This window comes from Microtus oregoni, unplaced genomic scaffold, assembly GCF_018167655.1.
Source record: "Microtus oregoni isolate MIOR12 unplaced genomic scaffold, Mior012 000016F_ref0000370, whole genome shotgun sequence".
Classification (NCBI taxonomy): Eukaryota; Metazoa; Chordata; class Mammalia; order Rodentia; family Cricetidae; genus Microtus; species Microtus oregoni.
In genome coordinates this window covers 14,038,076-14,094,576 of record NW_024543075.1, presented here as the reverse complement: position 1 = coordinate 14,094,576, position 56,501 = coordinate 14,038,076, and the positions used below count along the sequence as shown (strand labels likewise).

Sequence of the window (56,501 nt, the reverse complement as noted above, 5' to 3'; positions counted from 1 at the left end):
TCCTCAAAAGCCAGGCAGTGGAGGTGCACGCCTTTAATCCCAGCACGCAGGAGGCAGAGGCAGGCAAGATCTCTGTGAGTTCGAGGCCAGCCTGGTCTACAAGAACTAGTTCCAGGAAAGGTTCCAAAGCTACAGAGAAACTCTGTCTCAAAACAAAACCCTCAAAAAATATCCTAAACCATTCTTGCCTTTGTTTTTGTGCTGAAGTATCACCCTGAAAATGAAATGTTACAAAGCCACCGGAGTCTCTTTAGCCTGCTGGGTTCCACTAACCTAATCGCCATTCTCAGTCAAAGTGCTCCTCAACAGAATAACATCTATATTTTAAAATGTTATTGAATCCATTTTTTCCCAATCTACCATTTATGATGCAGCAAAGTGATTCTCTAAAGACACAACTTAATAACTGGCTGGAGACTTGTCCCAGAATCTGTGAGAAGTCCCAATTCTTCTCCTCCTCCTCTTTCTTTTTTGTTTTGTTTTTTGTTTTTCAACACAGGGTTTCTCTGTAGACCAGGCTGGCCTCTGCCTCCCGAGTGCTGCGATTAAAGGCGTGTGCTACCACCTCCCGGTGACGTCCCAATTCTTTAGGAGGGCAGTGAGAGCCCTTCTTCACGTCCTTCACCTGGGAAGCACCACCTCTTCAGCCTCCTGTCCTGCTCTCAAATGCGGTTACCGTTCAACCTAGAGTCTCCCACCTATAGGGACCCACAGCACTGCCCCCAGGTGGGTGCATGCTTCTACCTGCCCAAATCCTCCCTGTCCTTGCAGATACAGTCCAACCTCTTTTTAAAAGTTTTAAAATATTTTAGTAGATATATATTGGTACATATTTATAGGATACAAGAGGATCACCCAATATGTGTGCATGAAGCATTGTGCTAAGAGCCAGTGTGAACAGCCTTTCTGCTGCCTCAAACGCCTATCATTTCTAAATGCGGGGGACTTCTTGGATTATTCCAGCTGTCTTTCTCTCTTCTTTTCTTTTCCTTTCTTTTCTTCCTTCCTTCTTTCCTTCCTTCCTTCTTTCTTCTTCTTTCCAAAAAATTTTAAAATAATTTTATGTGTATAGATTTTTTGGCATATGTATATATGTACCACATGTGTGCAGTGCTCACAGAGGCCAGAAGGAGGCATAAGATTCCTTAGAATCTGTAACTGGAGTTACAGATGGTTTTGAGGCATCCTGTGGGTGCTGGGAGCTGAACTCCAGCCCTCTGGAAGAGCAGTCAGTACTGTTCACTGCTGGGCCACCTCTCCAGCCCTCTTTTACTTATCTCGAACTATATTACTATATTAGTTACTTTTCTTATTGTTGTGACATATATGACAAAAGCAGTTTAAGGAAGGTTTGTTTGTACAGTCAGTCTGTCATGGTGGGAAGTGACTCTCGGCATGACGGCAGGGTTATGGGCGGTAAGTCACCTTGCACCCACCGTCAGGAAGCAGAGAGATGAATGCTGGTGTTCAGCTCACTCTCTCCTTTTTCTGTAGCCTGGGACCTCAGATCACGGGATGGTATTCCACCCCCACCCCTATTCCTCACCCCCACCCTACCCCACCACTGCACCTGCTCATGGTAGGTCTTCTCACTTCCACTGACCATCTTTGGAAATGACCTCATAGACACTCCCGGACGTTTGTCTCCTGGGTAACCTGTAGAGTTGAAAATCAAGATTAACCATCAAGTCATGGAGTGCTATAGCCCACAGTCACCTGACTATGCTGTGAATGCTAGGCCCAATGCTCCTAGCTCACTAAGTTATAGCCCATAGTTACCTGTCTATGCTGTGAACGCTAGGCCCAATGCTCCTAGCTCACTAAGTTATAGCCCATAGTTACCTGTCTATGCTGTGAACGCTAGACCCAATGCTCCTAGCTCACTATGTGTTGGTACCCATTTTCTCCATCCCGTTTTTCTCCTCTTCCCGTCTCCAATGGCCACTGTTGTACTGTGTTTCCCAACCCCTTAGTGCCCCGATCTCCCAGCCCCTACCAGGCACCCACCATCACCCTGCACTTGGTTTCTTATGCTCCCTCTCTGCCGTGTGACAGGCACTGGCTTTTTGAAACTTAGAGGGCCAACTCAAGTGGCAACTTTCATTTATGTTCATTCAAACTTGGATAAAAATGAAAACTCAGTTTTTCGTTTGCCCCAGCCACTCGTCCGCTATCTCGCTGTCACACCTAGCTGTCACACTGAGAACATTTCCACTGTTGCAGGGAATGTAGACTCTGAGCTCCTGGGGGCCAAGTTCAGTCCCTCAATACTACATACAGAATTCTGCTGAGGGCCTGCGTGCTATCCTGTCATGTGGCCCGTGCTGAAGAGACTTCTCTTACAGTGAACCAAACGGAACGATATGGGATTGCCTCGGGAAAGATGGGCAGAGTGCATCAGTGTGGCCTTCCGATGCTGGAGTGTTGAGAGCGGAGGTATGCTCAAGAGAATGCAAGCCTAAACCAGTTCAGAAGGAGTTCCATCTGGTGGCAGGCTTCTGTTACTACGAGAAGGGAGGGATAGGTGGGGCGGAGGGGGATGGAAGTGTCAATACGGTTGCCTGCAGCCCTGGGATTGATGGGCAGCCTGACTCAAGGGGCAGTTTGGCGACAGCCAGGACACTGGAAAGGAAATGGAGAGACCTGGACTTGATCTTGCTGGGACTAACAGGGGCTGGAGTGCAAAGAGCCCAGGAAGAGTCAAAATCACCAATACAGTTCCTTTGGTCTGGGGCCGTATGAAGTACATGCATCCCAGTTCCCAGGCATTTTGGGTGTTTTGCACACGCGAGTGAACTCACACCCCACGCGGATGACAGATCTTTCTCCTGCTGCACAGTGGCCATAGCTTCTGGGGTCAGCTCAGCCTTTTGCTGAGTAAGGCTTTGGCAGCTGCGGTGTCTCCTTATTCATTATTCATGAATAGATCAACTGTTCAGAACTGAAGCTTCGATGTAAGAAACTGGGGTTGAGAAAGAGTGACAGGGAACTTGCCCGTTTGCCAGCAGAGCTGCCCTCTTCACTCTGGAAAACACTTCTCTAGGAAATGGTGCCAAGACCTGATGGAAGAGAAATGAGTTTTCATGATGTGTCCAAAAAGTGCACTAAAAGGAAAAAGAAACATTCTCTCTATAAGTGGCTGCAGAAGAGAGAAAGCATAAAGCATTATGGTCAGGGCCACCACAACATGAGAAACTGTTGAAGCGTTAGGAAGGGTGAGAACCACCACTCTAGTGAGACTTTGGGAAGGATTTACTGGGATCTGCTCTGGTTTGGATATGATTTTTTTCCCCCCGATATAAGATTTTTCTGGGTAGCCCTAGCTGCCCTAGAACTCTCTCTGTAGACCAGGTTGGCCTTGATCTCAGAAATTTGCCAGCCTCTGCCTCCCGACTGCTGGGATTAAGGGCTTGCTTAGCCTTTCCAGCCTTCATTCTCACCTGAAAAACAAGGGGGTTGGACAACGAGGAGTTTCGCTACTCACCGCCACATCTTTCCTTTTATACCACCAGCCTACTGGGATGGAACCAAGTTTGCTGATAAGCTTTGCAAATATACCCCCTTGTTTCTCTCCTTTAGTTTATTACAATAGAGGAAAGCACAAGGTCTCCAGCACATCCTGAGAAGAGTGGATCTTGGGTCAAGGACTCCCCCTCCTTAGCCCGTCTCTATGTTGTTGTAGGATTCGAGGATTCCAGCTGGGACACCAAAGTATTTCTCACGGGAGGCCCCTTCCTGCTGCCCCTTGGTGGGAGGGACCCTCTAGGAGGACCTGGTGGCAGTTGAAACTTAACATGGGGTGGGGTAAGCTTTGAGGAGAGTTGCATTTGGGTTTTAGTTTTTAAAAGTATTCTTACTGAAAAAAAATTGTGCACAAGGGACAACCCAGAAGTAGACCAGAGCAAGGTCAACAGCACTTGTTGTTGGGGGCGGGGGAAGGGCGAGGAGGCAGCTCAAGTGGGATGTGCACAAACCGCTTGATTCTCTGGTTCTCCAATACAAGATTTAAGTGTTTAGTGTTGGCCAGTAAGTGTGTCAGGCACAGAGACCCCCTTCCAGGCTTACAATTGCTCTTCCAAATGATTCTTACATCTATGTCCCAAAGAAGTGACTGTCATTGAAATCCTCACGTGAGAGCTCAAAGACAGATAGGGACCCGGTTGATTTGCCCAAGTGTTGGGACAGCGCCTCTGTGCCGTAAAGACGCGTTCCCTGACTACTCAAGGTGAAAAGAAAAACAAAACAAAACAAAACAAAAAAACAACAAAACAGAAAAACCGTCCAAAGCCCTGCGGCCTCTTGCACGCTCCCGGCAAGCCTTCCAGGTACCAGTCCCAGATAGCCTTGCGTGCGCTGCCACGCACACCACCGAAAACAACTTTTAAAATAAAAGAAGCGTCAGGAAGGTTTATGCTGCCAATCGCTCCTGCTTTCTGCTTTTCTCGCTTGAAACTAGGTCTGGGCGTTGGGTTTCTGCCAGTCCTGCCAACGCTGTCTTTCCACGGCAGGGTCAGATTGATTCTCATGCACAGATCCCCATGCTGGGCACTGGTCCATTCCAGTTGTGGCCGGGGTCTATGTGATCTCCCTCCGCCCTGGACGACCTACGGGAACTTTCCCAGGCGATCGCGTGGGGCTGAGCAGGCTTCTCTCTGTTGAGTATTACTTTGGTTTTAAGGTCGTCAACCTCAGAAGAAAAAGAAGCCTAGACTGGGAAACTGAGCCTGGACGGAGGGCGGAGTCGCGCGCTGCCCCGCCTCGTCCCCGCTGGCGGTCCCCGATCGGCCCCCCTCCCGGGAGCCGTGCCCGTCCCCCTGGCTCCTCGTCACCGCCGCTAGGCCAATGGGCTGGGCCGCACGGCCGTGCGCACTCACACCCGCTGTCCCCCCAAGACCCCGTCGCGCCGTCCCCAGCGCGATTCTTCGGCACTCGTCTGGTCCACAGCCGTCGGAGTCGCCATGCAGTCCTTACGCACCGCGCTCTTTTCTCTATTGCTGCTGCTTCTGGCGGCGCCCTCCTTGGCGCTGCCGTCCGGGACCGGCCGCTCGGCCTCAGCTACCACTGTGTGCCCGGAGCGCTGCGATCCCACACGCTGCGCCCCACCGCCCACGGACTGTGAGGGCGGCCGAGTCCGGGACGCGTGCGGCTGCTGCGAGGTGTGCGGCGCGACTGAAGGCGCAGCATGCGGCCTGCAGGAGGGTCCCTGCGGCGAGGGGCTGCAGTGCGTGGTGCCCTTCGGGGTGCCCGCCTCGGCCACAGTACGACGGCGCGCTCAGGCCGGCTTGTGCGTGTGTGCCAGCAGCGAGCCGGTGTGCGGCAGCGACGCCAAGACCTACAGCAACTTGTGCCAGCTGCGCGCCGCCAGCCGCCGCTCCGAGAAGCTTCGCCAGCCTCCGGTCATCGTCCTGCAGCGCGGCGCCTGCGGCCAAGGTACCCGCCCCACCCTGCACTGCACTCCTGGGTGGTTCCCCACCCTCACTATCCCAACCCAACCTGTCCGGATCGAGGGAGAGCAAAGAATTGTGTGGTGTTCCGGGGTCATCCAGTCAGCGGGGGAGAGAAACGGGACTCGGGGTGGCTGTGTTTCAAGGGCTCCCCCGGACCCAACTTTTGCGCCCGGCATAGGGTCGTTCTGCGCAACACCGAACAGGTGCTTTGCGCACTTTGGTCCTGCAGCCCCTCTCCAGGGTAAACCCGCATGCCGTTGGGGGAGAGCCCCATAGTACCAGTATCTTGGCATACTAATAGACATGGCCTTGGGGGCCACTAGAACTCCTGCCTGTCGTTTTCCCTCACTTCTCTCTTTCTGCTGCCCACTTTCTTCTTGGAATTAGCCAGGCAGTATTTTCCTTGTAGTTCCTCAGTGAAAACTTTCACTTTGGAGATGTGAGATGTGAAAAGAAGGAACAGTTACCCAAGTCAGCCCGCACTTTCCTCACCTCGTTTCCTAAGCAAAAACCGGTTTACTACCGCGGCCCTTGTGCTTCCATTGATTTGAGTTAACTTTCCAAAAAAAAAAAAAAAAAAAAAAAAGAAAAGAAAAGAAAAAAGCTCCATAACTCATCCTTTGGTTCTTTTGAATGAGCTCAAGCGGGTACCGGACCACAGAATATGCCAAGGTAGAGGAGAGGCCCGCTAGGGATGAGGAAAAATGTCCCCCCACCTTCTCGTTGTGTGACCTTTCTGTACCAACAAGATGTGGAGGGACAGGGAGCTGGTGATGGGGTGAAGGAGGGTGAGAAAGTGTCCAGCTCCCTGCCTGACCTTTCAGAGAAATGCAAGGTTAAATGCAGAGATACCCTGTGGAAAAACAGTAAGCTCAGACTGGCCACTCAAGCCGTGTGGGGCCAGCCAGCTGGGCTCGGTAGTGCACTTGGCTTCAGCTACAGGGCTCCTGCCCAAACCTAGCACCTCCCTCTGGGCTTGTGGTGGGAGGATAGGAAAGCACAGGACAGAGGGATTCATCTAGATTTTTCTTTATAGAAATGTGGTGCATATGACCACTTTCGATTTGGCAAATTTTAACTCACGTGGACAGGAAGGTTTTAGCGTGGTGTAGAAAGAGGTGGACCATTGTTTATAGTCTAACCACCAGAGCCCAGGGCTGACCCTCAGCCCCAGGAAACTCAGCCTCATTAGAGAGAGGAAAGTTTTTCCAGAGAGGACTGATCCAGAGGCTTTCCTAACGGGCATGGTGAGGGCGCATGCCCACTGAGTCCCAGCCCCTGTGACAGGTGAGTTCCCCTTCCACGCTCATTTGGTCTCAGCCTCTGGAGGAGGAAGCTTCTGTCTTTATTAGTGCCTTACACAAAGTGGAACTGAGGTTGACTAACTTGTCCAAGGTCACTCAGCTGGAACCTGAACCCAGCAGCTTCCTTCAGACCAGGTCAGAGCTTGACCCCCCGAGGCTGGATGGAGGCAAGGGGCTTCCAGTGGGCTGGAATGGCCGTCTCACCCTGGGAAGAAGTGGGCGTGGTGCCGGTGCTGAGTGGACTCTTCTTTGAAGCCGAGAATAGACTGGTGTTGCCAGAGACAAGTAGAGATGTCCAGAAGTAACCCGGAGTAGGCGTTCAGAATCCCCTGGGGAGGAAGGTGTGTCACACAGGCTGAGGTTCTTGACTAGTTCTCTCATAGGCGCTTCTCAGAAGAGGGCCTTTGTAGCTAGCATTAACCTAGAGGAGAATTGCGGAGGGCATGGGGTCTGGGCTGCTTCTGCACGAATCTGAGTGTGGGGCGGTGATGTCCAAAAAGCACATTTTGGTGCAGAACGAAGCAGCTGTTACTGTTTGGGGCTCCACTTCATGGGGCCTGAGTTTCTGACACTGTGTGGAGCTGAGTCAGCCAAGGCCTGGACTTAGCAGAGACCAAATACTAGGCTGGTTGAATTGTCGCGGGGAGACAGGTCGTTTGTTGTCCCAAACAACCTCTCTATGGAGACAGCCAGGGAAGAAGAGCTGGAGGTTAGCCATCCTTCCTACATTTGTAAGCACCTGTTGTTCTGTATTGCGTCTAACATACTTTGTCTGCTTACCTGGTACTTAGGCACTGATAGTTATGTGGGTGGGTGGACGGAAAGATGGAAGATGCTTGGCACACACAGTGGACCCATAGCTTTGCTTTGCCCTTACTTCCCATCTGAGGCTGTGTTCTGAGGTAGTTCCCAAACCCTGGGGGTTAGCCCCCTTCCTTGAGCCTCACCCTGCTCCAGCTTTCAGCAGCTGGTGCCCAGGACAGCTAGCTCACTTGATGTCACAGTTGAATAAGGAGAATTGACCACGTGCTGCCGTGTGAAGGGCAGAGAGGTTCTGTTGTAGCTGGGTAGATACAGAGGCCTTTTGGGAGAAGTACCATTGAGTAGAAGATGAGGGGAAGCGCTGTGAGAAGACACTGAGGTCAGAGAGGTTCTGAGGCAGAATCTATGCAGACAGCTCAGGAGACAGGAGGGAATGTGGTAGGAGGAGCAGTCCCAGGCATTGCATCGTCACGGTAGCCCTTTGGATGGAGAAAATGCCATCACACCAAATGAAACTTTTGTTGTTGTTGTTGGTTTTGGCTTTAGTTTTTCGAGACAGGGTTTCTCTGTGTAGCTTTAGAGCCTGTCCTGGAACTCGCCCTGCAGACCAGGCTGGCTTCGAACTCACAGAGATTCCCTCTGCCTCTGTCTCCTGCGTGCTGGGTTTAAAGGTGTGTGCCACCAATGCCCGGCAAAAAAAGAGAAACTCTTGTCTGTAAGTTGGTTAATGAAAACACCAGAGACCATCTCTTGTTTTGGAAATAGAGACAAATTATCAGTGCTGCGGGGTCTGGCTGAGAAGTAGACAGGTGTCCAGAGGACCGGGGTTTGTTACTACTGACCAGGAGAGTGCCAAGAGGAAGTGAGAATAAATGGTGGGTGTGCTGGTTCACATCTGTGTTTCCAGCAAGAATTCCAGGAGTTCGAAGCCAGTTTTGGCCAACAGGCCCTGTGTCAAATTAAAAAAAAAGTTTTGATCAATATAGCATGCCAGCAACAAGGTGCCATACGGTTCATAATTCTGCACCAGGCGTCTGTTCACCAAGCCTTTGGTCCTCCTCACAGTGCCAGTGTTGTAATCCTCCTGGTACAGCTGCCCATCACACCTTGAGCCCGTGTGTGGATCCGGAGCCCACTCTTAACCACCACTCTGTGCTGTTGACACAGCAACAGAGATTATAAACCAGATCCAGCTGAGGAGCAGCTGATAGCTGAAATAAACAATACTCAAGATGGCCATGGCGTTGGACGATGAGGGATGGATTTCTCCTTCAATGAGCACAGGAGTCAGGGCAAGATTGCCTTCGGTTACTGACCAAGGAGAAGCACAGGGTAGAAGGGGTTGTAAAAAGATGAGTCTCCAAGCTAGAGTTCCTGACTCTAAACTGTTCTTGGGCAGGAAAGGGACATTCCAAACGACCAACCATGGTGTGAGGTGCTGCAGATGTCTGTTAAAGAGCCAGGAAAAAGACTCTCCAGATAGGAGAAACCTAGTCCATCCATTTCTCCTGCTGTACACGCCAGGAAAGCCCACTCTACCCCGGACATCCCAAAGGGACAAGCATAGAGGTTTCCAAGCCTCAAGTGGGGGCAGAGAAGGGCTGGAGGGGGCCAGCTAGAGGTTGAACTCTTGGTGGCATGATCTATTTGTAAAACGGACTTTATTTAGCTGGCTCTTTTTTGTGAACCTTGAGCAGATTGTCACTGTGAGCTTTAGTGCCTGGCCTTGCTAGACAGTGGAGGTACAAAAAAATACCACCAAGTCCCTGCCTGAGGGAGCTCACAGTTAACACAGTGGGGGTAAAGACAGTCGTTCATTACCAGAGGCTGTTTTACTTTTGTCTAGTGCAAGTACACTAGAATAATTTCTGCTATTGGCAGCTGGATGTACCTTTTGTTCCTTAAGAGAATATGCATACAGGGTGGGGACCAGGCTTCATCTTAGGGCAGGGTTGGTAGAAAGAATGAGCAGGATTCTGTCATCTTAAACTGTCTTCCTAGCCTTTGTACAGCTTTCTCATGGTCTGGTGCCTTCCCTTATTGCCCCGACGGTTTGCTAAAGTGTTAAATAGTAAGGCTTGATAAAATGAGTAAGTTAACAGGATCAAAAGCCAGGCATTTGGTTTACTTTATCCCATCCCAGGGAGCAATAAATAGATTGCTTTGGAACTTAACCACGGTTGGTCAGGGATGGTGAGGCTGTGAGCTGGCTGGCCGGATGCCTCAGTACAGCCAGCTGAATTCTGAGTTAGTTTGGAGCTGGGGGATGATGGACAAATTTTGTGCCTTGGATTCAGAAACCTGGCTTTTCATGAGCTTATGTTTCTTATGGACAAATAACTCTGGTCCCACATGCTGTGAGGAACGGTCACGCTTGGCAGTGCTTTGAGGAAGCCTTGAGTACTGACCCCTGGCTCTGACCTGTGTGGGGGCAGCCCTGACCAGTACCAGTTCCTCTGGCTCTCAGGGCCGCAGCCGTGAAGGACCTGGATCTGTGCTTCTGAGGTCCCTTTTAGCTAGAATGGCCCACAGGTCTTATAAGGAAACTGGTCTGTGAGGAGATTGTGGTCCTGTGTCTGTGTCAAAGGCTTGGATGCCCTAAAAGATGCTTCTTGTTTTTCCTTAAATTACGATGGGAAAAGCCAGGGTTGGCACTGAATGGTTGCCCCCACCCTGTGTTTAGCCGCCTTCACGTCAGCTGTCTGCCAGCTTATGAATGTTTCTGGGAGAAACGAGAATTACATGCCCACTCCCAAGAGCCGATGCCAGTGAGTCTGCTAATCCATTCTTTACTCCTTCTCTGTGACTTTGAGCCCTGCCTCCTGCTCCTTCAGGTTGAGATCCCCCACTGAACTATTTCTTTTGTTTTTCCACTTTCTCTGCCATTCGAAAAGGAAAGAAAACTTGCTTCCGACAGAGAAGCCGAGGAGGGTAGTAGATATTCCCTAAAGGCTCTCAGAAATGGCTGGAAAGTTGGTGTGATTCAGTCCTGTTAAATGACGGGCGTCTGGAACCACAGGGGAACATTAGCCAAGACAGCATGCTTCAGAGACAGACAGAAGTGGCAGCGAAGAAGGATGGGTATGGTGCTAGAGGGTGCAGGATTCAGCTTCCAGAAGCAGTGGTGTAAACTCTAACTTCATTCAATGCATTTACTGAACAGCTCGGTGTATGCAGAGGCATACAAAACAAAGGGAATGAGGGGCTGGAGAGATGGTTTAAGAGGTTAAGAGCACTGACTGCTCTTCCAGAGGTCCTGAATTCAATTCCCAGCAACCACATGGTGACTCAGAACCATCTGTAATGAAATCTGATGCCCTCTTCTGGCCTGCAGGCATACATGCAGACAGAACACTGTATACACAAACAAACAAACAAACAAATAAATAAATGGAATGAGAGGTCAGATTGGCTGGCCTTTCTTATCCAGGTGAGATGCCTGACTGTGGGCCAGGCTTCTTTTTGCGCTTCTCTTCTTGGATGTGTGACTAGTGTCCTCACTGGTAAAACACTGATGGAAACAAGATTGTTTGCCCACACCTCTTGGAGCTGTTAGCATGGAAGGACATCATTTCATAAGTGTGGAGCATCATCTGTTGCCCTTCTAGCTAGAACCCTGTCCTGTCACATAACCACTGACATCATCGTCAAAGCTCTAATGAGGTAATCAGTGCAAAGATAAAGTTTAGAATGTCTTTGTCCCGTGGACCCTTTGGGTTGGTGAGTGGATGGGTTAGAAAGGATGTACAGAGAAGAGGTGATGGGAACATGTGTCCCGAGGCTGACATGGGAGTTTCCTAGATTGGAAAGGCTCTCAGGGCTGAGGGAGTCAAGTGCCACTTTCCCATACCCTCCGATGGTCCCAGTTACTCATATTTAATCATTTTCTTCTGAGAAGTATGCGACTTCCTTTGAACTAAGAGTTGCATGCGTGGGACACTTGGGAGTGTGTGTGTGTGTGTGTGTGTGTGTGTGTGTGTGCAGAGACCAGCAGTCCATTCTCAATCACGCTAAACCTTGTATTTCAAGACAGAGTCTCCCACTGAACCTAGAGTTCATAGATTCAGCTAGACTGCCTGGCCAGCGAGCCTCATAGACCCTCCCCAGTGCTAGGATGGTAGAGGTGTGCCATTGTGCCTGGCTTTTTCACATGGGTGCAGGAGATGGAACTGAGACCTCGTGCTTGTGCCTCAGTTTACTGACCTGGGTGTTTCCTCAGTCCTTAAGACATTATCTTTACACACATTATCTTATTTGCCCTTCATAGAGCTGGTGACCCGCAGGACATGACATTTGATCGACACTCCAGGTCCTTCTTGAATCTGGTCTGCTTTTGTTTTTATGTTCTGAAAATTCCTCATAGAAAAATAAATTTTCATGTCTTAAGAAAAGTGGGAAATAAAAAATAACCCAAACAGTTTTACAAATGCCCTATTATTTTGATTGCTAGAACAATTTGTTGACTTAGCATATTCCATAGATGATCCTGTACGGCACTGCTTGACTGCCAATGCTCCCTCGCCACGGGACCGTCACATCTGTGCACTGAATTCTCTGAGGGCTGGCTGTCGTGGTTGGAATTTCTGATAATTCCCAAATTTGAATAACCCATGTCTTCATGAGTCAGAGCCTTGTGCAATGCTTCAGACCTCAGGAACGTCTTCCCCCCTGGTTGTGCAATAAGCTCTCTAGAAGGAGATGCTAGGCTGCCTGTGCGGTGAGCCGGGTCTGTCTCAGTGTGGATGAGATGTAGAATTCCCTTCCACACAGTCTTGGGCAAGACGCTATCTGATTATCCAGCACTGTGGCATCTCACACGCTGTGGCTTGAGATGAGTTCTCTCTTGGGTGCCCATACCCAAGTGAACAGATGGACACAGAGCGCTGCCATTGGAGTTGCCTCAGTAGATGCTGGCCAGCGGATACGGGGAGGGAGGACTCATGTGGCACTTACAGTTGCTTTTTGCACACACACAGTGAGCTGCCTGGAAGTGGAGATTATATTCTTGGGTCAGGATGGGAGAAATGTCACCAAACCACAGTGACCTGAAAAGTTACCACCACTGTTCCAATTGTGTAACAGGCCTTGTCTTGTTCCTTCATGGACACCCAGGAAGAAAGTAGCATCAAACCCTGCTACCTAACTGAAGAAATAAAAGAGGCTCCAAGAGATTTCATTCATCCAGGGCCACCCAGGAAGGAGGAGAGAGCTAAGATTTGAACTTGGCTCCGCTTCACTATCGAACTGTTTGGGGGAACTTCCTTGACTCAAGTGTTGTTTAAAAGCATGCTGATTAATCTTCAAATATTTGGAGTCTTTTCCAGCCTCTTCCCTTTTATGACTTTCTAGTTCAGTTCCATTGTGGTCTGAGAACATGCTTCATGACTTCTGTTCTTTTGAGTTCATTAGAGTGTGTTTCCTGGCCTTGAATGCGGTCAGTCTTGGTAACTGCTCTCTCTGCACAGGTTCGAGAAGAGCATGTGTTCAGCTGTGGTTGGCTGGACTCTTCCAGATACTTCTCCCAGATATCAGTTAGATGGAGTTCATTGGCAGTGCTCCTCAGGTCCACTAGATGCTGGTTTAGCACTCTGCCAGCGGGGTCTGAAAGGGGTGGATGCTAAAGCTCTCTCAGCTGCAGTCTCTAAAGACTGCTGCTTTAGAAAACGAATCTCCCGAGGCCCCACCCCCACCCCTGGATGAGTTTTGGACTCTGTGTTCTGTTTCCTGTCCTGTTGCACAAGGACAAAGATATTGCCTGGAGGACATCAGCAGGATCTTGTGAGGTCAGATAAACTAATGAGATAGTGAAAGAGCATTGTCAACCCAGAGTACAAATGATTGACCCACATCCGGGCTGCTAGACAGCTGTTCCAGACTCTTCCAGATCACCAAGACCAAGGCACTTGAAAAGATGGAAAATTAAGGCGCATGCTTACTGAGTCTCTTCTGGCCATTGTCATTTTCAGGAAATCCCTGAGACTGGGTACTTTACAAAGAAACTAGCGTTATTCTGCTCACTTTCTTGGAGGTTCAGGCTTCTGCTTGACTCTGGTAGAGATGTCATGGTGGGTAGCACCATAATGATGGGAGTGTGGACTGGAGAGATCACAAGACAACATAAAAGTCAGAGAGAGGCCAGGCTTATTCTATCATAACGACCCTCTCATAAGAACTCACTGGGGACCCAGTTCCGTCTGAGGGCTGGACCCCAGTCATCCGGTTGGCTTGGCTCTTAAAGGCTCCATACTACCTCCTCACAGCAGCACTGCACAGGGGACATGCTCCAACCACAGCGGCTCATCGTGGCCACCATGGCGACCTGCTGTACTCCCCACTACGCATCTCCAGCCCCACCACCTCCTTGTTTTCATGTTTCCGAGGTTCTTGTGGGCCAAGACTTCACTGCCGTGTGGAGATACCAGAGGCTGGCCAAAGCCACCAGGTGATTGCAGGGAAGACACTGCCTTATGGAGATACCAGGGGCTGGCCAAAGCCACCATGTGACTGCAGGGAAACCAGTCTCCCAGAGCATGCAACCTGGAGCTGAAAGGTAGCTGGGGAAACTGAGGCACCTAAAGGGAACAGATTCTCACAAACTGGGTTATCAGACTTGCTAGGGTCCTGGCAACACTATCGACCTAGGTTCTGCTGTGTGTCCTCAGTAGGTCAATTAAAGTCACAATTAATAGTGGAAAGCAGAAATAGGATGTTCAATGTGGCCACATTGGGAAGAGAGAGACAAAATAGTCCAGTGACCCTTCCTAAGTTTATCTGTAGGAGTTCTGACATGAGATTAGATTTAAATAGAGGACCAGAGGCAGACAGTGTAAGCAGTCCAGGTCACAGTGTGGTCCCACCCATCACTGACCCATCCTTGTCTCAACTCTAGTCTCTCTTGAAGGATGCTTTGACATGTCAGAATTGTGTGGTTTCTTCCCTGAAGACACGTTTCTCCTTGGTCTGGTGCCAGGTTTCCCTCTTTTCCATCTTCCAGCATGAGATTCCTGGAGAAATTCCATCGTTTCAATAGTCTGATAGCCAGTGGTGGGGACACAAGACTCTTCTATCTTCCCGTCTGGGGCTGGAGAGATGGCTCAGTAGTGTGAACTCTTGCTGAGGACCCAGGTTGGGTTCTCATTATGCTGGGTGGCTCACAGCTGCCTGTAAAGTCCAGTCTGAGTAATCCAGCACTCTCTCCTGGCCTCACATGCACAACACACATAATTAAAAATAAAAATAAAACCTTTTAGAAAGAATGTTTTCATCCCTGTCAGAACGGTTACCGCTGCGTTTGTATGAGCTTGGTGGTGGCGGCTGCTGCTATGAACCAATCTTCGCAATCCCATTCCCCTGGAGTGGTTTAAGTGTTTGGAGGAGGCTAGGGTCCACACAGGGCGTTCCCCCAAGGCCCGAGAAATAGTGGGTGTTTTTATTTAGTCTCACCTTTCAGATTGTCACTGTAGTAACTGGCTTCTCCCCTGAAGCATCTCGAGGCCCTCAGATGCTAATTACAGCGCACACGCCTCAGGGGAAAAGCTGCGTAAATATCACAGATGAATCAGGGCTGAGCAGCCTCAGCGTCTTAACCTGTGGGTTCTTCAGGAGGAGCCTGCTTTCCCCTGGGCGGACAGGCTGGGTGTCTTTGCTCCATATTGTTTAGCCATCGTGGGAATCCATCTCTACGTCTGATCCACTGTACCCTATAAGCTTTGAAAATCAGAAGCATAATCATCAAAATACACAAGGAAAGAGATAAATGTTCCTGCTGTCACCAGGGAACACAAGCTTGGCCCCTTCTCCCCTCAGGGGGCCATGGTTGTTAACACTTCCCTTCATGTTCTTGGGTGTTTTCCTGTGTCAAATTCTTTTAGGAGACACAGTAACAAATACAGTAGCGGGAAAGGAGGGGATCAGTGTGCTGTAGCCATGGTGTTTATTGTCAAACTCTTTCCCCAAAGGGTTGCTACAGTATTTTGTCACCAGTGATGGACTTCCTTCCTTCCTTTCTTCCTTCCTCCCTCCCTCCCTCCCTCCCTCCCTCCCTCTCTCCCTCCCTTCCTCCCTCCCTTCCTTCCTCTCTCTCCCTCCCAACCTTCCTCCCTCCTCTTCCTCCTCCTTCTTCTTCTTCTCTCTTTCTTTCTTTCTTTCTTTCTTTCATATGTGTTGGGGGAGAGTATGAATATATGTGTCTGGGGGTGCACGTTTGCACACCTATTTGTGGGGGTCCAGAATCCAGGAGTTAACCTCTGCTGTCATTCCTAGGTGCTGGCTACCATGGTTTTTTTTTTTTTTTTTTTGGCTGTTTTTTTGTTTTTTTGAGACCTGGGTCTTATTGGCCTGGAGCTTGCCATGAGTGCATTTGTTTGATCCTCCCGGTGCTGGGATTACAAGCACCTGCCTCCATAATAGGCTTCTTGTGGATTCTGGGAATTGAACCCAGGTCCTCGGTGCTTGTGTAGCAAGTACTTTACTGCCTGAGCTCTCTTCCCAGCCCAGCTCTGGAATGTCAGTCTCTCAAGTCACAAAGTCAATAAAAAATCCCTTCAAAGGAAATCCTTCATGATAAATGGCAGATGTTGGTTCAAAGCCAGCTATACTGTCCAAATCAGCAGGTTTTCCTGTTTCCCGTTGGGTGCCTTCAAGTTCACCTCGTGTAAGGGGAAGCCCTTTTGGGGTGGAATGAGCGAGCACATTAGACATTTGGATTTACCTGGGGTAGGTGACTTGGGATCATTGACCATCTAGAAAGGACTTGTGACTGTCATGCCAGTCATCTGGTTCTCTGCCTGTGTTCATCACCTGAGGGGGAGGAGCCTGGGACAGTAAGGGTATACAAAGGTCCAAGGGCATTAGTCCAGTGTATGACAGAAAATGCGAGTCCCCAGATGCCCGGCTCAGGGCTCACTACATGGAACCTTCCAGATTCCAGCTCTTTCCAGGATGTGGATTAAGGCCAGTCTGTTTCTGTTTTGAAAATCGGAGAATGTGTTTATTCAAATGTTTTGGACACATGAAGGAGTGTAATGTGAGCTCCATAAATTCAGTTTCTTAGTTTATAAAAACAGAACATTATTAATTTTCATTTTAATGACAACATTTCAAAGACGTACTTCACATACAGGGTTTTCATATGTCCTTAGAGCCCCTAGTTCCAGAACTTTCGGGGGGTTCTGTGTAGCAAGCATCAGTCGAAGAAAGAAATCACTCCAAGATGAAATTTTAAGGCCTACGCGGCAGCAGGACATTCCAGCCACTGTGATGGACTGAACCCCGAGCAGCCGTACAAAGGGGGAATTATTGATGGTTATACCCAAAGTTGTTTTTTGGTCAAGTATTTCCTCATACCAAGGCTCCTAATCTAATCTGTATGTCTCCCTATAGCATCACGTGCCCTCATGACTCTAGTCCTTCACTGTGTTCCGCTGGCAGCACACAGTAATCTGAGCGCCTCAGGTGCCAGAGGGGTCTTGTGACCAAAGTCATGGGATGGCTGCAGTGCCCCTTCAGTGAAACAGTTCTACGAATCACGGAAAACGATCACTGTTTTCCACAAAGGTTCTTTACCGGTTACCGCAACAATTCTTCAAGGTCACAGTACTTCGAGAAAACAAGCAACTATTCATTCTCACGTCTCCCCCAGAGAGAGCGGCTCTGTTCAGTTCCCACAACACAGAGCATTCTCGTCACCTCTGGAATAAGCACAGCAGTCCTTCGCCATCACCCCATTCGTGCTTGGCCTGGATGGAGCCAGCTACCAGTCTACTTCCTGTCACCGGGGAGTCACTTTTTCAAGATATTTTCTGTAAGTGGGGTCCTATCACACGATCCGCTGGGACTGGCCTCTGTCAGTTGCCGTTGTGCCATCATTTCACGACTGAAAAAAAATCTTTCCGTTGTGTGGTTATGGGGAAGCCATCTCTCCCTGCTGGGGAACTTGTAAATTCCAGGCCTGAAAGTTTAAACTGCTCAGTATTATGTATTATGCTCGGTATTAATGTATTCCGTGGTTCTTTGGGAGGAGACTGGTACCCGAACCACAGGAAGCCAGAATTATAAGGTTGAGAATCCCACACTGAAAAGATCAGGAAGCGTACGTTTCAGATTTATTAAGTCTATAACTACTTTCTTTGTAGTTATAGAAAGGATGTCAGAAATGGTCTAGCCTCATCCCTCGTCTAAGGGACAAGGTAACTGAGGCCTAGAAAGAAGACGTGCCTTGTTTCAGGATCCAGGCTCCCCTTTTCACGTCTTGTTTGAGACATGGTTTCCTTCTGGTGTATGTTTCAGGTTTATAAGCACCCCCAGCTGTTTGGCTTGTCCATGGGAGCCACGGCTCATTGGCAATTGGGCATCGGTGCTTCTCTTAGGTTCCATCAGGCGTCAGCTCACTTCTCTGAGATGAGAAGTCCCATCTCTTGGCTCTAGCCCCAGCTCTCCTGACTCCAGAGGTGCAGTTCCTGGGCCCCACCTTCCAGCCCTGCCCTGGAGGCTGGAGTTTCAGCAACTGCACAGCCAGGCAGCCCAGACAAAACAACTAGAGGAATCTAGCAGGAAGAAGGCTCAGACGAGAAATCTGTGAAGGTCAGGACTGGAGCCAGATGCTTATCAGGGGAAAGTGGAGGGAGGTGGTGTGGCCTGAGCTGTCAGCTTCGTCCCTACAGTTAATAATAGACACACACTGGGCGTTCTGAGCCGTCGGAAAAAAGACAACCAGCCCCAAGCAGTCACCACGGGCATGCGAGTAAGGTTCCTCTCATTTTCTTTTCTCTTGCTCTTGAGACAGAAAAGTAAATTTTCAATGAACACGTCAATCTGCATCGATACATGCCTCTGTAAAAGGCACCTTTTCCCAGGACCGCCAAGACTACAGAATTAGGTCGACTCGTGAGTCACAACACAACAGTTAGGGCCTGCAGGCCAGCTGGCCAGGTGCCCCCAGTTGGGTCCTCATGTGGTCAGTTGAGGAAGACTGCCTCAGACTTGTTTGGGTGATCCAGCCCCCTTTTCTTCACCTGCTGTGAGTGTCTGGACACCTGGCACCACAGCCTTGCCCCGGCCCCTGCAGGCAGTCTCTTGCACCATCCCCAGCCTGAGGTCTGGCATAGGGCAAGCTTTTCCCACGTGGAGCTGTCTGGGAGACTGTACCGGAAAGAGGGGCTGCCAAGACTTGGAAGTGCCAGTGTGGACTGGAAATCAAGGCCAGGCTCCCTGGCTCCACCTCCTCTTCCTTCTTTATTCACCAGGAGGAAAGAAAGAGGTCACAGGAAACTCTCTGGAATTTTATGCAAAAGACAGGGACAAAGTCCATTTATTATTATTATTATTATTATTATTTTGTATCCAGGTTGTCTGTGAATTCTCTATCTATTCAAGGATGACCTTGAGTTTTTGATCCTCCTGCACCTACCCCCCCCCCCCCCCCCCCCCCGTGCTAAGATTACAGATGTGTGCCCTCTCCTCTACTGGGGATTTAACCCAAGACTTCGTGCATTGCAGACACTGTCAACGGTGCCACCTCGCCTCCAAGTTTTAATCATAAAAAAGAAATATTGGAACCAGGTATGGCTGCACAAGATGTATTCGGGAGGGAGAGGCAAGAGCATTGCCACAAATCAGCCTGGACTACGTAGTGAGACCTTGAATGTCTGCCACCCCCCCTTCCCCCAAAAAAAGGGGGAAAAAGAAAATGGCAAAATACTCATTGCATGAGCTGCACACCCAGGACACCAAGGACTGAGTCTTTACTGTTCCCATCTTCCACTTGCAGGCGATACCAGATGATGGCACAGGGGTTTGTTTTCAGGTTAATCTTAGACCTCCACTGCTTGTCTCTGCCGCTCAGCCTTGCCCTTTGTGCCCCTTTCTCTGCCCAGGCCTCCCTGCTCTTGCCTGGATCCCATGCTCAACACCCTGGAATTTACAGTCACAGCACTGCTCAGAAAAGGGGTTCTGGTTTCCCGGAATGTTCAAGGTCTTCTGTTTCCACGGCCTTTCCACCTCAGACCCAGCACTGGGGCCATGCTGGCTGCTGCTGACATTGGAATTCAACGGATTGAGACATGCAGAACCCAGTTATCCAGACTGAGGATGGGGCTTGTGAGCCTGGTGGGACATCTTTGCTGTGGTTGCTGGCGGCGCATACCTTTTCTCCCCCTTATCTCCAGGTGCATCTGCTTAGGATAGGAAACCCCATCTCCTGCTCACTTTATACCTGATCCAGCCTACAGCTATCCCTGATCCTCAGAGAAAGCAGTCTAAGTTCACTGTCAGAGGCGGAGCCCTGCATGTTCTCCATAGGCCCTCGCCTCTTTCCTTGGGGCTTTCCAGCCCTCCTCCCCCCTCTGCTCATCTGGGCTTTTGCCCTTGACCACTCAGGCCGTTCTCAAATTCAGCAAGAACTCTCACAAAGGGAGCTTTTCCTGGGGACAAGTCATCTGTCCCCTCCATGACTGTACAGCTTGCTCCTTCGCGTCTGTCCACCTCCCTGGTTTTGCAGCACACACCCCTCTCTCCCTAGCTGCAGGTTCTAGTCCTGTCTCAACATGCCACCCACACCTGCCTTGGGTCTCAGCTGCCTGCATTTCCATCCTGACAAGGAAAGTCCCAAGGTGTGGACTCAGTGTGCTACGCAAGGCTGTTCCAGGCGCTTTCTTCTTCCAGGGACTAGCTGTTTCCGAAAGTGGTGTTAACTGCCTTGATCCTGCTGGCTGCTCCTTCTTGCTGCTGTGTTGTGTCCCATTTAGTGTCTGTCCACCCCGAGCAGTGAAGCGTGTGAGCAGAAAGGTGCTTGCCAGGCAAGACTAAAGACCCCAGCTGACTCTCAGTACCAGCCAGGCAGGGCGGGCGTCACGTGCTTGTAATCCCAGCATTGGGGAGGTGGAGACAGGATAGGCCAGCCACCTAGCAAAATCGGCAAGCCCCAGGTCCCATTGAGAGACCCTATCTCCAGAAGCAAACAAATAACAAGGCAATGGCTGTTCTGAAGGATAACATCCGGGTCTCACCTCTAGCCTCCGTGCCATGTAAGCGCGTGCCTGTTCAGACTAACAGAGAGAGTGGGGAGGGAGAGTGAGCAGGTAGTGCAGGTATTAGGGCCTTGGCTTGAGCTCAGAGTGCTGGGGCCTTGGCTGAAGCTGCACTCCAGGCCCCAGCTGCCCTGTTCTGCCGTGGATTCCTGTGCAGATGCTGCCCAGTGAGTGGGTGGGAGCCCTTGCAGATGGGCCCCTGGAGAGCAGTGAACTTTTCTCCTGAGCCTACATTGACTTGGTAGCTAGCAAGCTATTTGTAGTTACTCGTCTTTAGGTCATGCTGCAGACTGACCCAAATATCAAAGACAACATGTGGCTCTGGGACAGCCCAAAGATGAAGAAGAGGACATGCGCAGTGTGTACCCACTTGGCTATAGGTTCTCAGCAGGGGGATCGTCTGTATTTCAGATCTGCTGGCATATGAAGGCTGCGGTGCCTGAAACTGGACCTCACATGGTGACTATTGACTGTGGGAAGGTGCTGGTGACAGCTGAGGTGTGTGTCCTACCCCTTTGCACACTGGACCTTTCCCAAAGATCACTCCTGGTTTCCTCCACACCCGCAGGGTGCTGGCCGTGTTTGCCTGTGTTGTTTATAATTGCTTTGCCAGGGGAGAATGCCTACTTGTGTCTGCGGGAGCCTGGGGAAGACTCTTTCTCCAGACTCATGAGTAGGACTTCGGGGCTCCCAGCAGCCAATCGCCTAGATGATAGCTTCTGGGTCTCAGGATCAAGGTGGTCAAGGCCCCTCCAGTGGGAATGAACACCTTTCTCACGGGCCTTCCTCTCCAGCTTCTTGCAAGGCATTTTAGGTTCTTGCCTTGAAATGACTTGTGTTACTTGGCCAGGCCTACATGGCAGAAGGAAGCCAATCTGAACCTGAAATGCCAGGGAGGAAGGCATGTTTTCCCTTCAAGGGCCTGTCTAGCCCCTTTCGTCTCCTTGGTCTCCTACTGAGCATGCTCTGGCATGACCCTTGAGTATTTTCATCTTCTTCCTTCCCTTGAGACCTGGCTTCTGCCACAGTCACCCACACTCTTTATTTGCAGTCTTTGAGACGTGAATTCAGGTATAACCGCCTGTGCTAGTATTTGGAGTTGAAGAAATTAGGGGGAAATTGATTTGAGAGCTAGTTGGGACCGTAGAGGCCACCCAACAGAACTCTGTCACTGTGAAGAGGAGCCCCAGCCTGACGGTCCCCCAGTCTGTGGTTATATAGTTTGCCTCTGTCTGTGCATACTGTCATGGCATTGCAGATCACCATGGACAAGGAAAGTCCCTAGTCTCCCAGCATATGGATGCTATGTGAGCCCCTGTAGAAAGATGGCCAGTGCTCCCAGCAGATGGATGCTGTGTGAGCCCCTGTAGACAGATGGTCAGTGCTCCCAGCAGATGGATGCTGTGGGAGCCCCTGTAGAAAGATGGTCAGTGCTCCCAGCAGATGGATGCTGTGGGAGCCCTTGTAGAAAGATGGTCAGTGCTCCCAGCATAAGGATGCTGTGTGAGCCCCTGTAGACAGATGGTCAGTGCTCCCAGCATAAGGATGCTGTGTGAGCCCCTGTAGAAAGATGGTCAGTGCTCCCAGCAGATGGATGCTGTGGGAGCCCCTGTAGATGGTCAGTGCTCCCAGCAGGTTGATGCTGTGGGAGCTCCTAGATGGTCCATGGGCTCCTTTGCTCCACAGAGTAGAACCATGCCTCTAGCATGGCTTTAAAAGTCAGATGCACTTGAAATGTTGGCAGACCGACTTCTTTGGGCATGGACCTGTCTAGTCCCACAGGGCCCCGTAGCTATAGTCAGAAGGGCCCCACCTGTTTGATGTTGTGCAGGCCCTGCCTTGAGATTCCTAATCTTTGGAACAAAAGCTTCATTTTCATCTTGCCCCGGGTCCTGCAGACGACGCAGCCAGTGCTGAATGTAGGGCAGTGCATTAAAATGCCGCGGGTTTGATCAGTCTGTCCTTACAACTGACTTGAATTTGGGGAACAAGCTGTTCCCTGGGAATAAAGGAGGATTCATTTCTTTTCCCTCGAATACACTGTGTTCTGTTTTCCAAAGTAGCTGGACTTATCAATGCGGCGGAGAAATTAGATGGCGGGATTGTTCTTGCTGGAAGCGAAGGTTGGACTGTTGGACTTGCATCCTGGCCCCGCTCTCCCGATTCAGAAGTGTGAATTGGGTTCCCACAGTGGTGTGGCTGTAAGGGGCTGAAAGAGCTGGGGCTGAGAAGGGAGGCTACAAATGCAGAACGCAGAGATCAATTGGGGAGCCTCTGCACATGGCTCAGTCTCCTGCTCTGCTGCTCACCAACTCTGAGGCTTTTTTGTGGGGGAAGATGAGGAGAAGAGATGGGGGTTCTCCTGTAGCCCAGGCTGGCCTGGAACTTGACAGATAGACAGTCAAGGATGATCTTGGACTTCTGATCCTCCGGTCCTCATCTTCTGAGTGCTGGGATTACAGATGTGGTTCCGCCGTGCCTGGATTAATGTGTGGTACCAGGGACCGGACCCATGGCTTCCTGCATACTAGGCAAACACTCTTCTCAATTGAGTTACATCCTTAATCCAGTTCCAGGGCTCTGAACAACAAACTCTCCTTCTGTATAGATTCAGGCATAAGAGTCACCCTGAAGGTTTTGAGGAGAAACTAGAGGAAACATCTGTGTCTAGCATTGTGCTCAAGCACATAGTCTTATTGGCTAGCATTGCCTAGTATTTTACTGCCAAAATTGAAGGCTGGGTGGGATTTGACTAGTTATAGGGAAGAATAAAGAATACACTGCCTTCCTGTAGGCAGGGAGCAAAAAGGGTGTGAGTACGGCGGGCTGGAGTGGAGAGCCGTGCTTTGGGGACTGAGAGGGAGGGGCCTAGGATTCTTAGAAGATTCCAAAACACAGGAAGAGCCACTTGGAGCTGTTGCAAGGCACTGGCCCCCTGCTGTTGGCTAAGCAAGTGCGAGCCGATGATAACAGAGACCTTGGCTTTGGGCGGTGGGTCGTGCTCTCTGTGCAGTCTGTCGCCTAGGATAGCTGCCGTGCGACAGAAGGACAGGCTCTGTGACATCTCTGTTGGCTTTTGGTCACCGTGACAAATACTTGATATGAACGAACTTAAGGGAAGAGAGCGCTTTCTGTTCTGTTTTGTGTTTTAGACAAGACCTTAGGAATCTCAAGCTGGCGCTGAACTCAGTCCCGTAGCCAAGGATGACTTTGAGTTTTCTGGTCCTCCTGCCTGCCTGGAATGCTACCAGCTACTGCACCCAGTAACCTAGGGCTTCTTCCTTCACGTTAGGCAAGCAGTCGGCAGGCTGAGTTACATCCCTAGTGCCAAGGGAGGAAAGATTTACGATTACCTGGCTCAGTTTCAGCGGGCTTGCGAGACACTTGCAGGAGCTGGTGGCAGAAGAGTCTGCTCATCTCAGGCTGGCTGAGAAGAGGGTTGAGGTGGGGGGGAGGGGGAAAGGAAAGATCTGGAGAACTGAAGATACAGTCCAGTGGCCTCCTTACATCTCCTGCTACCTCCCAATGATGCCACCGTGTGATGACTTCATCAGTGGGTTTGTCTATTGGTGAAGTCAAAGTCGTTCAGTGATTGGATCCACCACCAGTTAGGGAACAAACCTCCAACACATGATAAGCCTCGAGGGGGACCCTTCATGTCCAACCCACAAAACTCAAGCAACTGCAGCCGATTAACTCTTTTACCTTGACAAGTTTCCTGCATGTTAACACTTTGCCACAGCCCTGGGCTTAGGGGCTCACCAAAGCCCCTTGTACATGGGGCCCTTTTTGGGAGACTTTCGTCTTACGTCGCCTCTGCTCTGCATCATCCACACCGGGTGTAGGGATTCAGTGGTACTGGAGGTTCCCAAACTTTCCTGGCTTATGACAGTCTCCACGTATCTGAACCGTGTGTTCCTCTCCTTCTTCCTAGAAGACAGCTGTGTCACAGTAAATCTTTCATGGCATTCCCAGGCTGAAAGAATACCCAAGAGTTCCATTTGTTGAGCAGTGATGTCCAAACAAATTATTTGTGTCTTTACAGTGTAGCAGTCACAATTTCATAACACCACTTTCCTATGAATGGGATATTTGTCCCTTCTGGTGACTCTTCAGGTAGCCACTTACTTGACCCAGAGTTGGCTGAGGGGGTCTTACTTGGGCGATTGCTAATTAAACTGCTCTATGGGGCATTTTCTTGATTGGTAATCGATATAGAAAGGCCCAGCCCACTGTGGGCAGTACCATTCCTAGGCAAGGGGTTCTGGACTGTGTCAGAAAACTAGTGCCAGTCAGCAGTTTCTCCTTGGGTTCCTGCCCTGATCTCCCTGCGTGATGGATTGTAACTACAAGATGGAATAAATCATTTTCTCCTCTAGTTGCTTTTGGTTTGGTATTTATCGCAACAATAAGAAACCAGATAAGACTAGTGTCCTTTGACCTTGTCGGGACTAGTCAACTGAGTACTCCTCCCACCATGTCCAGTGTTGAGTAAATTTTCTGTGGTCTGTTCCTTTTATCAAAGCGAGTGCCTGCAGCCTCACCTTCTGGGCAAAGGGGGTGATCCAAGGCATGTGATGACACATAGTTTTGAAATTGAACAAGCTGGAACTCGTTTAAAAGGTGTCCACTGGATACCGGCCGTCACCAGGGCTGGGGAGTATCCCGTGGGTTTGCCGTATGCTCTGGGGTACCTTGGACCAGACACTGAGAATCATGGCACCGAGCTCATCTCGGCTTTGTTCTCTCTGACTCTGTTCTTATCTTCAAAGCTTCGGATGTGCTGGTCCTGCCTTCTACCCACGGAGGTACATTACTATCGTGATGTCATCGTCGTCTGTCACCTATCCATCTTCTGTCATCTATCATCTCTATGTCTCCCCCACTGTGTGTGTATACATAATATGTATATTTAGTTTTCTTATATGCATATACTATATATAGTTATATGCAAAACTATATATATGTATATTTATTTAGTTTACTTATATGCACAGAAGAAGCTTCTATCTGTACTGCCCATGTGTAGGCTTCCACCTTGTGAAAATTCCTTAAACAGTATTATAGTGACCATTTACATGACATTTACACCATATTAGCTATGATTATATTCTAGAACCCATTTACCGTGCATGGGAGGATGTGGTAAGTTCCATGAAAAACACCATGCCCTTTACTTAAGGAACATAAGCATTAGATGAGGATCTTGGAACCCATCCCCCACCATGCAGAGGGTCAGATGGCTGAACTTCTTTTCAGTTAGCATTCTGTAATGGGTATGGAAACATCTCCAAATTCTGTGTTTCTCTCCTTCCTCACAGAAGAAAGTTGTTGAGAGTAACTAAACTCCACCTCCCCCAAAGGAAACTAAAGGAAAAACAAGAATGACAAAGGCCAGGCGTGGTGGCGCACACCTTTAATCCTAGCACTCTAGAGGCAGAGGCAGGAGGATCTCTTTGAGTTTGAGACCAGCCTGGTCTACAAATTGAGTTTCAGGACAGCCGGAGCTATGTAGAGAGACCTTGTGTCAAAAACACAAACAAACAAACAAAAAGCGGTTAACACAGATGTAAACCCCAGAACGATGGATTCGACCTTTATGAAGTAGTGTGCCTGGTAGTTTATAAAAGAGAGAGATGGGTCATTTTCTTTCTTGGGATTGAATCCTGGCAGCCATGAGCTCATAAAGCTATCAGAAATTGTTGCCTGTACTTAATGGGCCATTTGTTGTGTTAAAATCAGTAATACTAAATATTTATTAGCCAAGTGGAAAGATTTATCTCTGTAAATCACTGTGATTCATCTTTCCGCTTGCTAATCCTGGTTATTTAGGATTTTGTTTTTAAAAATCAAGGTCCTGTTGTAAGTCATTCGCCTTTTCCTTCCTGAGACTCACTATGTATGTATATTACAGACTTGCTATGTATATTACAGGCTTTTACTGTCAACAACATTTCCGAAGTAGGTTGTCAGTTTCCACCAAATCTCCTGAGATTTTCCGTGGGTAGTGTGTTTTAATCTGTACGTTCCCTTGGGAAGAATTGAAAACGTAGCAACATTGAGTCTCCGAACTGCAAATCTAGTCTCTCTCTGCATTTATTTAGGTCTTATTTAATTTGCTTTGACACTGTTTTGGAGCATTCAGTGGACAGTTCTTGGACAAACCTTTGTTAAATATTTTCCCAAGTATTTTAATTCTTTTGATGTTGTTATGATATTTTAAAGTTTATTTGTCGTGATTTATTTGTGTATATTGGTGTGTTTTCCTATGACACTGAAACTCATTTATCCTGGTAATTCTATTTTTATATTTCTAAGACTTTTCTAGAGGGGCCATCATGTCATGTACAAATGAACGCAATTCTTTTGTTTTCCCTTCCAAGCACCTTGCCTTTTATTTTCCTCCCTTGCCTCATTGTGTGTGGACCACCACTCCAAGGATGGCATCCCTACAATGAACAGGGCATCCCGTTCCAGCTTTCTGCTTTCTGTGTATAGCCATGGAACAGTCAGGAAGGGCCAACCTCAGCCCCACAGACTTCCAGTGTAGAAAGGGTGTGGTGGGGTCACACTCCTCAGGGTGTGCTGGTGAGTGGCTTGGGCCACTCCGTTGGGGTTGAGTGCCCACCTGGGCTGCAGTTGGGGTGAGATGAGGTACTGACTCAAGTGCTGGCTCCTCTCCCACAAAGCTGTGGGGGAGACTGTGTGAGCTGGGGAACAGGCTATCGTCACAGGCTACCCTTCAGACCAGTGCAGGGTGGGCCACTGAGACTGTTGAGCTCCCGACCCATTCAAGTTTTAATCGGTTGCACCTCTACCTCCCTTCTCTGTCCCTGTTGTTTCACTGATGGGAAGTGTCACCACTGCCCAGAGCCTCCTTCTGAACAGCCATTCTCTCCTTAAGCTGTATTCCGTGGCTTCATCGAACACTTCTTGGGCATGGGGTCATACATTCTTATTCTGTGAAACAAACACTGAGCTCTGTGCTCTTCACAAGGTTTTTTTTTTTTTTTTGTTTGTTTGTTTGCTTTTTTTTTGTTTTTTTGTTTTTGTTTTTTCTTCTGACAAAGGACTTAAGCTTAGGGGAGTAGAGTCTTTTTGTTTTTTCTTCTGACAAAGGACTTAAGCTTAGGGGAGTAGAGTCTGGTGATGTGACCAAGGCCAGACAGTCGTGGGTATGATGCCCAGAGCCATCAAACGGAGGGCAGAGCTAGTGTTTGGCATCTTCCCTTCATGTGGGGTCTAGATGCAGCAGTGTTCTGCCCCTCTGCGTTCCCTGGGAGAGCAGGTGCTGGCAGAGCCAACCTGGCTTCACCTATGGGGTGGGGTGTGTGTGTCTGGGTGGACCATTTTACAAGGAGGACAGGGGACTGCAGTGGAGATCAGAGCAGCAGGGCCACCAGGGTGTCTGTAGACAGGAGGAGGCAGCGGCAGCAGCAGAAGTGGCGGCGGCGGCGGCGGCGGCGGCAGCAGCAGCAGCTCCCTTCAGTTAAATGAGAGAGGGATGGGCCCCTAACCATGCTGCTTTACATGTAAAGATGCTCTGAAGCTGCAGGTGCAGAAGCCACTCTTCTTGGCTTGACGTTTTGTCCGTCTTTGAGCAATTGTGGGTACTCCTGTGTTAAGTCGCGTCCATTTAGTTTCTATGTGGATGTCTACCAAATGACAGCAGTGGAAGTCGGCAGCTGGCGTGTCACTGTCTATCCTCTCTCCTCTCTCTGCTTCTTCTGCCTCATCTACTGAGTGGGAGAGCCCTGTATCCATTCCCAGAGCCACCTGCTCTTTGTCTTGATGCCCCTGTCAGGCTGAATGTTCCATTCGGGGTTTGAACTCTAAGGAGCAAACCACGCACACACCTCATCCTAGCGGCAATTGCCCCATTCTACTGGTGAGAAAATGGGAGTTACCGTGCGGACCTAGGATGGGTCTCTGGCTTTCGTGCCCCTCGGTCTGGTCCTTCTTGTAGCTATTCCGGTGGACAGACCTGGGAGCCACTTTCCCTGCTTTGCATCAGCAAGGCACCTGCCCATTTGAGCCTGAAGAAGGATCCCATATTTATGTTCATACTTCTGTGGGCAGATCTTCTTCCGCCCTAACACGGCACATCAGAAAGGCGAGGCGAGTTAGTTATCCTTCAAGGCAGGCGTCTCACAGCTGTGCTTCTGGTGCTTGCAGAATACCACGTGCCCTCTGGTTGCTGGCCAGCTGGAGTTAAACCTCCACTTGGTCCTTGCCCAGGGAGCTGGTCCCAGGAAGCCCAGATGCACTTGTTTACAGCTGTGTCTCCGTGATGGCTGCCAGACTCTGTGCAGAAGGAACGCGAATCTTCTACTCCCACAGTTCCATCTTTTATTTGGGTGTTCAGGGGACACACCGATCACAGCTATCTAGATTCCAGGGAGAGGAGCTGCAGTGGTTTAAATAAGATCCCCACCCACCCACCGGCTCCGGTGTTTCAGCCATTGCTTCCCAGTTGGTGGCACTGCTTAGGAAGGTCTTGGTGGCATAGCCTTGCTGGAGGAAGTACATCACTGGGGGGTGGGCTTTGAGATGAATAGCCTCTCATCACTCAGTTTTCTCTCTCTGTGCTTGTGGTTGAGGATGTGAGCTCCGGGTTTTCTGTTCCTGCCATTCCCCCACCATGATGGCTCTTACCTCCTGGGGATGTAAGCCCAGTAAACTCTTCCTCCTATAAGTTGCCATGGTGCCCTCATTACAGCAACAGAAAGTGACTCATGCAGAAGCAGATCAGTGTATGTCATTGTGGAAGTGGAAAAGCTGTAGATTTGTTGAAACTATGGAGTGGGGGGGGGCAGCTTCCCAGATTTCCCTGTAGTTTATGTTCGTTATTAAGACCATTTAGTATTCATGGAGGAATCCTTGCCTCAGTTTCCCCAAATATAATATGGTAATGATACTTATTTTGAAGTCTGTAAGAAAGTAGAAAGTGAAAAGGCTTTGAAAGCAGGCGTATTAAGATGTTGCTGTCATGAAATCTGTCAAGTTAGTTAATCTCCCTGGAAGCTGTAGTCCTTTTCTTGAACCTGTGAACATCACACCATGGGAAGGGAGATCAAATTTCTTGGCTGTATCAAGCAACTTAGGGAGGGGAACCAGGCTGAGGGGGAACAAGAGAGGACTGGAGGACTCCATGTTTATGGAGGTACCCTTCCAGTATGGGAAGTTAGTCCCCGTATGTCCCTTTGCCCAGTTATGTCTGGTTGGAGCACTGTGGATCTTAGTGGAACAGGAATAATCTACAGATGCCCTGGAACGGGGGGACCCTGGGGACATGCAGCTGTGGTGGGTCACAAGAGGACTGGAAAGGTCCCAGTTCTTAGCCTAGGGGATGATTGTTTCCCTTCCACAGAGGGGTATATGTGTGTGTGATGTGATGTGTACACTGTGCATATGTTCATGTGTATGATTATACAAATGTGTATGTGTGTATGATTATGCATGTATATGTATGTGTGCCTATGCTCATGCTCCGTACGCGTGAGTGTAGGCATCTGTGTGGAAGCACATGCATGTGCATGAGTTCGTGTGCCTGAGTATGCATGTATGTATGTGTGTGTTGATCCTTTCATGCATTTTGTCTCCCTCTAAGCCACATCGTGTTCCAGGCCCGAGCACAGGCCCAGTATCGCTAAACTACCTCGTCTTTGCTTTTGTTCCCAGGGCAGGAAGATCCCAACAGTTTGCGGCATAAATACAACTTTATTGCTGACGTGGTGGAGAAGATCGCGCCTGCTGTGGTTCACATTGAACTGTATCGCAAGTAAAGAGTGCCTCCCCTTTCCTGTAACATCTGGAGCTGTCACTAAGTAGTGACAGAGCTATTTTTGACACACATTAAAGTGTTAGGAATGTCGCTGGGTAGATTCCTATAGTATGATGGAGTTCTCTGCCTTAGGAAATTTTTCCTACTTAAATCTATAATCTTGGCCCTTCTTTTATTAACTTCTAGCTCTGAAGAGATTCCCAGGGAATATTTTCTAAGTGGAATTTTTGATTCATTCCAAAAAGTAGCCTAATGTTATTTTTAAACCGTTTAAACACTTGCTAGATGTGCGTGGGTTGCTCCTGCAAAGTCATTTCCTGGTTTGTGTGAGTGTTTAGAGGTGTTCAGCCTTCACTAATGTCTGTTTCAGGCTTCCATTTTCAAAGAGGGAGGTGCCAGTGGCTAGTGGGTCTGGATTTATCGTGTCTGAGGATGGACTGATCGTGACAAACGCTCACGTGGTGACCAACAAAAACCGGGTCAAGGTTGAGCTGAAGAACGGAGCTACCTATGAAGCTAAGATCAAGGACGTAGATGAAAAGGCAGACATCGCCCTTATCAAAATCGACCATCAGGTGAGAAGCTCCTGAGGCCTGAGCGCCTCCCCAGCCCACAGAGCCCAGCTCTCAGATGCCAGACCTGGAGAGGGTGAGGACACCAGAGCTGTCTGGTAACCGTGGAGCACCCAGCCACAGCGCAGAAGCTATAGGGCCAGGCAGCAGGAGAGAAGGGGCTCAGGAAGCTCCTGGAAGAAGCTGGCTCTCAGATCGGAGGTTTTTAATTGAATTAAATTAGTTTCTTAATCGTTTTCTTTTTTTTTTTTGAGGTGGGATTTCTCCTGAGTGCTGGGATTAAAGTGAAGCCCCACCACCTGTCACATAGTAGAGTTTTTAAAAGTAGCATTTTTTTCTTCATAAAACCAGACTCTAAGGAAGTTAATGGGTAACTGGTGAGAAGAGAGACTCTGTCCCCGATGTTGAGGCATCTGTGTCAGAGATGTTGGTCTCCACATGCATAACTGGGGGTGTCCTGGGTTCTCAGTGTGAATGGAATGGATTGAAAACTTTTTTTTAAAAATGACTTTTAACCATGTGTTGTGTTTGTATGTGAGTATGTAATTAGAGAAGCTGGGTACCCTGGAACTGAAGTTACGGGGTTACCTGACTCTGGGTTTCTGCAAAAGCAGTGTGCTCATCATCTCTCTAGCTCCTTGCTAAACTTTCTGTGCTCAAGGTTTTGGGAACCTAAGACAAAATTAACATCTCTTCCTTGAGTCTCTTAGAATCTTTAATGTGCTGATGTGCACATAACCCCTTGCAAAAGGGCTAGAGTGCAATATCTGCCCAAATTATTGTTTTCTACGAGCCCTTAACTTTGAGGCGGGTCCAGGGTGTAAAACTAAGATGTAGCGAGATTGAGCTCACTTTGTGAAATGCGTGTGTGAAATTGCCTTGGGTGTCGGGATGTTTATAGCTCAGATTCTTTCTAGTCCTACTTGAATTAATTTTTTTATTTAATTAATTTATTTTTCGAGCCGGGCAGTGGTGTCACATGCCTTTAATCTTAGCACTTGGGAGGCAGAGGCAGGTGGATCGCTATGAGTTTGAGGCCAGCCTGGTCTACAAGAGCTAGTTCCAGGACAGGCTCCAAAACTACAGAGAAACCCTGTCTTGAAAAACAAACAAACAAAAACCTAATTTATTTTTCGTGTGATTTTTTTGAGATAGGGTTTCTTTGTGTAGCCTTGACTGTCCTAGACTCACTTTGTAGATCAGGCTAGCCTCAAACTCACAGAGATTCACCTGCCTCAGCTTTCTGAGTGCTGGGATTAAAGACATGTGCCACCACACTTGGCAATTTTTTTTTTATAAAAGGAAAGGAAAAAGATTTTTTTTAAAAAAATATTTGATACCCTGTTTGCAGTTATTTTTGCTCAGTAAAGTCTCATGTAGCCCAGGTTGCCTCCAAACACCTTTGATAACTTGTAGGTGGCTTTGAACCTTTGACTTCCCTGCCTCTCCCTTCCATCTGTGAGGATTATGGGCATGCACGACCATGCCAGGCTTACACAGTATTGTGAATCAAGCCAGACCTTTGTGAGAGCTAGACAAGCACTCTGTCAACTGAGCCACATCTCCCACCCTTGTTTAGCAAAGTCTTTTTTTATTTTTTTTTTTAAATTTATTTATTTATTAAGGATTTCTGCCTCCTCCCCGCCACCGCCTCCCATTTCCCTCCCCCTCCCCCGATCAAGTCCCTCTCCCTCATCAGCTTGAAGAGCAATCAGGGTTCCCTGACCTGTGGGAAGTCCAAGGACCGCCCACTTCCATCCAGGTTTAGTAAGGTGAGCATCCAAACTGCCTAGGCTCCCCCAAAGCCAGTACGTGCAGTAGGATTAAAAACCCATTGCCATTGTTCTTGAGTTCTCAGTAGTCCTCATTGTCCGCTATGTTCAGCAAGTCTAGTTTTATCTCATGCTTTTTCAGACCCAGGCCAGCTGGCCTTGGTGAATTCCCGATAGAACATCCCCATTGTCTCAGTGTGTGGGTGCACCCCTCGCAGTCCTGAGTTCCTTGCTCGTGCTCCCTCTCCTTCTGCTCCTGATTTGGACCTTGAGATTTCTGTCCGGTGCTCCAATGTGGGTCTCTGTCTCTGTCTCCTTTCATCGCCTGATGAAGGTTAATATTCAGGAGGATGCCTATATGTTTTTCTTTGGGTTCACCTTCTTATTTAGCTTCTCTAGGATCGCGAATTATAAGCTCAATGTCCTTTATTTATGGCTAGAAACCAAATATGAGTGAGTACATCCCATGTTCCTCTTTTTGTGTCTGGCTTACCTCACTCAGGATAGTGTTTTCTATTTCCATCCATTTGTACGCAAAATTCAAGAAGTCCTTGTTTTTTACTGCTGAGTAATACTCTAATATGTATATATTCCATTGCTTCATCCATTCTTCCATTGAAGGGCATCTAGGTTGTTTCCAGGTTCTGGCTATTACAAACAATGCTGCTATGAACATAGTTGAGCATATACTTTTGTTGTATGATAGGGCCTCTCTTGGGTATATTCCCAAGAGTGGTATTGCTGGGTCCAGGGGTAGGTTGATCCCGAATTTCCTGAGAAACCGCCACACTGCTTTCCAGAGTGGTTGCACAAGTTTGCATTCCCACCAGCAATGGATGAATGTACCCCTTTCTCCACAACCTCTCCAGCAAAGGCTATCATTGGTGTTTTTTATTTTAGCCATTCTGACAGGTGTAAGATGGTATCTTAAAGTTGTCTTGATTTTCATTTCCCTGATCGCTAAGGAAGTTGAGCATGACCTTAAGTGTCTTTTGGCCATTTGAAGTTCTTCTGTTGAGAATTCTCTTTTCAGCTCAGTGCCCCATTTTATAATTGGGTTGATTAGCCTTTTGCGGTCTAGTTTCTTGAGTTCTTTATATATTTTGGAGATCAGACCTTTGTCAGTTGCGGGGTTGGTGAAGATCTTCTCCCAGTCAGTGGGTTGCCTTTTTGTCTTAGTGACAGTGTCCTGTGCTTTAGAGAAGCTTCTCAGTCTCAGGAGGTCCCATTTATTCAATGAGGCCCTTAATGTCTGTGCTGTTGTTTAGCAAAGTCTTCAGCCCTGAAACTAAATCCAGGTCTTACTGGATGGCCAGCAAAGATTCCCACTCCCTCTCATGCAGACCACACGATGATGTGACCTTTGTTTCTCCTTTCTTCCTGTCCCCAGAAATTTCTTCAGATAGAAGGTAGGAGGGTCAGTGGGAATTTTGTGATTGGTGCAGTAAAAGACACCCGTCTAGGAGCTAATGAAGTGTAGCGTCTTTTTGTGAAGCTCTTACTCTCACCTGACTGTTAAGTAGGATGTCAGTTAGGTGAAGTCCTACTGTGCGCTCTGGACTATTGGATAGAGGTGGCTCAATGTACTGTTGGGGCAGTAGGATGCTGGGTTCTTTTATCCTTTTAAAAATAGTATCCGGCATTCTTCCGGAAAAACCACAGGACCAAACATTCACTCTCTACCCTGTCTATTCCCTTACCTTCTCAGAGGCTGAGTGGTGAAGACAAGACTGAAGGCTGTAGCCCATACGGGCTCTGTGCCCGTGCGGGTGACCGACTTTAGTGAGGTCACAGTGGTGTGTTATTTCTGCCAGGTTACTGTGGAATTTCTATCAACAGTTCATCTTTCTAACTGTGTTTGTTGGCACCAAGCTAATTGGGCCAGGCGCTGCCCTTCACATCCAATGATTCTCTAATACACAGGGTAGCTGTGTTATTCCTATTTTATAAAGGAAGTACAAACTTTCCGGGAACGCACCTGTACCTTATCACCCCCGCCTCCTCGGAGCCAGTGGGCAGACGTTCAAGTACCCAACTCTGCAGCCATAGCCACAGGGACAGAGCCTGGCCTTTACATGGGATGGGACAGCACGACCTTAAATAGGTTGGCACATTTCCCATTTAGGAATGCTGCTGGTGAAGCTTCTAGAATGTGGTGGTGGCACCAGAGGAGGCTGGCCAGAATAGCACAGCCGGCGGCCACATGTAGACCCTTCAGACCCACTGAGTTCACGGAAGACAGCCAGCATTGGGTGGCCTCCTGGCCGTCTGCAGGCGGGACCCGGCCTGCGTGGTGTGTGAGCTGTCTCCTCATGTCATTTCATGTTCGGAATGCGTGGGTGCATGCCATGTGACTTCTTCCAGCCTGGGGATATTCTTTTCTGATTCTGAGCCAACAAGGAGACAGGAGCCTCGTGTCACCTCTGGCATGTCCAGGCAGAATGTGAGAGCACTCAACAGAGGAGCTGTGTGAAGGCTTTCAGGGTGTCCCTAGGAGTCTAGCCCTTGAGCCAGAAGCCTGATGTTGACATGTGCTGCCCCCCTACCCCCACCGAATATTTGGAAATGTAAAATGGAACTGACGTAGCTTTTGAAAATGGAATTGGAAATGAAAGGCAGACGCCCACATCAAAGCCTGATTCCTGCCGACTACCTCACCCCACCCCATTTCTGTTTGTCTGTTCTGATGAGAGTTATTTCTGGGGAGAGTCTAGCCTGGCTTGTAACAAAGCTTGGTTGGGAAGGAACTGGCCACCCAGGTGAACCGAGTTCCGGCAGAATTTACTCCTTGTGTGCGATGCGTTGTGATCAAGGCGTGGTAGGCAGTGGATGGGAGCGGAGCTGGCTTGGTACCATGTCCTCTTAGGCAACAACAAAGAAACAGGTCAGGGAAGGGGGGAGAAGACAGACTAGGATAGTGGGTGAGGTGGTGCACACCTCCAGTTCCAGCACTTGAGGAGGGGGATGGAAGGCAAGAAGATCTGGGTTTAAGAACAGCCTTCGTTAAGCATCAAGTTCGAGGTCAAGCCTGGGCTTCAGGCAGGAAAGTCACCCCCCAGGGTGCTTTGTCACGTGAGGATATGACTGGGCCTCCCCAGAGCCATTGAAGAGCAGCCCAGTGAAGCTGGTGTTGGGCCATGCACCACATGCACGAGCCTAGTGACTAATTCAAGGGCTGGTCATCTGGGCCGGGTTTCTTATCAGCATCATGAGTTTGCTTGAAGGGGTTCTCTGTGACTCACGCTGGAATTGTCCGCTTTGAACATGCGTTTCACGAAATGGAAGGTGCAATGGACATTTCAAGACAGGGTTTCTCTGTAGCTTTGGAGCCTGTCCTGAAACTAGCTCTTGTAGACCAGGCTGGCCTCGAACTCACAGAGATCTGCCTGCCTCTGCCTCCCAAGTGCTGGGATTAAAGGCGTGCGCCACCAATGCCTGGCTGCATCTCCCTTTTTTGTCAGAGAGCACGAGCCATTCTGTCTTTCGGCTGCAGATCGGCTCCTCCACCTTTGGAGAGCCTGGGAGTGACTGTGAGCCGCGGAGCCTCAACCCCCACGGCCCAAGTAGGGTGAGCACATGCTGCTCCATCGAACTGCTAACTGTTGTCGCATGCTGCTCACAGGAAGGACAGCGCTACAGTGTAGGCCCTGCCTGAGCTCCTTCACTTCCTCCCTCTCAAAGTGCGCCTCCCATCTCTAAGGGCTTGAAGCTGCTTGGCTTGCAGTTGCCAGAGAGGTTTCTGGGCTTGTGACCAAAAGACTCTTTTGTTTCTCTCTGCTGAGCCGACATAATGTGCATTTGCTCTGCTTGCTACATTTTGAGACCCTAAAGGACTTCGTGGGAAAGGCTCACAAGGGAAGCCCTTTGTGGGCGGGGCTACTGATCCGCCCCTTGGAAGAGAGAGGGTGACCCCTGTGACTCTTCCCTTGAGCCTCATGGGATGCTCCTGTCCCAGAGCTGAAACTAGGGGTCCTCAATGGGATCCGTGTTGGTCTGGAGGTGGGGGGTGGGGATCGCCCATGTAAACATTTTAATGGGAAGCAGCTTTGAGGGCAAACTAGTTCAGCTTGGGATACAAACTACTTCCAAATGTGTTTAACACGAGCCACTGGCCGTGTGTACAGAATATTTTTAACTTTTATCCAAAGTCAGTTTTGGGTTGTTGTTTTGTTGTTGTTGTCGTCGTTTTGTCTTTTTTTTCCTGAGCAGTTCAAGAGGAGGGCGGAGCCATAAGAGATAGGGAGAGACATAAAAAGTGAACCAATCGGGTGTCTTTAGGCTGGAGCCGGGGCATGGGCAGAAACACGGGCAAGTGTTAAGGTAGGAGGGAAAGTGCCTTTTGTCACACAGCTGTTTTTCCAGCTGTGCTCATTTCTTTGGATGCTGTCCTGCCCATCCCACGCAAACCCTCTATATCCGGAACTCCTTCCTGGGGTCACCTGACTTGATCTGGCTCCCCTTCCTCATCCTCCTGCTGCCCCTCACCACCTCCTCAGGTCCCCTGGGGCTTGGAGCATTTTCTCTTTCTCAGGCCTTCCCTTCAGTATTTCTGTCCTTCAGTGTTGGATCACATCCTGCTTTAGACCCCAGGGATACCCCTTGTCTGACTCACTGCACGGAGTCGTTCCCCACATCCGAGTCCCCTCAGCATCCCCCATCATGGGAGGGACAAGACTCAAGACTCCATACATTCTGTATTTGCTGTCCTTCCTCATTTAAATAGAAATTGGATGCTATTTATAGTTTAATTTTCCATCTTTTTTGGGGGTGTGTGTGCTTAATATATTGCTCAGAATAGCCTCAAACTGCTGGGCCCAAGTGATCTCCTGTTTCAGCATCCCAAATACCTAAGATTCAGGCATGGAACCCTGTGCCTAGTTCCACTCGGTTTTGATTTCTCTGTCTCTGCACAGTGCTGGGATCACAGGTGTGCCGCGCTCTGCCCGGCTGTCTTGTAGGTTCGGAGGCTTGAACTTGAGTCCTCACGCTTGCTCAGTGAGCACTTTACTGATGGAACCATCTCCTCAGCTCTTCGTTTCCAGACTCAGCTTTCTCCTGCTTGAGCATGAGGAACACATTTCCTTTGGCCTTCAGGTCAGGTCACGGGTGTTGGACAGCTCTGCTGGCTAGTTTTGTGTCAACACACAAGCTAGTGTTATCTGGAAGGAGGGAATCTTAATTGAGAAAATGCCTCCACAAGATCCAGCTGTAAGGCATTTTCTTAATTAGGGACTGATCCCCAGCCCATTGTGGGTGAGGCCATCCCTGGGCTGGTGGTCCTGGGTTCTGTAAGAAAACAGGCTGAGCAAGCGGGGGGCTGGGGGGGGGTGTGAGTTAGTGAGCAGCACCCTTCCATGGCCTCTGCATCAGCTCCTGCCTCCAGCTCCTGCCTCCAGGATCCTGCCATTTTGAGTTCCCATCCTGACTTCCTTTGATGAGGAACAGCAATATGGAAGTGTAAGCCAAATAATCCTTTTCCTCCCCAACTTGCTTTTTGTCATGGTGTTCCATCACAGCAATAGTCACCTTAACTAAGACAACAGCATCTGCTCAGAGAAAAACCAGGTCTGCAACTCCCAAGTGTGATGGATTAGGAGAGACGCCACAGGCTAGTACCTAGCTCTTCTGAACCAGTTTCAGATGAGGAGGACTGTGCGGCAGGCCGACTGCACACTCTTGTCTCCGCCTTCTGGTTTTGGAGTTTGGCCGGATATAGCCCGCGCCAGGGCTACACTGAGCCTGTGGTCTTGGTACCTCAGAGTGCTGATGAGGCAATGACGCTTCCTGTGGGTTCTTTTCCCTGACGCCAACCACCAGGTAAATATTTGGACACAGCATTTATCCAGGCTTGAGGTGGTTTTCTTCCTCCCCCGCCAAGGCCTACAAGGGTGCCCAGCCACCTTTGGCCCACCAGTCCCACAGACCTGTTTGAAGTGGCTGAGGCTTAGCCTCTGGGTACTGGTTGGTGTTGTTTGCTGAGGGTCCTCTTACTGCTGAGCCTGCTGACAGGGCCTGAAGGCTAAGGCTTGATCATGGAGTTCAGAGCAGGGTCACTGGAGGCTGGGGCGTTCATATCTAAACCTCTCATAATTTGGCCCTGTGCGTGGAGAGTCGGCCACTGGTGATGCGAGTGAGGAAGGCCCAGGCAGTCTCTGGGGATGAGGCAGGAGCCAGGGAGGCGGAGCGGCTTGGAGCTGGGTGTGACTCACATGGGTTCTCCTCAGGCCACCTGATTGTCTGAGGATGCTGACTAAGCCCCTGGGCTCTTCCCAGAGCGAATCAGATAACCAAAGGCCATGCATCCTCTGGATGCTCTCCCTCTTCCCATAAAGTAAACCGGAGCCTGGCGTAGACACACACCGCCCCGGAACCTTCCTCTCTGTCTTTTGTGTTTTTTCCATTTTGGAGGCTTTTCTGTGCCTCCTCTTGCTGCTCTTTTCTGTGGACTTCTCTCCCAAAACTAGGAGGACTTCCACTGCAGTTGCCAAAGATGCCACAGAGCCTGTTGCTATGGCAGGGCTCCCATTACTGGATCGGTATTTACCTTTTTTTAGAGAGGAGAGCATCAATATTTCATGTGAAAAGAAGTATAGACGGGACGCGGAGGGTGGCTTTTGTTCTGCAGTGCCAGCTCTGTCCAAAAGCAAATGGCGGCATGGCTCCTTACTGTTTCTGACTGTAGTTCATTTTGGCATGTGAAAATATTTCACTTCCCCAAACTCAGAAACGGGGCCTTTTGTGTTCTTTGGCCCCGTTTCAAGAACTTCGTTGATGGTTGAGGAAACTCTCTGGCTCCATTTTTCTCTTAATATGGCAATGCCTTTTTTCACTTTGGCACTCTTTGCAAGGAATTAGAGAGAGACGATTGTGGTTCAGGCAAAACAAGTCTCAGCTCATTGGGAATGTCTCCTGACCATCCCACCTAGGAGAGATGTTAAGGGGGTGTCTATCTGATTGCTCTGAGCATGACCGTGTGCTAGAGTCTAGACTGGCCCACCTGTAGCCTCTAGTCCGTATCTGACCTTCCATCTGTTTTTGTAAATAAAGTTTTATCAGAACACAGCCATGCCTGTTCATGGGTATAGAGTCTATTGCTGATTTCATTCTGTACTGAAGGAGTTGCCTGCTTGGCCTGGAGACCACAGGGGAAGGGGAGCCAGACATATTTGCTTCCCAGTTCTTCCCAGTGAGACTTAGTGGTAGATAGAATACTCATTCTGAGGTAACAGGAAGTATTTGGGAAGAGGGTGCTTATAAGCACCAAGCGAGGTGAGGCCACAAGGGACCAGAAATAGAGACAGCTAAGCTGACTTCCGCTGTCTTTCTTTCGGGAGGAGTTTGCCTCTGTCAAAATGAGGCTTTGGTTTTGCCAGACCAAGTAGAGAGGAGCATTAGGTCTTGCCATTTCTCTGTGGTTTTGGTGGAAAGGAATTTATTAGAATTACAAGCTATTTTACAAGTTATTACCCAACTCCAAGCAACTCTGGGTCCCCTTTTCATTTGCTGGTGTCCGTATGTGCTTATTGCACACCTGCCTTGGCCAAATACTGTTAGGTTTGCACACTGTGGCAATAGTGGGCACAAGCCGCGGAGCTGAGATTAGTGTGGGAGTCAGGAGCGGGATGGTTGGCAGTGAAGGAGACAAAGGAAAGAAGGGCAAGAACCTCCTGGGGGCTGGAAGGCCCATCCATAGATGGTGTGTGTTGGGGGAACTTATCTGCAGAAGGGACAGGCCAGCTGAGGTGGGTTGCCTTGAGCCAGCCGTGGGGCCGGGTGGGAAAGGGCTGAAGCTGCTCAGTTCTCCTCTTCCGCCCGGTCTCGAGGTCCTGGATCTTGATCTGTGTGTCAACAGTCATTTTCTCGTGAGCTTACGATAACTTCTAGAACACAAGGCCGAGGTGTCTCGTTAGCTGTTATCTCTGTATTGTCTGTGATTCTTACTGGCCTTGGCTGGTTGGCTCTGCTGTTCCTCTTCTGGGAACCTCAAGGCCGTCTATGCAGTCAGTTTCCTGAGAGATTCAAAAAGAGTTCCTGATTATCTGGTTATAGGACACAGTTTCCCCTAACCGGTTTCGAAACCCTCCAGACCTCTCCTATGGCAAGGGAAAGCTAAAACCTTGTGGTGGATTGAGGACTCATTGTTCTAAGTGAACAATCTAATTAGTTCTAACACACCGATCGAGAAGATGCTTGTTAAACAGAGCACTGAAATCTCATAGCAAGAACACTTTATAAATGATTGGAAACCAAGACATTTCAAGACAGTTACCTTGGCCAGAATGCTAGGCCCAGCTAATATTAGTACCTTCCCTCACCCCAAGATCCAAGTGGATCTTTTAAGGTCATTTATTGATTTTTTTTCCCTAAATATTTATCGTGCATCCGCCATGACCCGACACTGCAGCTGCCACCATGATGAGGTCAGTGGTCAAAGGAGCTGATGCACAGAGAAGACTTGAGCAGCATCCGGTTTCTTCTGCTTTGGGTACCACAGAACATAAAGCCTCTGGCTGCTGGCTCCCATATAGAGCTGTTGACATTTTGTGGTCCAAACCAGAGCAGGAGGATATTTGAAGCAGCAAACATTTCTTGATGTATCTTACAGGAGACTAAATATTATGGTGGTGTTCATAAACAGCGAAGAGGAAGGAGCTTGCACTTTCGCTGTTTACATTCTTCTGCATCCTGTGTTCGCTTTCTCCTCCTGCCTCCCTCCATCGCTCTCACTTCTTCCATCTCCTTTCCAACCAACTCCTCATGTGTCCTACATCCCTAGACACCATGTCCAATGGGGAAATGGATGCTGGTGACATCAGTCTCATGAGCCTGGATACATTGTGGTCTCAGTCCCCATGCAGCAGGTCCTTCTTCACCCTGGCCTCTCCGCTCCTTAGTCCCATCCCTCCATTCACCATAGCCATCCTTGACTCTGTCAGGGCTATACTCTAGACCTTGCCGTCATTCATAGCCTTCATAACATTTCAATCTTGGTTCACTTGGCAGGTAACTATGGACATAGATTGTGCATTTCTAAGCCCTGGGTTCAGAAAGGTCTGTGCTCTGAGAGCATTGTCCCAGTTTGATCCTTGAATTTGTGTCTTGTCTTTGCTACCCAGTGGGACAATGGTGTGTGTTGAGTAGACTTTGAGCCTTGGCTCAGGTGATTCTTCCTCCTCAGGATAGTTCCTGGTCTTCCCACTACCCTCTACAGGGACCTCTGACCCTGCCTGTTCCCTTCTTCTTTGTCTATGTAGTATTTGTAAGTATACCTCACGCCTGGAAGAGGCACGGGCACAGGATCACTGTCACATGTCACAGATCTTAGCACAGACAGTTATACAGGGCTTTCAGTGACAGACTCGGGGTATGTTCTGTGGGTCACCAGGCAAGGAAAGCTTCTATTCTGATCCAGGTACCCAACGTAGAAGCATAGAGGTGGTAATGGCAAAGCCCATGAAGTCTTCCATCATCTATGGGTTGGGCCTTGGAAAGCAGAGATGCCAGGCTTTTCTTCTCTACCCCCGTTGGGACAGTGTGCAGGTTACAGAGCTGTGTGGCAATGTGCTGGGTTGGGAAGCCAACTGGGTCTCTGCGCTTGCTGATCTGGGAATTTCTTTGTTCTTTCCAAAACAAATACAAACTATTAAGATATGGGGGAGAGTATGTAGAAAAAAGGAAAGAGCCTCTGAAGAAGGGATCACGTTTTATCTCATATTGCCCTGTAGATGCTATACAGGGCATCAGCAAAGCTTTGACGCAGCTGGTCCACAGCCATGCTTCTACCTCTCTTGCTGGTCACGTGTCTGGAACACTCTCCACTTGCCTTTAGGCAAGTCTTAGATGGTACATTCCCCTCCCCTGACTTTCTAGCCCCCTCTACTTTCCTCTTTCTGGGTGTGGGAGATGGACAGGTCCTCCTCCTGCATAGTTTTGAAGAAAATGAAAGGCTGACATACTGTTTCCAGAAGGCATGTTGAATCACTCGGTTGAGTTGCAGCCAGTGGCTACAACATTAGCCTTTGAAGAAAGCTTCAGCCAACAAGAGGCCCTGCCTGCAAGCCCCAGCCCTAAACAGGAGTGTGTCAGGCAGCTTGGCAAACACAGTAAAACTGCAGACTCAGCAGCAAAAACATTTTTTTTTTTTTTTTTTTTTTTGCGACTGAGGAACCTGCTGTACTTCTCAAAGGAGAGAAAGAAGTGATTGACTTGACTCATTAGACTTAAAAAAAAATTGGCAACTCTTCCTTCATTTTGGCTTCTTGGTTCATTTTATTGCTGTTCGCCTCAAGTTTCAGGGAATGAGGTGAGTCCCCAAGCTGGTAGCAGCTGCTGAGCTAGTGAAAGGGTTTTTTGCTGTCCTCGCAGGAGGATGACTGGTCACACCACAACCTCACGATGTCCAGATGTCACTCCTCTTGATGCTTCAGGAGTTGGCAAGGATCTTTAGACCGCCTTGGGAGTTGTGTGCAATTTAAGTTCCCCCATTACCTTTCCGATTTTCCTTGTTTAACTACTGCTAATGGAATTTTCAGCAACGGCCACATCTGGAAAGAGCCCTCGTCATCGTAACAGACTAGACTGAACGGCCTTAGTTTTGGAGACGGTATAAGGTCCAGAGAAATCAATCAAGTAACAGACTGAGTCAATTGAGGACTCAGTGCCAGGGAGATGGCTTAGTGGGTGAAGGCATATGTTGCACAGGCCTGATGTCCACATGTGGTTCCAGAACCCCTATAAAAGGAAGGAGAGAATTGACTCCACAAAGATGTCCTCTGACCAACACACATGTGCTATTGCACACACACAGGACTCAACCCAAACCCAGATGTCTGCTTCTCCAGTATGTTCTTATATGGAACATACTGGAGAGCGTGCGTGCCTGTGAGTGTGTTTGCCTGATTTTCTCTGCGGCACCAGCTGGTTTGATATTGGAGCAGAAGCCCTTGATGAGCAGCCATCACCATGAAGTGTTGCTTAGTGCAGGCTCAGCTTTCCTGCCCTGAGAAGTTCTGGCAGTTCGGGTTCATCCTTTGATCAGTAATGAAACCTCCAGCACATGGTGCCTTGAAGCCATGGCCAGGCTTACCAGGGCTTGGATGAGGATAAGACAGACTTCCCCAAAGATACTGTGGGATAACAAGCAAGGGCACCTTTACCTATGAACCACTAGCTCAGCTCGTGTCGGCTGGCCCATCTGATTGTTGTATTTTAAAATTTCCTTGTGTTGGGGATAGAACACAAGATCTTGGCATGTGCTGAGCTCCACTTACATTCTCTTATATGGTTATTATTATTATTATTGTTTTTCTTTTTTCTTTTCTTCTTTTTTTTTTTTGTTTTGTTTTGGTTTTTCGAGACAAGGTTTCTCTGTGGCTTTGGAGCCTGTCCTGGAACTAGCTCTTGTAGACCAGGCTGGCCTCAAACTCACAAAGATCCACCTGCCTCTGCCTCCCGAGTGTTAGGATTAAAGGCGTGTGCCACCACCGCCCAGCTATTATTGCTTTTCAAGACAAGATTTCTCTGTGTAGCCCTGGCTGTCCTGATTCTCCCTCTATAGACCAGGCTGGCCTCGAACTCAGAGATCCTCCTGCCTCTGCCTCCCGAGAGCTAGGATTAAATGATATGCCACTACCTCCTGGCTTACATCACGGTTCTTTAACTTCTCTCTCATTGTTCTGTTCGGTTACACTGGCTCTTGTCCCCTCCCTCTGTGCACAAATCAGTTCTTCCCTTGCTGGTTGGTGTGACCTGAGCATCTGCCTGCTGGACTGGTGGGCTGGTGGGAACACTTGGAAGTAGATCGACCGCCCAGACTTAGGAGAGAGGGAGTGTTGAACTCACACATGCATACCCTAGCCCATTGGGTGCGAGCCCGCCCTATGCTCATTGTAAACAATCCCTGAGCCATGAAGCAGGAGGAGGCCCTTGTGTGAGGTGAACCAGCAGTGAGCTTGTCTGCTGTGGCCGGGCTCCACTTAGTCACCTGCGCCTTGACTAAGCTGAGACACATGTCACAAGCCAGATCTTGTGGGACCTTTCCTAGGGATAGAACTCAGGTTATCAGCCTTGGTGGTGGTTGATTTTTACCGGATGCGCCATCTTACTGGCCCTCTTTGTCATGTGGCTACCAGGCATCTTCTTGTCTTTGTGTGATATCTGGAGTGGTGGTGACTGTCTGGTGACCATGAGCATACTGAAATTGACAGAGTAGGGGGATGCTCCTGGGTCTTAATGTTGTCCTTCAGCCTCTGAAGCCTGGGCACAGTGGACAAGCCCACTCCTAGCTCACCTCACAAAGTGCTTCTTCTTATTCCCAGGCTTGGTATAACTCTGGTCCCAGACACATGGCTGTGTCCACTTTGGATTCAGCTTTTTCTTCCTTGCATGTCAGTCAGGCAGAGATCCTTGCCGTATGGCTCTGTGCTTGGCATTGTAGACAATCTGTGCCCAGTTGACTACAGCAAGGGAATGGACTCCGTTTGCATTTACTCTTGGGCCCCAGTGGTTTATCCATGCTCTGCCCATCAGACAGGAAGCCTGGAGAGCTGGACTGGATACATTGGTCTTATGCCAGGCTCTGGGAAGACAATTTGTTGAGACTATTCCTTTTCAGGTAGGCAGCGTGCCCTGAAAGCAAAGCTTGTAGGCCTGCTTTTGTGATGCTATAATTGAATTAGCTAGAACCATGCTGTGGACCAAGCCCTTGACCTACTTCATAGTTAGCATCCAGTTTGTGACTATTTAGTAATTTGTGTGGACATGGTAAGCTTGTAGTCTATGTCCAGGGCCACTGACACTCCCTTGAGCTCATTCTTCACCTACTCAGGTGACAGTGTGCCTATTACTTGGGCATTATGGATTCTTTTATTATTGTTGTGGTTGTTGTTGTTGTTGTGTGTGTGTGTGCCTGTGCATATGTGTGCAAGTGTGTCCATGGAGATGAGAGGACAGCTTTAAGGTGCAGTTCTTGTCTTTCACCTTGTTGAAGGTCCTTCTTGTTCCTGCCACTGCCCTGTATATAGTTATCCAGGCTAACTGGTCCATGAGCCGCTGGCAGCATCTCCTGTTTCCGTCTCTCATCTCAAAGTAGGAGTGCTGGGGTTACAGATCTGTAACGCCACGTGTGACTCTGTATGAGGTTTCTAGGTGTGGAACTCAGGTCATCTGGCTGCCTGGCTGTGCCATCTTCCCGGCCTCCAGGAAATCTTCTCTCTCCCAGGTTACTTTCTTATTGATGCTGAGGATACCCTTTAGCGTCCGGCAGTGCCCTGAAGATATGGTACTTATACATCTTCCTGCTTCAAACTCTTCTCTTCTGCTGGCCTCGTAGGCTACTGTTGCTCTCCAGCCTGGTGAGAACTCAACTGTGAGAGACTCACTGGACAATGTCCCTCATCCTAGAAGGACTTGCGTTTTGACCTAGCATAAGCTTCTGGCCTTCCTGTTAGAGGCGAGGGTTCCTTCTTGGCTTCATGATACGGAGCCTCAGAGCTGTGTTTTCCCGTCTCATGACTTTATTATTCCCACAGGCTACATGTCCGTGCCTCCCCAGCAGTGAGGTCAGTGGGAGAGATGGATTCTTTTTTTCCCCTCAATCTTTGCAACTATTAGGATGGATGCTTGTCCTGTTTACTGCTTAGGGGAGCTTAGATTTGTAGGATGTGGGGGGAGGGGGGATATGGGAAGTGTCTGTTAGGAGAGGAGCTGGTCTCCTGGATGGCCTGGGACTGACTGATGCTGCTTCAAAGGGAACCCTAGACAGAGCGTCTACAGCCAGGAGCTTGGAGACAGCTTTGATGTGGGCACAGAGGAAGCAGCCTGCGGACACGGAGCAGGGACCCTGAAGTGTGGCGGAGCGCCTGTAGGTCAAGGCTGCGGCACTGCTGCGCCTTCCAGCCATGTATATTTCCTCCCCTTTGTCCCCCCAAGAGTGTGGCTGTCTAGACAGGGATAGAATTAAAAGCTCAATTACTGCGCAGGAATTTGGCCAGCAAAGGCTATAGCTACCGAGCAGACAGGCCCGAGTGAGGATTGTGGCTGAGAATCAGCCACATTTGGATCTGAATAAGGCTAAGGAGTCTGAAGCTCAAAGCCAGCCAGCACCTGCAGGGAGCAAGGGCCAAAAGGGCCCCTTAAGGCAACTTGACCTCATGGAGCCATAAATCTGGCCTGGCCGCCAGCTCGGCACCACCTCACTCTCCCTTGTAGGGATTTCAGCCTATAATTGGAGTCCAGCAATTAGAATTCCTGCCTGATGGGGATGGAGGCTCAAGCCTGGAGGCTGGTTCTCAAGCTTAATCAGGCTTTTCATGGCTGAGAAAAGCGCCTCCATCCTGAACCTCAGTTTCCATAGCCATAAAATGGTGTGTGGGGGTGTTAGGTCCCCAAGTCATCTGAGTGCCCTGTAAGAACTTGGCCATTTGGCAGGGAAAGATTTAATCCTTTCCTATAAATTGAGGATTTGGACTATGATACTCTGCTCCTTACCTTGCCATTATGTGTCTGCCTGTTTAGTATTGTGTTTATAGTCACCCTTCATTATTTATAACATATATTTAAAGAGATATGACCATTGGGACTGCCCACTTGGATAGATGTGACAGGGTGGTGACATGGGCTTTCCTATGGGTTCTCACCATTAGTGTTCCTCTTGTCCAAGCCCATGGTCACCTCGGTGACAGTGGATGAGTCCACTGATCTTGAGCTTGGCATGTCTTCTGAGTACTCTATGACATAGACGCCTCTATCTCCTTCCATCATAGAGGTCCCTACCATCTGTCCACACAACTTCCCCTGAAACATTTGTCTCTTTCCCAGCATCCTCTGGGCCTGAGCTCAGACTTTGGAACAGAAGAGCCAGACTGAGTGGTCATTAGGTCCCTGTTGTCTTAAGGGCCTTGAGGCTTAAAGCCTGCTTCTGGCACCTCTCCCCTCAGGCAGAGGCAGTGGCTGGGGTGTGGCACAAGACAAAGGCTGATAATGATTCTCAGTGGAGCTTACCTCCGACCTGCTATAGTCCCCACTGGGTAGCTATGCCCACCCTTCCAAGTTTAGCTCGACCATCTGTGTAGACTGCTTCCTTGGATGTCCAGGCTTCCAGCCCTGGCCACCCCTTTTGCCTGCCCTTCAGTTATCCCTGAAGCCTCAAAGACAGGACTTTCAGCCACTCCTGGGCCCCCAAAGGAACGGCGCTGTCCTGGTGGGCCTCTTCCAGTGTGGCCGAGCAAGCACACATCAGCAGCCAGACTCTGCCTCACCCTGCCGTGATTGCTGAGGTCATTCTTGGCAGAATTTGCTGGCAGGGACTGTTGGCGCCCACCCAGGGTAAACACGTCGCGCTGAGCTTGCTACGTGCCATTGGATGCTGAGTGGGTCTGTTTAGGGAATGCCATAGGCTCTGGCCTCAGGTGACCTTAAAGTGAAAGGGTCAAAGACTGGGTGGAACTGTGTCTGGAAAGGTGGCATACACTAGCTTGTCATAGCACAGTTGCTGGAATCCTTCATTGAATTTTCAGGGACTTTAATACTGGCGAATAGCTGATGCTCAGCTGATAACACCAGCCAAGCAGGCTGTTTCCAGAGAGCCGGTCAGGCTCCTGATCCATCGGATTCTCACAAGAGATCACTGAGATTGGTGGACTGTCTTATTTCCACTTCTCAGATGAGGAGTTCATGCTTGTAAACTCACGCAGAATTTCAGTTCAGCAGTGTGGCCTCTGCTTGTGCCACTGATGGCTGGTGTTCAGTGGGGCTGCATGCTACCCGAGAGTCAAGGGGTGTGGCTTCTCGGGCTCCTTGCTGGTGAGAATTTGCACTCTCTCTTTCTGCGTGAGTTTTTTTTTTTTTTTTTTATCTAGTATTGACCTTACTCCTCTGTCTGTTTGTCTTGTCTGCCTGTCTCAGTATATGTGCGTGTGAGCACATGTGCGTGGCTTTGTGTGTGTGTGTGTGTGTGTGTGTGTGTGTGTGTGTAGAATCTGTACTGGACTATGTAGTGCTGGAGGGTAGATGAGTCAGGTTAAACCTTGGTTCTGTCACAAGTCACACAGGTCCCTGGAGCTTCCCTTGTCTGCTGAACAATTGTCCCAGTTCATCAGCAGCTCGATTGTCTTTGTAGAGGGGATGCTAAAGTCACTGGTCTCTCTACCCATCCCATCTCCACCCACACTGGGTCCTTTTTTTTTTTTTTTTAAAGCTTATTCTTTTTCAAGGCGAATTAATGTAAAGAGTTCCCCTTAGCAGGCAGCGGGACCAGCTCTTACAGAAGTCTATGAGCAGCACGCGGGATTGCTGGGCTACGTGGAAGAAAGAACGCAGGGCCTGGGGCCTTGTTAGTGAAGGAAGGCAGCCTCTAAGGACTTTCCTCAGCCCATCAACCTCTGTAGCCTTTGGAGGGTCCTGTGTTGTTATGAGGAGTTATGGAGGGCTCATAATTCTGCCCATTAACGAGAGGGCATGGGAAATGCGGCTTCTTCTGCTGCATCCTCCGTCTGCCCAGGCTGGGAGCGTAGACACCTTCCCAAGGCCGGCAGGAGAGATAACCCAACACTTGGGTCCCAAGTGCTGCCAGCCTCTCCTGCTTGTCCTGTGCCTCACCACCACTGGGACACACAAGGAAGTCAGTGTGAGTCCCTGCCCTCAGGGCTCCTCATATCCCAGGCCTCAGGAAGGCTATGTCTGTGGGAAGTAGGCTCTAGGTTCCTTGCTTCCTCTAAAACACCTGGGCTCAGGATTCCTGTCTGGAATCTTCAGCCTAGGTTGTCTCCTGGTGTCCTCTGTCAAGCTGTGTGGATAGCTCCAAGATGTGAGACCAAGAAATGGTCTCTAACGTTTCCCCATTTTCCTTGCTATGGGTGTCTTCTGTTTTGTTGGGTCCCTGATGGCCTGTGGTGTGTGGATTATGGCCGGAGCTTGAGAGAGCGGTGTTAGCTCTGATGAGCTCATCCCCCTAGGAGCTGGGACCGCTCTGTGGCCCCTGCATCTGCATTATCCAGCATGCCAAGCTGCAGTGCAGCAACACCTGCCTTTGTGCTTGCAGGGAAAGCTGCCAGTCCTGCTGCTTGGCCGTTCCTCGGAGCTACGACCGGGAGAGTTTGTGGTAGCCATCGGAAGCCCCTTTTCTCTTCAAAACACGGTCACCACCGGGATTGTCAGCACCACCCAGCGAGGCGGCAAAGAGCTGGGGCTCCGGAACTCCGATATGGACTACATTCAGACAGATGCCATCATCAATGTGAGCCCTCCGCTCCCTCTACCTACTGGGGTGGGGACAAGCTTTTGTCAGAGGAAGTTAGTTATTGTTCCCAAACTTGCTTGTAGTCTCCACGAATTCTCGGAACTAGAATAAGTACATGGAGTGTAGTCCTAGCGGGGGTGTGCGGGTGGTGGTGATGGTGGCGACCCACTTGGGGCTGAACAGAGTTGAACTATGGGGTCCTGAAGCAAGCAGGTAGCTGGTCTCATCCGAGGAGGAGGTGAGAAGGGGTTAGCTGCTCACAGTGGGCCTGGACCTAAATGGTCTCACTATGTCAGATCCCAAGCTTTGTGAAAACGGTCATGATCCTTTTTGTAAGCCAAGTAAATATTAGGGGAGCAGAGAATCTTGGGGAAGAGCCCTGCCAGCTGCTTCAGCTCAGAGATTTGAATCTGCTGGGCGGAGACATCGGTTACATGACGGTGTGAGACAGACCTGACCTTTCCCTTTCGGTTCCGTTTCAGTATGGAAACTCCGGCGGCCCGTTAGTAAACCTGGTAAGGCCTTTCAATACCTGTGCTGTATTTGTTCTGTCTTGGAGCATGCTATTTTCTTTGCTTTCTCTTTGGACATGAGCTTGTCAGAACATGTGATGTAATTAACTTTATAGGGGGCTCTCTGCAGTGTACCATATATATCTCTGCACCTCGCCCCAGCAGCCCTTTCTGGAAGCAGTAAGGCCAGAGGACACTCCACACACAGGTGGACACCATGAAATTCTAGGCAGAAAGGGGACTGAAGGTCCCTGCAGTGAGGCTGGCTGTATAAAGGTGCCTTTGGTCTCGAGGGTAGCTGAGTGGAGATGAGCTGGCCTGGCTTGTCTCCATGCCAAGAACTCTCCCTGAATGCTTATGGGTATGATGGGGAGCCACCGCTTGCTCACAAAAATCTCCCTTAACCTAGACTTTAATACCTCAGCATAAAACTGAAGGTCACAGCATGCCAGCGCTTGGGAATTGTTTAAGAGAGTATAAAATTGAGGCCACCCAGTGATACTTCCTGGGAAGTGTCATTGTCAGGAGCTGCTATCTGTGACGTACAACAGGAGCAATTTATGTTGACCGTTCTTAAGGTCCCTTTTTTCAGTACAACACCTACCAGGTCACCAGAAACTTCTCAGGAAAGAGCCACATCCTCGCTCGTCCCCACCATACCCTGGGGCAGCTGTGGGGAGTAAACCCTGAGGGTCCATGCTCAACTCAGCATCTACGGTCAAATCAGGGTCATAAGCGGAGATAATGAAGGGTGGACACATTCTTCCTGTGAAAAGAGCAAATCCGGTGGATTTGAACATCATCTGTACACGCAGTGAAGTAGTCTGAAAACTCCTACCTGGAGCTTCTGTTTATCCTTTCAGAACCGAGTGTGGTCGGCCCTACACAAGTGCCCTAATGTCTTTCCCCTCCTTACTCCCAGGCCTCCTCCTTGCAGCCCCCCCACTAGATTCTCAGATGTAGCCAAAATACTCTCCCTGCCATATGTCTGTGTATATGAGCATTTGCATGTATGGTACCAGGTGTGAGTGGGTGGCTGGGGGGTGTTGTCTGTGCGCGTATGTATTTGTGCCTGGACCAGGGCTGATGAAGGTTCGAGGCAGGGTCTCTCAGTCGAACCCAGAGCTAGGCGCTACGGCTAGTTGTACTAGCCAGCTTTCTCCTGGGATCCTGCCTCTGCCCCTGAGGCTGGAATTATAGGCAAGCCGCCACACACACCCAACATACACATGGGTTCTGGGGATCCTAACTCCTAGTTTCACATGTGCTCTTTAACTATCATGTCATCTTCTCAGCCCACGCTTCTTCTCCTTTTTATTGTTTTAATTGTACACATTTGTAGGGTAGAGTACGCGATGACCAGTGAAGATAGCATCTTCTCCTCAACCTTGTTTTTGGAGACTAGGTCTCAAACCATAGCTCAGGCTGGCCAGGATCTCAGCGCGATCCTATCTCAGCTGCTCTTGAATGCTGGAATGACAGGTGCCAGGCGCCACGCCTGGCAACACATTTCAGAGACTTCTGTCACATGGCGCATCTGCTCATCTTCCTGCCTATACCTGCCTCTGACCCTCCCGGGTTCAGTGAGCTGTGCTTGCTTTGCAGGATGGCGAGGTGATTGGGATTAACACATTGAAGGTGACAGCGGGCATCTCCTTTGCAATTCCATCCGATAAGATAAAAAAGTTCCTGACAGAATCCCACGACCGACAGGCCAAAGGTAACCAGGTCCAGGCATCCTGGGGACCTTTGCAGGTTCAGTCCTGAGGCTTAGCTGCCCCCTGAGGACTTGGGAAAGGGGAAGATGACAGTCCCTGAGACCAGTCCTCTCAAGAGTCAATGTATGTTACCAGGGTGGTGGTGGTAGAGACTGAACAAAGAGGATTCACATACCGTAATATACATAACCATAGGGGTTAGGAACGAAGGGCAAGCTCAAATTTTTGACCGTTTCTGAAGCAAGAGACATTCTTAAAATCCCAGGCCAGGACTGAACCACAGTCTTTGGGTGCCCTCCTCTGGCTCCTGTGTCCCAATACTCCCACCAACTGGACTGACTTTTTGTGCCTTTGTTGCCACACCAGGGAAAGCCGTCACCAAGAAGAAGTATATCGGGATCCGAATGATGTCGCTCACATCTAGGTGGGTAAACAGGACACACAATGATATAAATGTGAACGTCTGCACTGCCTTTATATAACCCTGGGCATCACAAGGCTTCATGGCTATTCTTGAAGGGAAACTATTTCCTTCAGATACCTCAGTTTCTGCTTAAAAGTCAGCCACACTGGGGAAAGGGAGGGGCCATTGGGCTTGGGCCTCTTTGCTTTTGCATTCTGACCACCTGGAAAACCCTGCCCTCCTCCCCGAAGGCAGGCCTGAACAGCAGAAGGCTGGCTCCCTCCACTGCTTGCCTCTGGCCACTTGTTCTGTTGAAACTCACATTCCAGGAGTGCCCCAGCGCCTGCCTGCCCCAGCCAAGAGCACCCGCCTCCCCTGCACGCTGCAGCGTGGGGTGTGGCTGCAGGAATGCCAGGGCAGGCCCTGCCTCGGGGTACTGAAGACTGATGGACTTGTTTTCCTGAGTGTGGAGGTTGCTGCCTGGGGTTGCCAGGCTCGTGATGTACTACTAGAGGGGGTGGAAGGGAAACTGCAGGAAATCCAGGAAACCAAACTGACTGGCATGTCTGAGTCACTAAAGAGCAGAATGTATTGATAGTACTGTTTTACCCAGTTGTCAAAATATTAAGACATTCCATACAAGCTATGAACAATGGTACATTTCTTAGTGTTGTCAAGAACGGGACAGCTTGCTGAGTCTGAACTCACCCGGGTTGTCTTTGGGAGCCAAAGAGATGGAAGTGTGGGTAGAGGAAGCTAGGCTATAGGGTCACCTTTTGGTGTTGTTTCCCCAAGCTCCTACGCCTCTCAGCGTTCTATCCTGGGTGCTCAGTACCTTCCCCATTAGGATGAGGTTAACAGGGTGGGCGTGCCTACTGTATCATCAGGTATGGCTCAGCTGTGGCAATGACAGCCCCTGTTGTTGCAGCTGTCTTATGCTGATGGTTAGATCAGTTTCCTGCTATCATTTAGCATCTGCTGATGCTAATAGGCAGGCCATTTTAAAGGAGAATTGGGGGCCGGGGAGATGGCTCTGTGGGTAAAGTGCTTGCTGTGGTAGTATGAGGACCTAAGTTCAAATCCCTAGGACCTATGCCAAGCCAGGCATAGAAGTACATGCCTGTAGTCCTGGGGCTATTTATGTCAGGACTGGAGGTAAACGGGGAAGACTCTCCGTTGCAGACCAGCTGGCCTATGTGTGCAACAGCAAGCAAGAGACACTGTCCCTGACGAGGTGTGAGGCGATGACTGAGGTTGTCCTCGGACCTCTGCATGTGTGCTGTGCTGTGTAAAAGCCTGTGCAAGTATGTGTCACGATCAAGTAAATCAGACGACTTGAAGTGGAGAATGAGAAGGGACTCTGGTAAGAGCTGAGTGTTGGCAGAGGAAGGCTGTGGGTGCTCAATATTAACACAAAGTCTTTCCCCCTAAGCAGCAAGGCCAAAGAGCTGAAGGACCGCCACCGGGACTTCCCAGATGTACTGTCTGGAGCGTATATCATTGAAGTGATCCCTGACACCCCGGCAGAAGCGTGAGTGATAAGTCTTTCCCCTTTTTCTAATATCCACGTGGCTTGTGGGTTAGGAAGCAGTGTTTACAGCTGGCTCAGATGGTCGTGTCAGCCCAGCATCTCCCACAGCCAGGGCTTCTGACTGGGTTGGACTCAGGGCTTGTCCCCAGAAGGAGGTTTCTTGCCTTGGGTCATGGCTGGGGTCATCCATATGGGAAGAGCACTCAACTGGTGGGCTGGCTGTGAGTTCCTGGGAAGCCTGGCTAGAGGGAAGGGTCTGTGGAGCAGGATGCAGATCCCCAGGGCCTGCTCTGGTTGTATTTGTGACTAGTGAAGTCATACCTGTCAACACCTATGCAAAAACAATCCAGATGACATCAAAATAGTGAAAGAAGCAGTTCAGCCAAAAGTTAAACTTGTTACCTGGACCCCCGTGATGCAGTTCAGCCAAAAGTTAGGTTTGTTACCTGGACCCCTTGTGACCTCTAGAAAGCAATGTGGACTGAAGCTGCAGATATGAGCCCCAAGGGCCAGACCTGGCCTGATGCCTCGTTGTCCATGACCTGTGGGCTAACAAAAAATAGCTTTTGCATTTTTTTTTCATGCTTGGGAAAAAATATCCAAATGACACTGTCTTGTGATACTGCAAATTCTCTGAAATGCTAATGTGGACACATGTTTTATTGGACCACAGCCATGTCCCCAGACGAGATGACATCTTGTCTGGAGCAATTTTTATGCTGCTGCAGCAGACTTGGGTAGCTAAGACACAGCCACTAAATACTTTAGAAAGCCTGAGCTGTTTCCCTTCTGGGCCTTTGTGGAACAAGTCTGTAGCCTTAGGATAGGAGGAGGAGGGCTGTGGTAGCACAGTGACCCTGTCACGTATGAACTAAAGTTCCAGCCACAGCACAAAGGAGCCTCTCTGAATAGAGGCATCCAACATTCCCGGAGGAAGCACTTTCTGGATTATGATGCCATTTATGAGCAAACTGGCTGCGGTCACAGTACCTGGTGTTTCCTTGTCCCCTCTGAGGACAGCGGATCATAGTTCATACCAATGTCATAGGCATTTCTGCAATGGACATTGTTGTTGTAGCCCAAAGATCTTGACAGGAAATGTCACCTACTCATCACTATCTCCTCCAAACCCCTGTGTTCTGGGCTTTGGGGTTGTAATCTGTGGCCTTCTGGATAACTGGGAACAATGGTAGTGTTACCAGTGTGTTCTCCTTTGTTTTTTCAGTGGAGGGCTCAAGGAAAATGACGTTATCATCAGCATCAATGGACAGTCGGTGGTCACTGCCAATGACGTCAGTGATGTCATTAAGAAGGAAAACACCCTGAACATGGTTGTCCGCAGGGGCAATGAAGACGTTATGATTACCGTGATTCCTGAAGAAATCGACCCATAGGCAGAGGCAGGTGCCTGACTTCATATTTCCCTCAAAACTCTCCAGTGGATGACACATGAGAACTCTGAGCTGGTGACGCAGGACATCCGGGATTTTTGTCCAACGTTTTGCTTGTTCAGGGAACATTCCTGCCGACAGAATCCTTCTTGATAGTGTGCGGGCAAAACAAATGTAATGTTGCAGATGCGCAGGCAGAAGCCCTACCCTCTGTATGCTATGTATGCAGCGTGCTTTTCCTTACAAGCTTGGGCTGTTCCTGCTTAAGCAGTCAACATTCGTCTCTTTCCTTAGCCCATGTTGTCTGACTGATGTGGTTGACTGGATGCATAGATAAGAGGAAGGTCCTCACAGCCATGGTCTTGGACGTGGTCACACTTTCCTCCAACTCTCAGCACCCAGAAGAAGTTCATGCCCTGACACCATAGGTGGGTGACCCTGGCTTCTGAGATGGCCAGAGATGCCTCTTAGGAATCCTGGAACCAGGAGCACAATGACTTTGAGTTTCAGCTATTAAAGTACTTCTTCATACTTGGGTTTTGGTGTGTTTCTTTTACCAGCTGTCGGCAGTCCTTTTGAAAGGAGCCCTGATGTCAGTGGGCTCCTCATTCAGCCACTCTGTGCATGCAGGGCTGAGCTTTCAAAATCTCCCCATTGGGATTTGACAGTGTTATACCACCTTATTTGGCCACTTTGGTTCACTGAATGGCCCGTTCTGCTTTTATCTGGAGCTTGTCAAACTAAAGAGAGTCTGTTGATCTCATATGTCATGTGATCAGTCAACAGCGATTTCCCTGGGCCTCTGCTCTGTGCCAAAAGGCCTTGCATCTGTCCTGCTGTGGGTCAAGTGTGGAGGACAGCTAGAGCAGGGCAGGACAGATGCAAGGCGTCTGCTCTGTAGTCAATCAGGTCTCCTGAAAGACAGCCAGTTTAGACCAGGACCCAGGAATGGCCTGATCTAAGTCCTCAGAATGCACAAGCTTCTGCAAACTCACTTATCCTGGGTCCAAAATAAGAGCAAGACTTCCCTCCTCCGGAATTTAG

The 56,501-nt window shown here is 49.4% G+C and overlaps 1 protein-coding gene across 1 annotated transcript; it reads left to right on the top strand.

Moving 5' to 3' along the window:
- The first annotated feature begins 4,858 nt into the window (after window positions 1-4,858).
- Window positions 4,859-55,993, top strand: Htra1 (HtrA serine peptidase 1). The gene is made up of 9 exons (XM_041667122.1): window positions 4,859-5,430; window positions 30,220-30,319; window positions 30,693-30,897; window positions 49,705-49,899; window positions 50,385-50,417; window positions 52,020-52,134; window positions 52,499-52,556; window positions 53,971-54,066; window positions 55,292-55,993. Exons 1-9 carry the CDS (start codon window positions 4,959-4,961, stop codon window positions 55,458-55,460), a joined length of 1,443 nt encoding a protein of 480 aa, XP_041523056.1. The 5' UTR covers window positions 4,859-4,958; the 3' UTR covers window positions 55,461-55,993.
- The last annotated feature ends 508 nt before the right edge of the window (window positions 55,994-56,501 follow it).

Excerpts from the sequence above, each read along its gene's own strand:
- Htra1 (XM_041667122.1), top strand. The coding sequence starts at position 4,959 with ATGCAGTCCTTACGCACCGCGCTCTTTTCTCTATTGCTGCTGCTTCTG. Across the intron at positions 30,320-30,692 it reads CACATTGAACTGTATCGCAA|GCTTCCATTTTCAAAGAGGG; the intron begins GTAAAGAGTGCC and ends TGTCTGTTTCAG. Across the intron at positions 54,067-55,291 it reads CCTGACACCCCGGCAGAAGC|TGGAGGGCTCAAGGAAAATG; the intron begins GTGAGTGATAAG and ends TTGTTTTTTCAG.